Here is a 72089-nt window from a genome sequence, read left to right as displayed (position 1 = left end):
TTAACACTGTGATTGAAATGCACTTCAGGCTGCGGTTTAGCTGCGCTAGCACTCTGTCGCTAGTTTAACTCAGTTCACATAGTATGACCAAGCTGTCCATCAAGCGGATTATGTCCACTAAGCACTTCCACGCAGTTCACATTGTTCCATCAAGTGCTGATATCTATTCCATGAGCACAGAAGAGAAATCTAGACTTTTATGCTTTATGGACGACAGACATTTGTAAATCCTACATGGTGCATTGATTTCAGATCTGATGGCTTTGCCTGTTATTCCGACTGTTAGTTGACCCAAGTTGTGCTGAATCTCTAATCCAATTGAAGCTATTATGCAGTTCAGTTTCAAAAGAGGAAGCACTATTCTGGGAGGTTTGAATTGAACAGTGTTATTATGTTACAAACCCAACAGATAAATTGTACTGTGATCATGAATTCTCTGACATTCTTACCCTGAGACCGCTGTATGTGCTGTAGGTCTCTTTAATGTTTGCATTGGCAGGTGTATATATATATATATATATATATATATGTATATGGTATAGACAATGATTTGTAGACTATTATACTCAGGGGAAATCAGAGCTGTTATTTCAGTATAGCTGATGCTGGAGACATTTCTATTCTAGCTCTACATTTCTCTCACTCTTTCTAAGAGACTGAAAGATGATCTGGGTTTGAGATTCTGAACTTGAGGAATGAGGGACATGTTTTCCTCTATTGTTTTTTTTTTTTTTGCATTTGCAGAACATGACTTTATGTACACTGCCATCCAATTGTTGGGGTCAGTAAGATGCTGTTTGTTTTCTATTCACCATAGAATTCTTTGGTTTCCACAAAAATAAGCAGCACAATTGATAATAATATGAAATATTACTTGAGCATTATATCAGCGTGTTAATGATTTCTAAAGGATCATGTGACAATGAAGACTGCTGAAAATGTTGCTTTATGATCACATGAATAAATTACACAAAAAAATCATTAAAATATTAAACAGTTATTTATTCCTCGGTTAGAATGTAGAGCCCTTTGAAGCTGCACCTAATCTCCAATCTTGACCTTCAGCCTGTTGGCCACCACTGAAGTCCACTATAAGAAGAACAAATCCTGGAATGTTTTCCTCAATAACCTTAATTTTTTTTTCTGAAGAAAAAAACAAAAATAAATCCAGGAACATCATGGATGACATGGAGGTGAGTTAATTATCAGGAAATTTTCATACTGGAAGTCAGCCAGTCAACGTAGTTCTGTAGTAACATAGACAAGTTAAATTGAAATCCAGACAGAAAGTTTATTGATTGATAAAAAAATTTTTTTTTGTGTGTGTATTTTGCCTCCATCACATCCCGGCAGTGTCTATATCTATGCTTGTCTGATAGTGTTTGTGTGCATGTGTTTAAGTGCCTGTGTCTGTGACCTTAAAGGCAATCTTTGGTCCAGTGTGTGTGTTAGCGTTTCACGCGAGGAGGGTAGGGGTGGACGTGCTTGAAGAGAAGGGGACACAGCAGAGAGAAAGATGGGAACCAATGAAGCAAGAAATTGCTGTTTCTCTACATGTCAGTGGCCTATTTGTTTGAGTACCCCCTGCATGCACAGGGACCGAACACTATCTTTTCCAAAATTCCTGAATTCCTTTAACTGCACCAACAACTAAATAATGTGCAAAGACCACTTCATCCCAGCTTTTCTTGTTTTCTCCATTTCTGCAGTATTAATATAAAGCTCTCAGCACTGTAAAATGTGTTTTTGAAACATTTAAAAGTTTTGAACGTAAAAAAAAAAAATGAAGGTGGCAATTTATATGGTGTATAAATTCAATTACTTGAAGTAAATGCTCAGAACTTTAACTGGTGTAGTTGTCATGACAACTAACTGACCATTTTAAGCATAGATATGTATAGGTAGATGCCCTATTAGCAGCTGTTTCTATGGGCTGCTTTATGCAAGCCGTCCGCCATATGGAACAGTTAAAGCAAGTTTCCTGTGTATCTGCAAGCATGGTTATATGCATGTATGAACATCGATAGATTATGCATATACATTATACTACATACGGTAAAATGCATTCTTTTAAAAGGCCATTACTATTACTGTACTGTAAAAACAGCTTTTTCTCTTAAAAGAAGCCATAACCTCCTGAAACCCGAGAGATTGCCTGTTGTGCATTTTATAATTTTTCTTGCTATTTGGGATATGTAGGACCTTATAAGTATAATACCTAAAATTTGTTTTTGTACAGGAAGTATTTTTCCCAGAAAAAAGATGTCCTCATGTGAGGACAGTGGGTCTATCATGATGTGAAATGCTGCAAAGCAGTTTCATTCACTTTGCAAGCACAGATGCACATTGCATGTCATGCATCGCACACAGGATTTCCCAGTGCAGCCTTGTGCTCTGCATTCATGCATTTCATTTATAAAGTTATGTTATGTCCTCGGCAGAGGACATCGGGACTCAATTTCTAAAAAAAAAATGAAAAGACATGAATGAAAATGCATAGGCAAAAACAATAGATTTTTTTAAATCACCAATAAATTTTTAATGTTCAAGATTTTTTTTTTTTTTTTTTACCAAACTTTGTATAAAGATGATTCTCAACTATGGTATAACAGAATAATTCAGTATAACATTTTTCTTTCTGCAAAATGTGTGTAAAATTACCATTAATGGGTTTTCTAATTATATACAATGTGTCTATAAACTAAATCTAATTTGCATATAAATGTGTTTTTGGGGCAACATCTAATGAAAAAAGAAGTGTAATAATGTGAGTAATAATTGTCAAGATTTTCATAATAATATATAATATTTCATAGAATATTGAAATATAATTTCTTTCTCTATTCATTTGTTATGTCTCCAAAAATGCGTAATAAGCATGCGTTTAGTCCCGGTGTCCTCATCTGAGGACATGTATGAAATCAATGTCCTGTTTAGTAACGGAAAGTCATATTTTGATTTGAAACCCCATAACATATTTCTGAGATGTTGATTTATGACACAGAATTTAAAAATTAGACAGATTTAAATGATAACTACAATATATTATAGAAATATTATCATATTTCTATAAGAGTGTCACTAAATTAATTTCAGACATTTTGATGACCAAGGAGAGGGAGTGGTCATGTGAAACATCCAATCATTTGGTATCTCTGAAAAGCCCTGAATGTGCTCTGTACAGGACATCCAGATCTAAAACTGTGGCATGAACAGACTCAGAGAAATTCACAAAAATATAATGTCCTCATATGAGGCCACAGGGTCTCAAGAGGTTAAAGACTTAAGTGGAATTACATTTCCTAACAACTGATTGATATTCTGACACAGTGAGCTTTCACACCCCTGCAATCAAAACCTTTGACGCTGATTGTTCTCAGTCTTTGATTGCAGGAACAGGCTTTTGGAGTGTCGTTATGGTTTATCTGTTCTTCGCATCAACTGTTTTTTTTCTACCCTCTACCTTTTTGCCTTTTTAAGGTCAATAAGGAAAAAGTGGTTGATGGAAGTCACCACATAGGTGGACTCAGGAGACCTGCAGAGAATACCATTACTGCAGGAAGAGAATAATATCACCTTAATGTATTTAATCCACAGGTTTCTGAAATAAAATTGTACAGTATTGTGCAGTGAAACGCTTTTTAACGCACATAAAATATACTATACCCTGGTTGTATATGCGTTTAGATGTAAAGCCACACACATTCATGTCAGATGACATTTACACACACATACACACAAACATCTAAGGTAATGGCATACAATTTCCCTCGAGCTCTTCTAGCTTTTATGAGGGACATGCCTCCCTGAGAGTGGTAATGACAAAATCGTGTGAAGGACAGTTAGCTGTTGCTTGTAACTGCATTACTCCCTCTGGACTTACACTTGCACACACGTGCGCGCACACACACACACACACACACACACACACACTAGTAAATAAATAGTTTCAATGGGGATCTGGCTCTAATTAAGAGCCAATTAACAGCCAGAGCAGCACATAAATGACCTGCTAAATCATGGAGGAGTTAGGGGTTCATGAGCGGCCTCTGAGCTTAGCTAGTTCCATGCCTGCAAGCTTCATCTGGGTTAACTTCCAGCTGGGAGAATTCACTTCTTTTGAGTGAACTGCCCTTGGCCAAAGGGCACTTGTCTTAAGTGCCCTAACAAATACAGCCACTAGCACTCTGGAGCACTTCTGTCCGTGATCAAGGCAAATACGTGTCAGGAGAACATGCACCTTCATGCAGGTCTCAAATTGGTTCTGCACCTACATAACCCACTTATAAATGGTTGTGCTTAGTGTGAATCTGGCACTGTATGCGGCATGATTACCTGATTTTAATATGTTAGATAGATGCAAAAAAGCCATAAAAAGGGAGCGAGGTTCATATATTATTTATTTAGTCAAATATTAGTTTTAGGAAATGGATATCAGTTCACTCTTGTACTAAGATACACAAAAGTTTGATCAAAACAGTATATTATACATAACCTGAACGTAAGAGTGCAGCCAATACAATGAATGATGCTTATGACCCAGCTCTTTTCAGTGAATCTAAAACATATATTATGATCAGTGTAATTTGATGGACAAACAAATGGCTCTTATGAGAGTCAAAAACAAGTCTGGAAAAAGGCACTTCATAAGAGGTAATCTGTAAGTCCAACAACACCAACTGTGTTTTAGATTCACTTTAAAAGAATGGATCATGAGAATCATTCATTCAAGAATCAAACTACAGTACACTAGTTGCACTCTTATGTTTTCTTTTGTGTGCAACCATGATCAGTGTTGTGCATTTCACTAACAAATGACCCTTATAAGACAATACAGGGCGACCTGGTGTGGTCGCATTCCTGAACGAATGGTTCTTACAGCCCAATACTTTTAGGTGATTCTAAAAACGTACAGTGTTATCAGTGTATTTTGATTAATAAACAAATTATTCTTATGAACTTTTTAGTTAATAAAAAACACAGAACAGTATAGTCCAATTCACTAATAAATGCCTCTTTTCGGTCTGTTCTTGTTAGTGATTCCACACCGTACTGGGTGACTTATATAGTCTGATTTAGGAACAAATTCTTATGAGACAAGTTTTGTGTCAATATCATTACTAAATGGTTGACTGGTCTTTCATATATCTAAAGTGTCTGATTTGTGCAGTTGGCTGGATTAGGTTCTGTCCTCACAAATGTGGATTCTTATCATTTATCAAAGATGAACCATGCATTCATGAATCAATGGCCCAATTCCCATTTGAACACAAAGCCATTCAAATATGATGGGTATCAAGCACTGTTTCAAAGAAACAGATACGCATACAACCAACAGGCATTGTGAAAGGTTAGAAGATAAAAAAAATTAAAAAATACATGCAGAGTGATAGATGTTGTTTAATGATGTAAATGAGTGGTGCATGTGTAAATGAAGCTCTAATTCTGTTCTGGGACTGACATCAGAGACCAGTTATTATTATAGTGCTTTGATATTTTGGATTTGGAAGCTCTGACTGATGTTATGGTTTATTTTAAAATGTGACTCAGTGATACTTATGTGAGCCAAACAGATCACATAAAGTGCAAATTAAAAAGATTTGTGCTGGTTTTTCAGTCATTCAGCACTCTCATAAGGAAATGTTAATGTAGTAACTCTCTCCAGCACATTCACAGAACAACACTCTTGTATATTAAACCATTTAAACAGTTTTTAGATGTCACTGTGATGCAATAATCAACTTGTTTTTGATGTCTCTTTCAGCAAATCACTTAAACTTAGCTTCAGTGCAAATGTTGATTTTTTTTGCATATTTACACACACACACACACACACATACACACACTTTTCAACTGTAGTGTATATTGTTAGAAAATATTAATATTTTAAATAAATGCTTTTTTGTTTTTTTTACTTTTTAGTCATCAAAGAATTCTGAAAAAAAATCACATTCCAAAAAAATATATATATATTAAGCAGCACAACCGTTTCCAGCACTGATAATAAATCAGCATATTAGAATGATTTCAGAAGGATTGTGTGACACTGAAGACTCGAGTAATGATGCTGAAAATTCAGCTTTGCATCACAGGATCATAATATTTCACAATAAAATGTTTTTTTACTGTATTTTTGATCAAATAAACACAGCCTTGATGAGCATAAGAAACTCCTGTAAAAACATAAAAAATTGTTCTGATCCCAAACTTTTCACTGGTAATGTATATATAGGCTTATAATACAATTCATTAATTATGAATAACACATTGTTTCATTCTTTCTTTTCCCTGTTCACTCACTGCCACTGCACAATAGATGTGAGACATAAGATTTGAAGCAGACCTTTTCAGTCAGTGACACGAGTGGAAATTTCATCCTATTAATCAATAGATATAAATTAAAGAGCTTTTGACTTTGGCTTTTGACAGACCATTATAACATCCACTTAGACCGAAGAACAATAAATTAATTAGGCTAGTTCAGACTAGAGACGAAAACAGGAATGAGAGGAGGTGAGACTTAATTAAATATGAAAGCAAGACAGTGGCAGAAGATGTGAAGTAAAAGACAAAGAAGAACAAGCAGAGAGACAGAAAGTGAGGGAACAAAAACCAAGAGAAGCTGCACACCAAACCTTTAGCATCAAACTGAGGCCTGAAACGTCAAATTTACAATTCACATGCACCCAGTCATCTCAGACGAGAGGCTTAGCATTTTTAGCATGTCATCACAGTTAAAAAAAAAAAAAAAAAAAAAAAGCAGATGTAAGGGCTTAGGAGATTTTCCTGTGACACAGGGCCAGGCTGGGGCTCTGACAGTACAAAGCTCTCGCTAGTCAAACCCCAGCGAGTCTTTGACTCTGACAAACTAAGGAGGGCTGCTGTATTATTGATGATTCATTCTGCTTAGATCCTTTTTAGCCCTAATACAGTTTCTCATTTTCTGTATTAATATTTCACAGGCTGGCTAATCTTGATGGAAGAGAAGGCTGCTCTTGTCCTGGTGGCTTATATGGTGCACAGCCTCGTGCGGCATGCATAAGAAGGATGCATTCATACATAAACACCCCTTAAAAATACAGGGCAACTCATATACTCAAATACCCTGCCTGATAGAATGCTGAGGCAGGTCTTCCTCTCAGCTCATTTTTATGCATTTTATGAATCATATTCTATTTTAATATCATTATTCAGATAATCCCTCTTTCAATTTCAGGCCGTAGCCTTCTTTCGGTCTCTGTCTGTCTGACATGATGCCCTGAAGGCCATTTTCTCCCTATATTTCTTCCTTTACTATGATAGAATGAATATTGTCCTCGGCCTGCCCAGCGTGCAGCCCCTGATGATGATGAAGGTTAGCTGTCAATGGGGGCTGGACGCTGTCAAACTGAGATCATGGAATATCCTCAAGGCTTCAGAGAGATGCATTTTTTAAATCCATCCACTCTTCTGTCTATCTCTGTCTATCTATCCTTCTTAATAACAAAACAAACTCACATCTGCTATAGTATTATTTGTACAAGCATTAATGAAATGAAAGCTTCCACGGCCTAATCAAAATATTCATTATAATCTTTGTATGACTCTACAGAGACGTGTTTAATTCCTGCCTTTCTTTGTAAAACACCTGCTGATCATCATTCCACCCTTGTAATTAAAGACATGAGAATAGATTAATCTAACCCGCATGCCTCTCTGCATGTTTGTTGTTACATTAAATTGTATTTCCCCCATGGACTCTGTAAAGTTTCAATTAGCTAACCTTCCCATCTGCAGAGGAAAACCTTTGGCTTATGCAAGTGCACTGTCCATAAACTTGTCAAGTTGTTACATTTTTTCACGCCTGGTCTTTTTTTCGAAGACGTTTACATTTGCATTTCTTTCTGACCAAACTGACTTCTTTATAATGCATACAATACGTTAGTTATAAATACCCCAGCAGGACCAAACCCCAAAATGCAGTTCAAATACACAGAGAAAGGCCTCACAGTAAAGATATGTTTCAGAGTGAGGGGAGAGACAATGCACTATGCTCTGAGTATGGATGAACAACATTATGCTGTTCTGTTCGAAACAATGCAACAGTGTGCAGGACAGTAGTGCGTAAAAATGTTATAATTCAGTGCAATAGCACAACGCAAAGACAACACTGAAATGCATTATGCTGTTGGAAAGAAATCATGATGAATAGAGAGTAGATTGTAATTCATCGTAAAACTATTTCAGTCAAATTAAAAGGAGTGTATCATGGTAAAATGAATTTTGCTTTGTCCTTTAAAAAAATAGCTCCTTTGCCAGTCCACCCAAACCAACAGCACGATTTCACAAAAATGCCATTTTGAAATCAAAAGGAAAGACAGCAGAGGAAAGCACCAATGGAAGAAAAGAAGGAGCTGTGTTGAAGCAGGAGTGAACAGAGAGGAAATATGGAACCAAAGGCACAGAAAGGTCTTTTTTCCTCTCCATCTGAGGCTGTAGCACAGCTGGTCTGTGTTCCAAAAGATATCAATTAAAGGTCTTTTCCACTCTAGACACTCCAAAGCACTTTATAATCACAGAAGTCCCCGCTCGGGTCAGTCCTCCTCTCAAAGAGCATTTCTCTTCAGTCCAGTGTATGTGTGTGATATATTGTAGGACCACTAGGTGTTATAAGGTGAAGAGAAGCCTGACAGTTTAAGTGTGTGATTCTCACTAGTGACACAACTAGTGGATTGAAATGCAATTCTGGCACATGCATAACTGGCTCAGTAAATGACATGAATCTGGATAGGCACTATTTATTTGGGTTTTATTTTTTTAAGCAATGGAAGACAAGGTCAGTGTTGGAAACTTTGCTGCTATAAAAAAAGTCATGATGTACATCCTTGATTTTACGTGCCATAGGGAGATCATCAAGAAGTTGAAACTACATGCCTACTTAGATTAAAGGTCAGGTGTTTTAAAGTAAAGGTGTTCTCCACATCCAGAAGCCACAGATCTCTGGTCTGTTGACCACACAGCTTTGCAGGATGTTTCTCAGGATGCCTTTAAAGAAACCTGTCATGCTGACTTTATGAAAAGTGTTTGTGTGCACTTGTGAGTGTGTGTGTTTATCACAGAAGAAGTTGCCGTTTCATCAGTTTCGTTATTCTGCTCATTTTCATCGCACATTTGAATTCAAGCCTCCTTTCGTCTCATTCTTTCTCCCACTGCATTTTCAATCTAATATTATCTCTGAGGTACAGTAGAAATGCTGAGAGTGGCTGTTTGTCTGTTTTTGATTGCCGGCTAGGCACGGGTAGGGAAGCACATGGTTCCCGTCAGGTTTTTGGATCAGGGATTTTAGCATCTTCCTCCTGCATCATCATAACATATGCTCACAAATGAGATCCCTGCTGCCTGCTGCCAGAGCATCAAGACGCCATGTTCTCTTCTTTCGGTCTGTCTTTGATATGTCACCATGTGTCACTGCACACTGTTCCATGCACTAATTATTCTCAGAAAGGTTACTCTGTCTCTCTGACTCCTGCTTCTGCCTCGCTGTGGGCTGATGAATTAAAAGTGGCATAGATATAGACTTGAGTTTTGGTTTAGTTTATACGATCTCTCACTCAAATAATCAAATGGATCTATTTAAACTGATATCACAGCTAGGACGGGGTGACATATCTGCGACCATTACTCCAATATTTAATTTGCGATCCTTAAAAATCACTCTCATATAGAAATGCATCAGTTCTGAATAAAATTGTCAATGATTTTTTTTTTTTTTTTCACCAAGGCTGCATTTATTTAATAAAAAATAAATAAAGGAAAACTGTACTATTATAAAAATTATATATATATTTTTTATATATTTTATTATATTTTAAAACATTCCTATAATGCAAAGCTGAATTTTCTGCCATTACTACAGTCTTCACATGATCATAAATCACTCTAATATGCTGATTTATATAATGCTGCTCCAAATTCTTACTATTATCAGTTGAAAAGGTTGTTTAATTGTATAATGTTTATTACATTTTTCACAGTGTTTCAAATACCAAATCATGGTTCATCGTTCATAGTTGTGAAATAGCTAAAAGTCTATTGTCTATTAAGCCCTTAACTATGGATAAATGTTTTTTTGTTTTTTTTCAGTTAGAAATATCGATGATATATTCTTGATGTAGCTTAATTTTATAAAGTCATTTAAAAATCATTTCAAATTTAATGAAATATTTTGTTTATCACCCAACTTCAATCACAGCTTATTCTCTCATTGACTGTCATTTATTAAATCTGATTTCAAATGCAGACTCATGTATAAAGCATCTCTTCTCTGTCTTTGGGAAAACACTCAATGTAATCAACCTGAGAGGACTGAACTAATCGGAGAACTTGCACTATGAATCAGCGATTGCAAAAATAACAGCTGATGTTTTGTTTGTTTGCTTGTTTGTTTACTCCACAGTGTTGACAACTCAGCACTTTGGAGTTTGCTTTTACGCTGTCAGTGATTGCATCTGAAAATCATACGTAACACTGTGTTGAAATCCCCCCAAAAATTGGATTTGGAGATTTGAATGTCTTCCCAGTAATCCCTACTAGAACGCAGCATTAATCTTTTTTTTCTACAATGTCAGTGATTTGACTTTTTGTATAGTTACTTTAAAAGCTTAAATGCGAAAAGGTTTGACTTACCGTTATCATGCTGCTCAGAATAACACAAAGACCATAGTGAGTCTGCTGATGAAACCAAAAATACAAAAAGGAAGTTTTTGTATTGTTCTTTTGGATCCGAACTCACTTTTCTAGTATGAAAGTTTTTGTCTCAAACTATCAGCTTCAGGATTTATTGGTGGTTCTGCAGCTGGAATTCTATCGATCATGTGCAACAGTACAGAGAAGCAGTGACTGGCATGAAATAACCAGCATTTCTGTAGCCTATAATGGAAGAGACCACAGACCACAGTTTTCCTTGGACGGGTGCTAGAGAGGTTTAGGCCCGGGCTGTGTGCGGTGGTGCACACTGACTGTATTTATTAAAGGTGAAAAGCACAGGACAGCACCAGGCACAGGCGTCTCAAGAATGCTGAATACTGTTTTCCACCCTCCGCATTATTGCACAGAAGAATTGCCTAAATCTGTGCTTGTATGCATCTCTCCAGAGACGCAGCGCCATGCCTCCACAATGGGCGTAATGAGATTTTTCTCAGGCTTGTATTCTCACTTATTCACTTGGGATCATATAGGGCAAATATTACCTGAAAATATGGATGCAGTTATGATTAATATTGCACATGAACGCAAATAGATATAAACGTCTATTTCAATGGGAATTATTGCTTGACTGGATGGTTTTAAGCAAGATTGTGTTCATTCATCAAAGATTGTGTGATGCATTACATTCATATCCCGTGAATTAGTTTTTTCCATGCTTCCGGAATCCTCATCCCAGGAGTCTTGATGCTGTAGTTATTAATTCAAATCTGACCAGAGCTGCTAGACATCAAATAGTTTAATGTGAGCACATTATATATTGTCTGCCAGTTGCTTATCACCTGTCATTTTAAATGGAATTGGTTTGGTTAAGACTTTTATCAAGATGATTCGATTCACATTTCATAGCTTTTTTCTTAATACTTGAAAATGGGTTTGAAATTTTCGATTTTACACCCCAAATAACATCTCTTCTCCCTCTGAGACTTCTGAAGTGCTTCATGCCATCCTAAAGGACATGTTAGTTAACCACTTAAATATCACGGCATGTGTAGAACAGCATTAGGGAGATAAACATATTTGGTTACAAGGCAAACATTTTTTGTTTTAATATTTATCTTTCCTCAGCAGATGTATTTTGTGCTTTGATGTATGGTTTCAATAATATTGAAGAAATCTCAGAAGAGGTTTTGCCTTCACCCAGTGCTCTCTCGCAGGTCAAATTGACTCGTTTTTGTATTTTTATTTTATTTATTTTTTATTTTTTTGCTCATGCTTGATAATTCTCCTGTGCTTTCAACCACATACTCATTACCATGGAGACTAAAGCATCCTGTAAATGCAGATAACATTTTCATAGATTAATGTGATAGATGAGGCAAACACATTGCTATTAATATACATGAAAATCCAAAGTCGCAAACAATCTGCAGCAAAACGTCACTAAGCAACACAAACGTTCGCATTGTGGGCTAATTTTTCACTTCTAACCAAAGTACTTCACAGCTCAGTGCCTAAAGTCATCAATGAATATGAAAGGTCACTGGCTAATAACCTTCATCCTTCATCTCTGTCTTTTCTGGTTCGTGATTGTGTGTGCTAGATCATCTGTGTATCTTTGTGGGTGTTTGTGTGTGCACTGGACCTCACAATATTGTAACTCTCCCAGAAGTCCCGTGGCCTTGAACAGAACCAAGGGCACACAAACAGCTGAGACTGCGGGGGCAGGTGCAATGCCTTTGACTTTAAGAAAATGGTCATTTATCAGTTTTATACCTGTTGGAATGTGGGTAAATGCATCTAAGATGGACGCTAAGAGTCTGATTTACTGATTTACTGATTTACTGACCCATGAAGAGCATGTGAAATTTCTCTGCAGGAGCAGAAAGTCATGGATTTGGTCAAAAGCCTTGAGAATTGAAGCAACCAATCCACATAAACCCCACTATCCCCCCCACCCCCACCCAATGCTGGGCACTATGAATATAGCATCAGGATCTCTACAAACACAGGGCCCTATCATACACCCAGCGCAATGCAACGCACTAGTTTCAGTCCAGCGCCGTTCGAATTTTCCCATCCAGCGCCACGTTGTTTAATTAGCAAATGCATTTGCAACCATATATATATATATATAAATACCTACATGTCATAATGGATAGCCATCGCATGTATCAGAATTAGCCTATCTATTTTCATTTCATCTCGGTTTCGTTTCATCTCGGAGACAAGTCTTTGCAAATCCGTCATGGCACGAGTGCAACTGGCTCTTAAAGGGAATGGAAGATGAGACTCTGATTGGTTTATAACACGTTATGCCCCAAAAAACAAAAACATTACTCATTAAGAGAAAAGGGACAACCTGTTTAGACCATGCACCCGGGCGCACCAACCGTTTTTCCGTCGTTAAAATAGCAAAAGTGGATTTGGACATGCCCTGAGTGCACCTGCGCCGTGCACTTTACATCTTGCATTTAGATCATTAAAATAGGGCCCACAGTGTGTTTACACAAGTAGATGTGAAGTTTCCAGTAAATCTGCTGCCGATCACAGAATGTCAGATTTTATGTTTTGTTTTTTTTTGTTTTTTGACCAGTAAGATTTCACAGTGGACAGGTAAACCAAGAGATGGTTGTGACGAGTGGGGCGGGGCCGAGAGACGTGGGAACAGGAGCGAGGCCGGTGGAGTGTTTGGGAAATGAGCGACACCTGCTCGACCCACCGTTCTCGAGTCCCACGGAGGAGATGGAGGGATATAAAACAGTAGCAACGACAGTGACGGACGAGAGAGGACCAGGCCTGGGCTTTTAGTTGTGAGCTGGGTTTTTATTTCTGTTTTGTGTTTATTTTTAATTATTAAAATGCAATTGATTGTCCGCTGGTTCCCGCCTCCTTCCTGTAGTTATGGGGTTTTTATTGTTACAATGGTCTTAATTACTAATTACTATTTCAGTTTTATTTGTAAAAAATTTCTTAGCTTTTAAAGTCAGTTGCCAAGGCAACATTTTTGATTTTCATTTAAGCTTTTTTTTCAGTTTATATGTATTCAATTTTAGATATTGATTCAATTTGTTATTATGTTTAATTAGCAATTACTTTTTCAATAAACATTAAATGTAGTAGATTTAGACTTGGCTATCATAAATTAAACTTTTTTACAGCATTTATTAATCTAAAACTTTCTTAAAGAACTTAATAAAAACTTTAATTACTTTTTATTATTCATTATTAATTTGTTCATATTATCATTTAATGTATGTAACTTAAGTATATGCAGAAATTAACACTGATGCTTGTCACCATCATTTTAAACATCACTTAACGTTTAATTCTCCAACATGATGTCATTTGTTAGGATTAGATTATGTATAAACAATTATTTATAGAAAGAAATGCATATATCCACCTTTACAGTTTGTCACGTCCAATTAACTTGATTTATTCAAATTGGTCTTTTTTTTCAATTTCAAAGTTATATCAGTTACAAAAAAACAATTAATAATAATAATAAAAAAAAACTTAGTTACCAGCAATGTAATACATAGTATGTCTTTATTGTAATGCTGGAAGCATTACTGCCATGTGGAAAGTTAAAAACATTTTTGAAAACTTCAACAACACTTCTGTAGAAGCTAATGAAGTTTGGAGAGGGTTTCACCAGTAAATATGTAACTGACACTTGAGAGAATGGTAGGCTCATAAAAACAGTAAGTATTTAACAAGTTAGTGAACTTCACTCGACATGACCCTCAAGAGCAACTCATCAGAGATGCATGTGGTGTCTCTTCAAATGCCTGTGCTAGGTTTGTTATGGACTCTTGGGCTTTCATGCTTAATTTCCTTTTATTCAACCTCTTCCTCTAACACTCACAGCTTGGATCTGTAATGGGAGACAGAAGCAGGATGCAAAACACAAAGCGCTATATATATATATATATATATATATATTCTTTTTTTCATTAAAAGACGGCTCTGACTGAGTTATAAATTATAAAATTTGAGAGTTCAAATATCATTGTCATAATTTGCTTATTTGCAAATGCATCATTTGCAGGGAAGTTGTGGCCTAGTGGTTTGAGAGTTTGACTCCGAACCCTAGGGTTGTGGGTTCGAGTTTTGGGCCGGCAATACCAAAACTGAGGTGCCCTTGAGCAAGGCACCTAACCCCCAACTGCTCCTGTGCGCTGCAGCATAAATGGCTGCCCACTGCTCCAGGTGTGTGTGTGTGTTCACTGTGGTGTGTGTGTGTGTGTGCACTTTGGATGGGTTAAATGCAGAGCATAAAATCTGAGTATGGTTCACCATACTTGGCTGAATGTCACGTCACTCACTCATTATGTTGTTTTTAAGTTTATTATAATTTTTTTTTTTCAGTGTAATACAAAAGAAGAAAATATTGAGATTCTGTTGATGTTGATGTTATTCTTTTGTTCATACAATGAAAGTCAGTGGGATTCAGTGTTGTGAACTATGAAAAAAAAAATTCAGAATGGATAAGTAAATTTTGACATAATTATGACTATGATTTTCATTATTTATGCAATTGTCTACTTTAGAATTTAATAAGGGCTTTATTTTAATATAAAAAAAAGATGAATGAAGGAAAAATCTCAATTAGAGAGTCAACATCAAATGTTCACAGATTTATATCATTTAATAAAAAAAAAAAAATCTGGTGGTGGTGGTGGTGGTGGGGGGGGGTTAAAATGAAATATTTTAGAGCAAACTAATTCATGTGAAAACAAAGGTGTATGTGAGAAGGGGTTTTGATTAAGATAACAATTGATGCCTAAACAAGGTGATTGATGAGCCTAAGTCAGGGTCATCTCCTGTTGCTACGGCAGCAAGACACCTTGATTGACAGTTGGGACAGAAACATACCCGAGGGGGTGTGAAGTGTCTTTTGCACATAAATATGGAGAGGAAGAGATGGAGACAGGTAGAGAAAGGGCAGATGAGGGGGCTGATGTTGCTGTGACAGGATAGACCATTTTATAACCCATCAGAGGCACAGAGAGAGAGAGAAAGTGAGAAAAGTGTGAGTGTCTGTAGAAGAGAATATGCAAGATGGGCCATTAATCTTCTATTGAGGGCATGTGATGTCACGGTTGTAATGTTTTTACGTTACCACTGGCTAAAGCTGTAATGATAATATGCCATTTACATGGTTTTATTATAGTAAAAATGTAGTAACCATGGGTTTTGGCATATTGACCACCATGGTTGAACGATGGTTAGTGTGGCAATGGTTAACCTGGTTTAACTATAGTAACCAGGTTTTTTCCTTTTTTCTGTAAAAAACATTTTTTTTTTTTTTGTAAGGGAAGCACTAAATGCACAGCAATTAGTTAATTTGGTAAATTTTTACACTAAACACGGGTACACTAATCTTATCAGTAATTTTCAGTGTTCATGCTCATTTTTATGAGTATTTCTCATTTCATTTTCTATCAACTAACGATTGATGTCATGTTCCTAAGCTAATCACGCAGTACTGCTGTTCTTTTGAAAAGGCATGCATAAAAGTTCTCATAAAAATATGAAGCATGCAGAACAAATGTTTTAAAGATTGATAATACTAAGAAAAGTCTCAGCATCAAATCAGCATATTAGAATGATTTCTGAAGAATCACATGGCAGTGAAGCCTGGAGTAATCATGCTGGAAATTCACAGAAATAAATCACATTCAAGTCAATATATTAAAACACATCTTATTTTTAAATGGTAATAATATTCCACAACAATACTGTTTTCACTGTGCTCAAATAAATCCATGCTTGTTGAGAGACTTCTTTCAAAAACATTAAATAATTCACTCACACTTTAGTTTGGGGTCCAATTCTTAATGTTAAGTATTAACTATGATTTTTGCCTCAATAAACTCCCAGTTTGCTTCTTATTAATAGTTAGTAAGGTAGTAAAGTTAAGGTATTGATTAGGAATAGGGATGCAGAGTAGGGTCATGAAGAATATGTGCTTTATTAGTACTAATAAACAGCCAATATGTTAATAGTAGGCTAATAAGCAACTAGTAGTGAGAATTGGTCTCTAAACTAAAGTGTTACCAATAATTCTTCCAAGCCTACCAACTTTTGAACAGTAGTCACTTTGTCTGTTTTTTTTTTTTCACTCACTCTACATGCTGGGATTGCCTTCTTCGTGAAGGATACATGCAATGCTGACCTAGAATTTGGCAAAAACAAGGTATTTTAGGAGACTGCATAATTATGCTGTCAACCTTTTGAACCAGCCCTCGTGTCTGCAGTATGCTTATTGAGCCTTAAAATACTGCCTTCGAAGGCAGCGCAGAAAATTTTGGAACAGAGCAAAAGTCTCTGACTCATAAGGACTCTACTGAGTGACGTCTCATGCTGCATTTGAGAGCACAGTATTATAACAATTTAATGAACTAATTTCAATTAGGGTGTTTTGAGGTGTCACAGCTGAACATGAGTTATAGTTGAATAGGAGAGATGCTAATTTGAGTTGCTTAAAATAGATAAATAAGCAAATAAATGAAAGAGGACATTGAATGAGTGGCAGAGAGGGTAAGTGAATTATATGAGTCCATGCAGACACTGTATGAAATTACAGTAATACTGAATGCACAGAAATAGACAAGAATAATAGTTGTTAGAAATATTATTTCTCTGCTGATGCATCACTCTCTTTCTTTCTTTTTTCTTTTTTTTTTTTTACTATCTTTGAAGATTTATTGCCTAGAATACTCTGTACATTCCCTCATCAGGTCCTTAATTAGCGCTAGTCAAGCACATATAACTGCTATTACATTTATGACGGGGTAATAAAAGATTACATTTGTGTAATGTTGCATGTCCAGTAATGTTCTTTGTTTAATTGGATGTAAAGATGATGAAGTTTAACTAAACCAGTCTGCATGTGTGTGTGTGTGTGTGTCCACTGTGTACCCATTTTGTCTGTGGTTTGTATTATGAATTATTCACCGACTCACACCCATCACTGTTAATGCTCCATGAAGCAAAGTGCTCACCTTGCAACTCTACAGATTTTTATAAACATAACTGCCATTAAACACCCCGCCCAGACCCTCTCTGCTCCATCCGGTGACAATCCATTGCAGAATGGAAATCGATTTAGGGGAACAACGCAGGACCACATCACAATAAAGGTGGTCAGAAATGCTCTAGTCCACTTTGGCTTTGATAAAAGCGCTTAACTGGTTCTAAACACACCTGATTTAAATTTTTCCATTATTGCTCCATCCTCCGGTGAGCTGTTGTGGCAGAATGGGAATTTGTCTAAGGAGATAAGTGTTGTATCACCTGCTTATGTCATATTAGTGGAAATGCTAGTCCGGCGCAGTTACTGTGGTAATCAGGAAACCGTTTTCCTGCTTAGACTTTTTTTATAGTGGTGGTATTTTGAAATCTTTTTACTCTGTAATTTTCAGTTACGGCTGGAAGTTACGTTCTTCTCACTTATGATTTGAGATATGAAACAGCTGAAAGCTTTAGACACAATGGATTTAGAGGTGTTCTGGCAGCTTTTTAAAGGGATAGTTGATCCACAAAAAAATAAAAATACTCATGTTGCTCAAGATCTGGGACAAAATCTTTCTTCTGTGGAACAGAACAAGATATTTTGAAGATTGTTGGCAACCAAAAAGTTTGACTTCAAATGTATAGACAAAAATGCTTGCATTTTTGGGTTAACTATCTTTTTGAAGGTTTCCATTCCCAAGGTTTAATAGTTATAGTAAGTAACTCAGATTTTGGGGGGTTTAATGGAGGCCTACTTGGAAACTTTGAGTTTCTTGACCATTTTTATCTTCCTGAGTTGAATTTGTGTGTGAACGATGACACAATAAAAATGTCAAGGTGTCATTGATTTTTGTGATGGTGTGAATGACCAGGTGGAATCATAAGACTGAGCAGGTTTGGGTGGCAGACTGTCAAAAATATCCTGGCATTATGCCATTAGCCGCAAGCCATTGGCATTTTCTGTCCAGAGTGAGGATATAATGCGTCTGGACTCACTTCTTCCACTCAAAGGCCAGATCTACTCAACAGCAAGGATTTTTTTCTGCTCTCTTCTTCTCTCTGTAAAAATATACGGTAGAAAAAAATGAAAGCGAAAAAATGAAAATGAAGGGAAAAGTTTGCTTGTCTTAAATTGATTTGCAAAATTAGTAAATGTCTTGACCAAACTTAAAATATCAAGTAACCATGACTTAAAATCTGCCGTCATTATAACATTTACATGTTTTGCGGTCATTGGAGAACAAAATGGATGAGTTATGACTTCACATCACCCACAGTAAGAGATTTTTGGATTACAATGTCATGGTTTTCACAGAAACATGCCTACACAGTGATGCTATTGAGCTAGCCAGACGCTACACGCTTCAGGCAGATAGGACAGCAGATGACTCCAGCAAGACCAAAGACAGTGGATTGTGTATTTATGTTAACAAATCTTGGTGTACGGACACTGTCGTTGTTGGGAGACACTGCTCAGCTAACCTAGAGTTTTTCATGGTTAAGTGTAGACCTTTTTCATCTACCATGGGAGTTCACTTATACCATTATAACTGCAGCCTATATTCCACCGGATGCAAATGCCAAGCTTGCTATGAACGAACTGCATGCGGCCATTAGTAAACAACAGACTGCTCACCCCTGGAGGCTGCTTTTATTGTCGTAGGTGATTTTAATCACTCAAACTTAAAGACAATGCTCCCCAAATTCTATCAACATGTTTCCTTCCACACTAGAGGATCATCATCAACTTTGGATCATGTTTACACATACATTGATGGAGCCTCACACTGTGACCCCCTTCCCCCATCTGGGATAGTCTGATCACCTTTCTTTGTTTCTCACCCCTAAGTATTCAACCCTCATCAACCGTATGAAGCCATCAATAGCCACTTTTCCACTGTCGGGGCAGTGTGAGCCAGTGCTTTAAATGTGCCAGATGGGGCCAATAGCCTCGGACTTGTAGCACTGCGGCCAAAATAGAAAACCCACCCTTTACACACCTCTCAGGAACAACGTCATGCAACCCCATCATTTCACCAACAGAGAGAAGTTAGCAGAAAATTAATAAGGAATAAGTAACTGGAACTAGCGCGATCACAAAACGAACATAAAAAGGGCCAATTGTTTGTATGCTTTGTTAAATATTTAAATCTAAAAGCATTCATGTTTTACTATAATAAGTGATAGTCTACATTGATCATAATGAATTCATTTATCAGGATTGAAAATTAGTCACTGTAACAAAAACGTTCCAGTTGCAGTATATTTATTGGAGAATGGTCAGACAGGCAGTAATCAGATAACAGTGTCGAGAATGTCAAAGGATATCCAGAAACAGAACCAGGCAGAGGTCGGGGAAGGCGGCAGAGAATCACAGGTGGTATAAACAATCCAAGATCAGACATGAATGGAACAAACGCAAGGGAAACGCTCGGAGATATCAGACTGGGCTTAACAAGACTTCGCAATAACTGAGTCCAAAAACGGTATATATAGGGGAGTGGTAATGGGAAACACCTGGTGGTGATTAGCCCTAGGTACGGGATTGTGGGAAATGGAGTTCATACCCCAAATCCAACAGTCCTGAGTGGTGTTCCCTCTACTGAAGTTCATGGGCACTCCAGCTAACGATCATGACAGTCACACAAAAATAAAGTGTTATACACACCCTGCTTATTCAGTTGAGTCTATTTCCGTTATAGTCACAGTAGCCCATATACATTTAGAAACAATGATATTTCTATAAAAGCTCCCGAACAAAAAACATATTTTTATGACATGGCTATGTGGAGCCAAACTCTCGAGATGAGACTTATGACAGATAAAATATGTTACTAAATAAATACACGATTGTGATAGAGAATAAGAAGCTGACATCTGATTTCTTCAAGTCATCGCATTTACCATGTTTACTATGGTAACGTTAATGCCTAGTGTGCATTCTTTTGCATCGGTTATAAATATTTCTACATTGTATGGTGATTATAATCCACATCGGATCAAGTTATTTCAAACACTTGCTGCTGACTGAAAGTTTTTTAGCTCAACTTATTTGTGAACGTTTTTAATGCTTGTGTTATAGCTGTAAGCTTTATGAAATGATCCGCGTGCTGACGCTCTCTAGACGTGGAGAAACTCCGCCTTTGTTCATAACCACTCCTCTAGCCCCAGCTGGCCCGCTTTGGCCCAAGGTTTTCGCCAGGCCAAAAAACCCAGCCGTTGGCTATGGTATAAATGCAACTGACTTACCTCTTTTCTTTGAAGGATTTATCAGCATACCCCTCCACCCCATCTCCTCATTTGGAGTTAATATTACACTTATACAGTGGGGGTACTCTAGGTTCGGATCTCATAGGGGAATCTCATAGCTTGTCCCCGGAAAGCACGTCAAATATGCATTACATACTTCAGCTAATTATATGTAAGTGTGAACTCGTGAACGGCTTATTGCACTTCTGGTTCTTGTTTTGTACCTTACATGTACAGTGACAATAAAGTTGAATCAAATCTAATCTAATCTAATCTACATGTATTCGATAACATATATATATATATATATATATATATATATATATATATATATATATATATATATATATATATATATATATATATATATATATACTGTATATCTGTCTCTCTCTCTCTCTCTCTCTCTCTCTCTCTCTCTGGTTTATTTCAGAGAAAATTTTGATTAACTTTTTAAAGTTTTTTTTTTTTTTTCAACTTTCTCTTGTCCTAGAGTATCCACTGCAATAAATTCATCAAACTGAGATTTCCTTCTAAATATAACAGACACTTCATGGTGCAAAAGCCACTTTAGAGATAAACACACACTGTAGAGAGGAATAAAAGAATGGAGGAGGGCCCGGAGACAGCGAATGAAATGAGAAAAGGATGGCATCCATGTCTGAAGAAGATAATCCATGTGGCAGGCGACATGGGAGAAAAAATCCACCAGGCTGGTGACTGATAAGACTCAGAGACATCATAGAGCACTTCCAGGTCTTTAGATAGGAAATGGCAAAACATTATGCTCCTGGCACACTAGTTGAAACTTCTCCAGTTTTTAGGATGACTTTACTTAGTGCAAACATTTGCAGAAAAGACCACATTTTTCTCTGTGGGTTTAAAACCCTTGGGGTAGTCTTAATTTTCCCAGTTTCATTGATAAATACCCTGTCAGGCAGAGAGCTGATCTACATACCGAATGATCAGTCATTTAATACAAAAATTACGTGTGCGAATACAAGGTGATCATGTTGAGGAGTGTTCATAACATGCTCCGTTAACACAGTAGTTAGCAGTTGTTTCGGACCACTCCAAATAGCATCTAATTCTACACCTCATAAATATTCAGATTAACCTGATTTATTCATACTGTACATCTATATTATTAATCGAAATCTTCAACGTGCCAGAGAGAGCAGCTAAACAACTAGATGTAAATGAGTGCGACCTTTTTTGAACATCAAGTTGTGCTTCATCTCCCACTGCTTTCCCTAAATATGATTATCATAATGTATTCCGTGTCGGCATATTCTTACGGTCAACCCATCGCATATTCACCTGTAAAAAGAGCCCTGCCACAGTCAATCTTCTCTTGCCTACAGCCATATCACACAAGTACCTTTGCTAATAGCGTCTCTGTCGGTGTCATTAAAAGCAATGGGCATCAATCAAACCAGGTCACGACCTTTTTGTTCTAGAACACTCAAACTGCTTCCTTTCTTTGAATGTTTAATGAGAATTTTTGTGTTCGCAGAAGCGCACAAACCAGCTAATGAGCTTGATTTAGCTCACAAAGGCGCTTGCACACCAACATCCACAACGAAAGTTGTGAAGTTGTCACAAATGTGACTTTTATGAGATGCAAGTTAATTGAAAGTGAATTGATGCGTTTCGTAGCATCCTGTGTTCTAACAGTAACCTACTAACTTTGAAGTAACAGAGGTTGTCTTGTCTTGACATAAACGCACCAAACTACAGCACTGATGGAAGAATTCTATTTATTTATTTCCTCTCTGTGAAGAGTACATGTAAAAAAAAAAAAAAAAAAAAAAAAAAAAAAAAAAAGCACTATTTGTGTTTCATTACTTGGCTGAATTAGTTTAATGGATTTAGAGGCTATTAAGAAAGTATTTGGCATGTGTGCTCAAATCAAGCCTTCACAAATGTTTTGCTGTTTGCTGCTAGTTCAGAGAAACATCCTTGGTCAATAACAGCAAATGACTATTGGCATGTTTACAGTGACTCTGAACGTCAACATGCTAGGTACTAAGTAGTAATGACAGTGCACCCACAAGATCTTTATTGCAAACAACAGCAGTCATAATGGCTTATTGACTTTTTTAAAGGGTCATATGTATTTGTGTGCTTTGTCTATCAGTATTCTGTGACAGATTTTTGCAGATGTTTGGTTAACCTCATTTAGTAAGAAAGCGATTGGCAACCACCTTTTAATTGCGCCTTTTATTAAGGTGTTTTGAGTTTTTAGATTAAATTGTTTGACATTTGCTCATTGTCAAAGCTGTCTGGCTTAAATCCTAAAGGAATGGTCTGGTTCTAAAGAGACGTCTTTGGTTTTATGAAGAAAGATGGCTTTAAGTCACTGGTTCCTATTTAATAAGCCGCAAGTTATCTTGAGCGGAAATCCTTGCTTCTGTTTGCCTTGTCAGTTGAAATTAAATTGAATTTGTAGTAGAGAACAAGAACAAGAAGTAAAGCTGTCAGTCACTGCAGAAAATGAGGACTGTATGTTACTCTCTCTCTCTCTCTCTCTCTCTCTCTATCCATTAAGAGTAATCTCTGCTAGCACTTAGCTCAGGCATGAAGGATGAGACTGAATATTCATGTCGATTTTGTGGGCTGTGGTCTGGCAGCTGCAGGCTATGGTAATTTATCTTGAACGTCCATATGTGTGTGTGTGTGTGTGTGTGTGTGTGTGTACACAGACATTCTGTAAGGAGAAACCTTCTCAATCACTCATCCATCCATCAAGCTCCTACACTAGCTAGAAGTAGCTCTTTCAGAGATTTTCCCACACCAATCCTTGGAAAGAAACATTTTTAAAGTGGCTTTCCAAATACAGTTTCATGCTTATCTTCGAGCGAAGACCGAAATCTTTCAACATGTTTGCTGTTCAGTCAGTGGATTGCACCTCTGGTAGAGAAATATAGTTCACCTCTCTATGCTTAAAGGTTAGTTCACCTAAAAAAAAAAAAAAAAAAAAAAAAAAAAATTGATTTCATCATTTACTCACTCTCATGTTGTTTTAAACCTGAATTATCTTATTTTCTTCAGTGGGAGAATTATTCAACTGTTTTTGCTTGTACAATTAAAGTGAATGGGGTACAAAACAACATTAACTGTATTGAACAAAAATAGATAAATATGGTGTTTTAAAGAAGAAAAAAGTCATGTAGGTTTGAAATGATGTGATTCCAATTTTATTTTTTTCTTTAAAGAATCTTGATTCTTAGACACTGAGGGGGTTGAACCATGCATAATCTTAATTATCATCATTATGTACTGTATAACAAGGGATCCAGATTTGTCCATGTATGTCTTTTCTTGTACATTATCATCAAAACAAACTGAGAATTGCTTTATCTCGCTCTCTTAATTGCATATCATCTCACTATCGAATTAATTCCCAAATTAGAGCTGAAAGCAGAACGAAAGGGATAAAGGACTTGGGCTTTGTAAAAGGTGGTGGTCCCTTTCTTCTGCGGAACACAAAAGGATAATCTACTGGCTGCTCTTTTCTGGGCAACTATAATGCATGGGACTAGAGCTTTCAAGCTTCCAAAAGGACTAAAAAGCAGCATTAAAGCAGTATGAAAGTCCACATGACTTGTGCTTTCCCCAGTCTTCTGAAGCCATGTGAATGGTTTGTGTAAGTGATAGACTTCAAATCGATCAATTTAGAATAAAAAAAAAAAATTCACTTCCAACTTCACCCTAGTTCTCCTTTTAAATATTCACGAAAGCAATGAGAGAAGTAATGGTGCCCAATTTGTGAAATTTTCAATTTGAATTTGATCTTTCCAGTAAATCAAAAACAATCTGCATGGTTTGTTATTTGTGGTGACTCAAGAGGGGAAGAAGATCAGTCAATAATGACTTAAATTCCTCCCACAAAACTATCATCACAGAAGAATAGAGTTGCCTGGTCCATTTTTATAATACTTTTATGGTGCTTTTGTATTCTTTTGAAGTGTGACGTCAGCTCTTCAGTCATTTTACTTGCATGAAAAAAAGGCTTTTTTTTTGCCTTTCACAGAGGAAAGAAATACAACATGAGAGCGAGTGCATGGCATATGTGACAGAATTTTCATTTTCTGATAGAAATCCAAAATAATATTTCAAACTAATTTCTGTATACTGTGTATGTAGCGTACAGCCAATTATCACAGTTATTCTGATTTGTGTGTAAAAATTTAAGCAAAACACATTATGCTACAGTACATACAGAAATAATAGCGGCCTATAATGGAAAATTGAAGCCTATAATTTACAGTACTGCAAATAAATGCTTCCATATGCAACTGTCAAACTTTTCAAAAGTAAACACACAGTCTTGGCTACAAAAAACACGTTATAATTACCAACCCTTGTGACAACCGCCTCCAATATATATAGTTATGTATAATATTTCAACTCTTGTTATGACCATTTAGTAAGTAAGGTCACTTGGTTATTTTTACTTTTTTTTATATCGGTGCATTGAAAAACCAGGAAGGCACATGAGGGACAGGACATAAATATTGTAGGTGATATGTAAACCACTGTTTATTTTGAGCCACTTGCGTTCTGTATTCTCCGCTCGCCAGAATTACATCAATATCTTATAACCAGAAGTTCATCGACCTTGAGAGAATTGCCATCTCAGGAGGACGATTCAGGCAACTTTACAGCTTAATAAATATACATATTTTGATACTAAATTATTCACGAAATGTAAAAAAATATACAAGCTTCACATAACTACTTCTAAACAGTTCAGGCCAATTTGCCTGCTGAGCTTTCATTAACAATTTATTTAAATGTAATTCATGGCATTTATACACATGCAGAGTAAGTCAAAATTATTGTTTGTGGGAATCAACAGCATGTTGCGAATAAATGAATAAAAAAAGTCTAATAAACGTTCTCTCTCTCTCTTTCCAGGTGTTTACACGTTATGGGAAGTGTTACATGTTTAACGCTGCCGAAGAGGGGAAAACTTTGAGGACTACGATGAAAGGAGGCACAGGCAACGGCCTGGAGATCATGCTGGACATCCAGCAAGATGAATACCTGCCTGTTTGGGGAGAAACAGGTACACACACACACACACACACACATGCAGTCACCCCTAATCACACTATTGTACACTTGAGCTCTCCCAGAGGTTTTCCTTGTTAAACACCTCTCCTCATTTGCAGGAGAAACTCTGATTGTCTTACAGGTGTCTGATTAGGGCAAGGTTTTGTCAGCGCTTTCATTGTGTCGCCCGTCCCCAGGGACGCAGCGAAATATTTGTGAGAGACACACACCTTGAAGAACAGCTGTGATGCTGTAATGGTGTTGACAAACCCAGTGGGATTCATTATCAAATAGAAGTTCTTGCAAGCTGTTGAACTGATCTGATGCAGCTACACTTCTCTGAACAGTGGTACACAAACACGTCAATTTTTTGATTACCATTGTGACATCCGTGCAAAGCATAGCTTCCCTTGTAGTGTGCACGATATTTCAAAGGAGGATGAAAGCATTTAAGATTAAGAGAGAGGCATCGAGTATTCCCGGCAAAATATTCATTAGCATTTGAAAGGTTACAAGTTTAGCTGAGGCTGAATTCAAATTTATTCCAAGAAACATCTACATACTTTTTCTGACAATGAACTATGAAAAGGAATCAGAGCATGATGACTTTACATTTCATCAGCTGTTTTGAAGAGTGGCCTTTAAAGCAATGGCACGTATTGTACCTCAAGCTTTATTGCTGCTTGCAGGGCTGATGCGTAAATCCTTTAGATGTACTTTTTCCTCACCGTCACATAACTGTGAATGATATGGACAATTCTTCTAAAAATTCCTATGTACCATAGATCCAGTATATGGCCTGTTTTATGGCCCAAAGTCCATCTGTTTTCGGATGAGCCAATAGGGCAGTGCTGTGGGGCAAGTGCCTTTGGGGAGATTTTGTAAAGGTGAATACTGAGGTTTCAATCACTTCTTTGCATTCAAAGTTAATGCTATGATGACACAAGCGATGAAGTTTGTGCACAATTTCTTCTGCTCCTCTTTTCTCTTTCTATGGTGTCCAGCATTCTCGCTGCAATGCTCTTATGTAAACACATTCTCGCGTGTATCATTAAAGCACCAGATTTGAATTATATGAAGATGTTCAGTGAATAATGACTCACACAAAGCTATCGTACGGTTTCAGAGGACTCTGAATATTCCTCATTTGGAATCAAATTTGTATGATTCTTTTATGCAGTTTTTGGAGTTTGAGAGCCACTATCCTCTCATCCCACATCCATCTCCTGTTGTGAAATTAATTTTCATTTTTTGGATGAACTTATCCTTTGATATTGCTCCAGCAAAGATTTTTTCATTTATTATGTATTCATTTATTTGAGGACATTTGGATAAAATGATCAAAATGGTCTTTGCATAGAAAATAATAGAACACTATAGTTCACAAAATAAATGAACTTTTCAATATTCAACAAAATTCAACAGATTTAAAGTTTCATTATTTATTTTTTAAAAACATAATGCTGTGTTATTCCTCAACAGAAAAAGGCACACAATGCTGAAAGACAAAATGTTTTTCACAGCAGTTTTTTAGTGAACGTTCACAACTAATAGCTGCAGAAGATGATGCTATAGTGGTGGGGGAGTTTTTCAAGCTTGAAAGGGAGGTTTTACAATGAAAAATTTAAATAAAAAAATCTAGCACCGGTTGGATAGACGCAAAGTCAGCAGATCACCGGCTGTATTGTTTACTTTCTTTGGAGTCTAAATTATGAAGACCAGAAATTCATCTGTCTGCATCCACCGCTCTACCTCTGACACTCAAACATTTTTGGAGGGCCATGGGGACAGAAATGGAGAAATTGGAAATGGAAGAGGTGAAGAGGAAGTGTGCGCATGCATATGTAATATAATAAATGTGCTACGTCGTGCTGAAAAATCTTGGCATGATGCACAAGGAAGATGACACGTCTGGAGCAGAGGAAGAGCCCATGATAAACTTGCTATCATCTTTTTCAAATTTAAGACATTGAGAGAGATCTCTGAGCCTCACTGAATAAATGTGCAGCCAATCCGTCATTCTGTCTGCTGGTTTCAAACTCTGATGAATGCAGAGTGATGAAGAACTTATTCACTTTGAAAGGAGAAATGGGCAGATAAACCATATATTATGTAGAGCAAGATTCGGTGTGCTTGAATGGGAATATTTATGTGTTTATTGTTTTTTGGATGCGATGGTAAAGCTCAGCAGTACTGTAAATTCAGTTGAAAGATCACTACATTTCTTTCTTGTTTCAATGCATTTTGCATTCCCCTTTCTTGTTTCACTTCTCTTTCCTTTTCCTGTTTTTGTGTTATTCTTCTAAATAAGTTCCTTCATTCTAAATAAACGTACTTTCACTATCTCTGCTTGCAAAAGATAAAAATGTAATTCGATGTAAGTTGGCTAACTTTCATTAGTTATCTTATCTGTGGGTTCTAGATATTTTTAAGTATAATAAAGTATCACTGCAAGATTAAATTTTTCTAAATAAATGTAGAGAAAGAGAGAGAGAGATGCATAAATTAATTACTTGGATCTGTGTTATTTACTATTTAGACTGACCAAGGATTTTTAAATATTTACCAGCACATCGTTGTTGTTTTTTTTTTCTTTTTTGAGGTGATGTTTTTGATTCACTAAGAACAATGCATTAAAGAAATTTCAGCTTTATCAAAATGCCTTTTCACTTTTGTCTCCATGTTGCTTTCTTTCTTTTATGTGAATTCTTATGGGTTTTTTTAGCCATGTGTGCAAGCGAATCTGAATAAGTAAAGTTACAATTAAATGAAATTATATATATAGTCATATAGTCATATATATGCAGGTTTTAAATAAAAATAAAATAATTATTTCTTTATATTTTATACAACTGTATGATTTACCCATAAACAAGCAATACGCAACATATGGGTTTTTCCATGAAATGATGATAATAATCAATACTTATAAGGCAAGATTTACTAAACGGCAAATTAGTATTAGAGCGCAATTTATTGAAAGTGCTGATGGGAGGAGATCATGTGACCCTTCGACAGAAATGAATGCATTTTTTTTTTTTTTTTGAACACAGAACAAATAACTTACATAGTACAGAGCATAGGACGGTCAGTGTAATATAAAATTACATTAATTAGTTACAGGGGATCTAAAGAAAATTTCATAATATTTTAGACATGTTAATGACTTTTTGTTTTTTATCCATTTCAATGAAGATATAAAACAATCAAATTCAATTAAAAATACTTTAAATATAGGGGATGAGTTTAAACATTTTTGTTTATGTATGTAGAATTTCGCCAGCAATATGAATAAATTAACAATGTATTCAAGACCTTTGTTTACAGTAATTTCATAGTACATAATAATATCCTTTAAAGAAAAATAGTATTTATCCTTTACAAGAGAAAAAATGAAATGTATGCATAGTGCTCTGCTCACTTTGTCAGAAACTGCATATATCCTGTTAGTTCATTTTTGAAGCACTCTTTACCTAGCCCTCAATGACTATCCCAGCAGTCAAGGACGTTCAAGAAAAGAGAGAATGAACAATCGCCAAAAAAAGGAAAAAAATTCAAACATTCGGTACACTTGATTCCGTTGTGGCTTCGACTGTAAGAGAAGCAATAGACTCTACTGACCCTAGCACTCAGTGATCTACATTTGGATATACAAACAACCAATAATTCTATGGAATTACATTCAGTTCAATAAAAATTAACATAACTTTATAAAACTCAACGTAACTTTTTCAGAAACTATCAAAAATATGCCATTACAAAAGAAGAAAAACACAATGAAAATGAAAAAAATGAACTCAGTTGCAGAAATTAAACAGGCTCTTCAAATATGCTTCATTCTTTGTTAGTGTTTTTCAAAGATTCATTTTGCTAATCGTGGATTCTGGATGCATTGCCACAGATTTCACTTATGGTTCGCATAGTTTTTCATTTGGTGTTTTGACACAAACCTCTCGTGGGGTCGAGCTTAACATTGATCTACTCTGATTGGATAGTGAGATTTTGATGGACAGGTGCTCTCTGGCTGGGAAGTACAAACGTCACTCAGTGGCGCACATATTGGAAAAGCTCCCATGTTGGAAAGCCCCCATGACTGGGAGAGGATGTGGTCTAATCTAACTTTAACTTCTAAAAACTTGGCTCATTGTCTTGTACATTTCAAAGTCATCAACTGAGTATGCATAACTCCTTACAAGAGGTTTAAAATTAAACTGGTTTTAAAGCTGCGAAGAAGACAAAAAAGTAAAATTGGTTTACTCCACACATGTACAAAAAAAATTCTGGATTCATAGCCTCCTTAAAAGAGTGACTTGTGAATGTACAACAGCACAACTGAATAAGGCTACACCTTGTACCATCAATGCATGGCAATTTTTTCTTCAAAACATTTTAGAATATGGAATGGCCATAACAGTTTTTTTTCATATTGTAAAATTATTGATGTGTCTGTTGCTTCCCCTTACCTGTTTTGTTAACATTGTTTTGTTGAATAAACATACAATTTTTGTTAAAAAGTTGATCACAAAAAAAAAAAAATGGCAATGGGAGGGTAAAATTCTGTGTGATTTACTGACGCAGATCATAAATGCAGCCAGATTTTTTCTATAATGACCAGCGCAATCTACCAAGAGCAGCACAGATGACCTCAAGCTTTAAGACATTATTTTTTGTTGCACGTTTAATGATGCCGCAAATACAAGCATAGATGTTAGTAAATCGCGTTGCATGATTCATTTTAATACTCTCATCCCATTAATTTTTGCACCTGAAAGAGAAACTCCTACAAATGCATATTTAAAAAGTCATGAACAAAAAACCACGCCTTTCCACGTCTTTAGTAATTCCTGACAGTGCTGTTTTAACACCAAAAGACACAAGATGCAAGCTGTTAGTAAATCTGGCCCTTAAAATGCCACCTATAGGGGTGTTTTATTGAATTTATACATTTCATCATATTTAATATGGACAATGGTGGAAAAGCACTTCATGTCCCATGAATGCTGTGTTTACATAATGACAAAATGTTTTACTTATTGTAAATGTAAAATAAAGTCAAATGTGGTAAACAATTTTTGGTGCTGCATAGAAACATTTGTGTGGGGAAAATTGCTTTGATGGCTGTGTTAATTTTACATTATTGGGCTTAGTTCAGAGAAATTTGAGAAAGCATGTTGAGAAAACATATGCATAATTAGTAATTAATGATCCAGCTATGGTTTGATGTAAACTGTGTTGGGGTAGTGAAATTCCTCTGTTGCTGTAACTTTAAATTCAGAACATTCCTCTTCAAACTCCAAATTCAACAGCCTGTGAGGCTCAAATCAATTCAAATTCAAACCCATGAACTGAAAAGGAACCCATTCGAAATTCCAACTTTGCTCAACCCTGATGCATGTGTGTGTGTTTAAAGGTGAATGCCTCTGTGCTACAATATAGGAAGTCTAGTTTAGGGAGGAGACCACTAAACCTCTCTTCACTCTCTTTCTGTCCTTCAGGCCTGCTCTCTTGTTTCTATTTCTGATCAAAGCCAGATATTTGTGCGTTCTGCTCAGCAGTATGTTGCTTTTCCACTTTAGCTGTGGAAATGCCGGCAGGTTTCGGTTGGTGATCATTAAGTCTGGAATCAACAGCCTCAATCTTTAAAGATATAAAATTTCACATGGCAAATATTTGATTGATTTATTTCCATTTCTGAACTTTAATTAAACCAACCAACTTATTGAGGTGAGGACCCCGAATTAGAGTCAAGAGTAATTTTTTACCAACATATGTTTGGTTGTGTGCAAATATGTCAATCACAGCAAAATAGCAGCATGATGATTATCAGCTATTTTTTTTCCTTTGCCTCTTCTAATAAAACACAAAAAGTGTTATTACGTGTCTTGTTAAAACAGGAAAAGGACAAATCAGCAGTCTATACAAATGAAAAATAGAAGCCCGGTGTGTCATAGATTGCTCAAGAGAGGATGAAAAGAGACTTTCCGAATAGGTGTTGTTGACTTTCCTTCACACGCATCACTCTGTACCTCATTTCCCATCATCCCCTCATAATGACCTCTCTTTCATCTGTAATATCTAAAGTGTCAGGTGGAAGAGAAAAGATGCAAAGAGACTGCCTTCAAAAGCACTGGCATGGTTTTGAGTTGAAGAGAGTCCTTCTCATCTGTCTGCTAAGAGCATCAGTCTGAAGACTGATTGAATCTTACCGATTCATCTTAACACGCACAAGTACAAAAATAAATAATTCTTGCAATGTGAATACATCATGCTAGGTTTTTTAATTAAAGGATTATCCCACACTGTAAAAAAAAAAAAAAAAAAAACTGATATTGTACTGGCAGAAAATTACCAGGACATTTTCTGTTAAATTTACAGACATTTCCTTCAACATTGAAATGGAAAAAAAATTCTGTAGATTTACATTTTCTTCTGTACCATAAACAGAAAATCCGTTATGCAGATATTAAAAAAAAATTATAGCATAGGCCTATCTTTTGTAGCAAATAAATCCAGCACAATATATACAAATTGAACATGGTTTATTTTTACGTGATGGAAACATTCTTAAAAGTGCGTTCAGCAGCTTTTATTTGCCTTAAAGTCAAAAACATTATGACATCAATTCATTTAACAATGTGTATAGCATCACTGAAAATGCTTATATTATGGAACACTTTTTAATTTTAAACAACAACATGCAAAAAAAAAAAAAAAAAAAAAAAAAAAAAAAACCTTGAGCAGGTACTTGTACAGTATTGGTGTTGCACTAAATAGTGGTTATGAAGATAAACATTTTCAAATACATGGGGACATATTTTTTATACAAAGACAGGAATGTCATTAATAACAATTGCTACAGACTTATAGTCAATAGTCAAGTGAAATGATTGTTGACTAAACTTCTTGTTCGCACAATGCAAAGTGTAAAAAAAAAATAAAGGTACATTCCTTTAAATTATTACGGTATAGTGTACTATATTTTTACAGTCTTTTTTTTTACAGTGCATTTAGTAGGCTGTTAACTACTGTGACCAAATTATTGAGCCAAGTACGAGAACTTACTTCTCCTTAAATTATATATATTTTTAAGTTGTGTAAACTCCTTAAACTGAAAATTTACCGTTTTTAATAAAATGAAAATAAATGTATTTTATGAGCTGAACTTGAGAACTGGTCAAGAATAATTTATAAATTATTCATGCTGTTTTGTTGAAAAATATCAAAAGATTAATTGAAAAGATTACACTCAAAAGTGGAACGGGGTATGGTTCACATGAAAAAACGCTAGTGTGAACGCTGTCATCAGACCCTGGTGCGCACTGGGGTACCGAACCCGAGACCACATGGAGAAGGTGGTCCCAGTTCGGTTGCTCCCGAGCTGTGGCACGGTTCGCGTGAATGTGCAAGCAACACGGACTCGGGTGCACACTTGTTCAAGAAGTAAAGTATCCTGCGCATGCATAACACTGTCAATATAATTGTTTCCTCAACACACGAGAGAGGCGAGGTTGAGTCCACACACTCCTAAAAGTCAAAATTAAATCAATTAAAATTAAATCATTAAAATAATAAAAATGAATTATTATACTGTGCATAAGAGCACCCAAATAACAAAAAAAAAATTACAACTATGCTCAGTCATGTTGTGTTTTCCATGCGTTTGCGATGACGTAAGGTGACTGCAAACGCACCTGGGTTTGATAAAACTATTGAGTGTGAAAGCAGACCAACATTGTGGGTAGTGCCAGGAACAATCATGCTCAGACCGCAACAAACGAGCCCAGTGTAAAAGCTCTCTTAAATTTTGGTCAGAATACTGTAGGCAGGAGACACACATAGGGACATAATAGGCCAGACGACAAAAAGTGAACTGAACACAACTTATTGTGTTCCTGTAGCTCAGTTGGTAGAGCATTGTGCTATCAAGCGCAAGTTTGGGGTTCGATTCCCCGGGAACACATGATAGGTAAAATTTGATAGCATAAATGCACTGTAAGTTGCTTTGGATAAAAGTGTCTGATAAATTCATTAAAAAAAGTAGTAGGGCTTAAGTAGGAGGGCTGATGAGGGTAATTAATGACACGCACCTGAACCAAATGACAATAATTGGACATGAGGGAAAACGAGGTCACACAGAACACGTGAGTAATGAAAACACAGCAAAAGTCCAATAGGATGTGACAAGGGTATTCATTAATTATAGGGTAGTCTCGAGTAGCCAGATCTTCAGACTGATGGCTATGGCAGCTTTCATTGGCCAAGGCTTGTCCACCCGTCCACAAACATATCAAACAACCAATCACAGTTTGTTTCGTTCAGCGTCACATTTCAGGGCGTGGAAATGTCGCCACAATAACAGACCGGAGTGTAAAACTCACAGAAGCATTTTAAAGATTATATGTCTCGAACTTAAAATTTTTGACATACTTTTGAATATTCTGTGTTTAGTTGATCCTGATAAGCGTTCATCGTCACAGATGTAAACTCAACGGCTTTCTTCTTTTGAGAGGGGGTTTAACACTGCAGAATTTTTGTTTTCAGGCAGAATGTGGGATGTGGGGAATGGAGGGTTGTGAGTGAAATGTTTTTTGACTGCTTTTCCTTTATAGCCATTAGAAAATTTAAGAAATCAGGATATATATTTTGTGATTTGACTGGAACGGAGATTCTGTGACACCTGAGCTATGCTCCAATAACTGGTGACCTCTGACTTACATATCCCAGGACTCTGTACTTCTCTGTCAAGTTATAATAACAAGACTTATATATTTGCCTTTGACATTCTTTACTAAGACAGTGAAAGAGGTTTATTGTAAATCCACACAGATCTAAGCTAAACCACTGTTCAAGAGTTTGTGGTCAGTAAGATATGTATTGGAAAGAAATTAATAAATTAATTCAGCAAGGACAAACTAAATGGGCAAATATAATGTTACAAATATTCTGTTTTGAAATAAATAATAAATATGAATCAGGTATTAAGTGGCTATTGTGAAGAAATGATTGCAAACATTTTTTAGTATGTAGTTAGCAGATTTACATAGGGGTTATGATATTATCCTATTCATTTATTAATATTAACATGACACTTTAAATAATGCAAAGTACACATTTGTGTTTACTGTTTGCATTAAATGCATTTGTATGCTACTGGCTTGTTTTGAATTTACTAGAATTCGACATCTACAACAGCAGCAAGTGTCTGAGCCTCCTGTCTTTATTCCTGTTTGTGTTTCTCTCTTCATTCTGTTTCTTTATTCTCTGAGGTTTAATTTGGAGTGACAGATTTTTATCTGGAGCAAGCAATGAATTAGCATGACAATTCAAATACGAAATTATTCACCAACCCAACAGCAAACATTCACATCTCATCATTAACCTGTAGACACACACAACAACATATTCACACTCACACACACACACACACACACACACACACCATAAATCATGAAGGAAAGACTTAAGCAAATAGACTACATTGCATTAGTCTTGCATTTATTGAGGACAATACAGTAGTGGGGTCTATTTATTAAATTATGTAGTATTTCATAGCACTCTTTCTTTCTGTGCTGGACATGTCTTTTTTATAACATTTAAAGACACAAGAAAACAACTGACCTAAAAATAATTTCTTATGTCATGGCACAGAACATGCACTAGCAGCACCAGAAACCCATCTCAGTATTTTAGTAAAGCCTTTCTTCCACAAATGGAACATTATGATTTATTATTATTATTATTATTATTATTATTATTATTATTATTATTATTATTATTATTATTATTATTATTATTATTTTAGTGAGCTGGTCCACAGTGCTAGTCATTGTTGACTGTATATTTTTATTTGACTTTTTTTCCTGTTGAATAAATACAGTTGTTGGACAGTAAATGATTAGAGTTTTCTTTCTTTCTTTGCAACATAGTTTATATATACTCTGGTCTGAAAACTTGAGTCCACTTGACTCTTTGAAAGCTTTTGAGCTTTAAACTGTCTTTTGGAAAGTAATACCCATCTTATTTGACAAGCTGCACTTTGGTGCATTTGATATGGGACACGTGAACACACACACACTTACAGAACAGAAAGTATTGACTGGTCCCAGTGTGTGTGAGTCGGATTGCAGCTGCTGTCATTGTGTGTCCATCACTGCTTTGGTCTTTGGAGTGTGAGTAGAAGGTGGGGGGTCTTTGTGGCTGTGCTCTCCTGTTATAGAGGGCTGTTAAGATGCCTGCTAGCCTGCGGGGGTCCTGATGACTGAATGAGGCCTCTCTCCTTGCCAGGCCTTTGAGAATGGTTGAGGCGGGAGGGGGGGAAATGAACACATCTCTCGCAACCAATATCACAGGCTAGCGAGGCACGGCTAATCAAACAAAATGACAGATATTAAATGTGTGAGTGAGTCATGGCAATACATTTGAGAGAGAAAAAAAGGTCTCATTTCCTGACCCACTTTGCTTTATGTGATGTGTGTGTGTGTGTGTGTGTGTGTGTGTGTGTGTTTGTAATTGTTAAGATATTGAATTTAGCTTAATGGTACTAAAGCTGTTACTTTTTCACAGATAGTTTGAACCTAATGTGTAAAATTGCTAAATGTATTCTGGTTGTGGTTTGGTAAAATTCACAGGTGAAACATTTTTTGTAACACTTTTCTAAATGTGTGTTTGGACAATGTATAAAAGGTTCCCAAGTAGAAAAGAAGGGTGGGTCACACCGTGTCCCCCCACTCTGACAGATGCAACCAATCACAGTCTGGAAATGGAGAAGCGCCAAATTGCAATCTCCTCCTCATCAGAAAGAGATAAAGGTACCTTCCAAAAGATGCTCCTGACGAATCTGAGTCCAATGAGGGAGGAAGCTATAACAGCTACATTGTTCTAAGTCTGAATCTGCAAGAGGAAGGGTAACTAATGGATCAATTCTGAGTCTCGGTCCTCTAAAGAGACAAACTAAATAGAACAACCCGTTCTGAGTCTCCGGCCTGTTCCAAGAAAGGCAGCAACAGACACAACCGTTCTGAGTCTGAGTCCTGTCCAGGAAAGTACTGCAACAGATCACCAACATTCTGAACCTCTAGCCCGTGAGGAAAGAGGCAATAACAGATATAAAGTCCTGGGTCTCCAGCTTTGAGGCAGTAACAGATACAACCAGGTTCTGAGCCTTCAGCCTGTGAGAAGAGAAATATTACGTTTAGAGTCTTCGTTCAGTGAGACAGCAAAAGATGCACATCCTGAGTCTCCATCCTAGGGAGACAAAGCAAATTTACCAAAGAGAGGCAGAAGACACACAGGCATCTGCATCAAGGTTAAGAACCTTGGCATTGTTGTGTATTATACAGTATATGATTTTCCTAATTTACATTAGATGTTATGTAGCTTATTGCAGTTGATAAAAATAACCTTTCACATATTTGTTTGATGCATAATTCTTCACCTTATTTGTTTCAGAGTAGCAGCAGTTTAGCTTTCCAGATAACTTAGCTCTGACTTAGCAACATCCAACTCACCTTTTTCATTCATGGTATTCATTTAGTAGTTGAGCTTAGATTACACTTGTCTTTTGTTAATAAAATCTTTTTTTTTTTTATGACACTTGTGTCTTCCTTGTGTTGATGATACAGAAAGTATGTACCAATCATTACACTATTTTGCCTCCCTAGGTTGGTGAAAGCTCCCTAAATCTAGAATCAAATTTAGAACCCACTCAAACCATACACACGCACACACAAATGACAGACTCCAAATTATCTTAACAACAATACAGTTTAAACATTTGGGATATATATATATATATATTTTTTTTTGTCTGAAATAAATTAATACTTTTTATTCAGCAAGAACACAAATTGAATTAAAATTGAAAGACAAAACAATAATAATGTTAAAAAAGATTTCTGAATAAATGCTGTTCTTTTGGTCTTTTTTATTAAACAGAGAATGCTGAAAAAACATCAGTTTCCACAAAAATATTAAGCATTACAGGTGTTTTCATCATTAATGATAACAAGAGATGGTTTTTAAGCAGCTAAACGGCATAGAAAGATTTCTGGAGAATTTTGTGACACTGAAGATTAGAGTAATGACTTTTCTAAAAATTCAGCCTTGCCACACAGTAGGAAATTACATTTTATAATATATTCTTTAGTCTTAAAATTATGGTTTATTATTTTTTGTCACATTGTTAAAATAATTAAATATAATTGAGCAATTTAGTGATCTTAAAATGATACTGTATTCCATCAAATTAAGAAAGTTTTTGGAAAAAGTTTTTGGAAAAAAGTGCAAAAAAGATTCTTGAAGTTCTTGAAATTGGTAAAAAAAATTTTTGCGTTCATCAGCATTACAACAAGGTCAAAAACAAATGTTTGTTGTTGTGAATCTGGTGAAAAAAAAAAAAAGCTGGTCAACAGCTGAATCAGCTTTTATTTCTCTTTTCCTCTCTCTCCTTCTCTCCTTTAGAAGAAACAGCATTTGAGGCAGGAGTAAGGGTGCAGATCCACAGTCAGGCGGAGCCTCCCTTTGTACATGAGCTGGGCTTTGGAGTCGCCCCAGGCTTTCAGACCTTCGTGGCTACCCAGGAGCAAAGAGTGAGTGAGCCTTGACTTAAAATATTTGTCCTCAGCCTAAATATTTTGGTCTCTCAAGCCCTATTAACATCTTGTATTAACATACATCTAAGGTGATCCTACCACAATAGTGGTGCTTAAATCACAGGAGTTTAGTAATAGAAGTTGGTAATGTAAACAGTAAGTCATTCTGACTCATCCCACACATCAGCTCCGAACATCCCGCCAAAACCAGATCACGTGGGTTAGTAAATAGGGCCTTTTTAATCCATACCCATGTGATCATGCTCTTCATTGCTCCACACTTCTATTCTGTTTCATGTGTAATGTTTACATTTCGTCAACCTCCTCATGGGTGTTCGATCTTAAAAGACCATCATGTGGTTTGTTTGTCCGTGTGTGTGAGACGGGTGAGATTGTGAGCATACAATTTTTTTCACTAGTTTTTTCATTCACTTAAATATTGACTGCTCTTAATTATACCTATTCCACAAATCTTTATTTTTTCTACTGGTATTTCGTTTTCCACTTTGTTATACTTTGTCTTTGTTGTCCTGATGCTGCAAGGCTTTAATATCTCCAGCTGTGACCTTGCTGGCAATCTGACTGCCATTTGTTTGCAATCAGTCTCACTGAGTCAGAGTCTCGCCAAAGTGAGCAGAAAACAAGCGTAGCATTGTGTTTTTCTGAGAAAAGAGTGATTTCCATGTTAAATCATTTGTTTGGTGCTAATTCAAACAGTGTCACACATGGCATTATGTGTTTTTGTGAAGAATCATCTGAATGGCATACACTTATATGAGACTGTAGACTGTCCTCCATAATAGTTTTCTATAAGCAGTTATTTAATTACATTATGTATGATGTAGGTCCGTAAATCACAGGAGTTTAGTAATAGAAGTGCTCAAATCACATTCAATAGTCAGAAATGGATGCACAGTACTTTATTTTGCCATGTACCATGTAGTTTGGTGATTCAAATCTAGACAATGAACTATATAGACTTTACCAGCCGAGACAACAGAATAAACAGTCCTTATACAGCTGAAGAAGCAGAAAAGGTCTGAAGTCAGAAGACGGAAATACTGACAAAGACAAAACATGAGCTTAACATTGGTATACCTCACACGTTTGATGAAGGAGAAAATCCTGAGTCATGATGCCCAAGTTGTTTCTTTTTTGTTAGACAAGTAAGCGACTACAAGTTTATTTGTCGTTTCCTTGTTAATTGCATTCACGGATGATTACAGGTTTTGTTTGATTATGCTAATTGTCATGTTTAGGTGGCTGTTAAACTGAAATACAGGCTAATGACAGTGTGCTAGTAACCTCAGCCCTCTATAGTTGTGCTGTGTAATTATGATTATGAGCATTAGGACTGTTTGGCAAGCCTTTAGTGGTATGCGTTTTATTCCTTGTCATACCAGCCCAATAATATACTAAAATCACTGGCAAGAATCAGCATTAATAATGGTAATAAAAGTTTGTTTTGTTTTTTGTTTTCTTGTCAAAGGCATCTGTCTGGTCACAGCAACCTTTATAAACTCTTATGGATGATACATATGCAGCGTTGGTGTTTCTGTCAGGGTGCCTGCAGCCTTCGCCCTCCCTGCTGTTATCTGAGAGTGTAAGGCTGGTGTTCACTTATCTGCTGTTGTGTCCAGGTTAGGGAGGGTATCAACATCTCTCCCTGGGCTACTTTTATCTGTCAGGGTCTCCTGCTCTCTTACCTTGTGTTATCTGCTCTTTCTCTCTCTCTCTCTCTCTCTCTCTCTCTTCACTCTCTCATTTTTTAACAATTTCTTTCTACAGCATGTTTTAGATTGCTTTTAATTTAGTAAAATAGTTTAACTGTGCAATACATTTTGTAATAATAGTTTTATATTTTTTTAAGGCAATACACTTTATGGAAAACAATAATTTTTTCTGTGTCTGCAATGGTAGAAAAATTCTGCACAAACCTCCCGTAATATGCGGCTAACCCTAAAGAATTTTTGAACTGAAGCTTGTAGGAGTGGGCCACTCACTCACTGCTTCTTGCTCTGTGCCTGACCCCTGCCTCCTAAGCTTGTGCCCCAAGAATGTCACCTCCCTCCTAAAAAAATGACATTTCTCTGGGTGCAGCTTCAAGCCAGACTCGCTCACGTGACCAAGGACATGCCTGAGAGCCTCTAGAGAGGCCTGAAAAGATCTACCATGGACCAGGATGTCATCCAGGTACACCGGACACTCTGACCGTGGAATACCTGATAACATCCTTTCCATTAACCTAACAAAGGTAGTTGGCACATTGCAGAGGTCGAAGCAGAGCACTCTGAACTTCCATAACCCCCTACTTGAACAAAAAACAGTTTCTGGTCTGGCATTGGGAACAAGTGGCACCTTCTAATAGCCAGTGCACAGGTCCAGGGAAGTGATCCATGATGACCCAGCTACGAGGTCCAGTGACACATCCACCCGAGGGATGGGATATGAGTCCATCCTGGTGACCTCATTAAGGTGCCTATAGTCAACACAAAATCTCCACTGACCCCCCTTTTTAGGTACCATGACCACCAGTGCAGCCCACACACTCTCAGATGGCTCAGTAATAAATGTCCAGCAAGAGCTTATCATCAGCATCCTAGCGGGTAATGGGGAGCCTCCGAGGCTGCAACCTAAAGGGCATGGCATCTCCTATCTCAGTTTCGTGCAGCACCAGATGTGTTTGCCCCACATCAAATGTGAAACAATGTTGGAAATCAACCAACAAATCCCAAAACTCCTCTTGCTGACTCTCATCAAAACCCTCCCAATTCTTCAGACACATCTCCCTCAAAGCAACCAACCCTTCCAAATCTCCAAAAGGTGCAAACAAAGCACCATTCTCCTGTCCATAGTTGAAAATCTATAGTTGGGTTTTCCTTAGTTGTCAGTTATAAACATTAAAATTAAAAGAAATAAACATTTGAAATATATCAGTCTGTGTGTCATGAATAAATATAAAAGTTTCACTTTTTGAATGGAATTAGTGAAATAAATAAACTTTTTGATGATATTATAATTATATGAACAGCACCTGTATGTTAGACCTGTGTTTTTGATCACTCTCTGCTCCTCGTGGTCATTTGCCATTAATCAAAATGGAATTAATGTGCAAAAACCAGAAATAGGATCAACTCATCACCAGCAACTCGCTGTAATAACACTGACTCTGATTAAGTTTTTCAAACATTACATTGATTACATTTATTTATTTATTTATTTTGACAGGAGATGATGATTTTGATCGTTTTATTGATTATCTAAACAGCTTTATTCCAATGATCAAATTTAATATAGAAGCAAGTTTCAAAAACATATTTTTTTCCCCATGCAAAAAGCTTCCATTACATTCCTCTGAAGAAAGTTGTCCCTTACAGATAATTTCTCAGAATCAAGAGGTTTCTTTTTAGAGGATATCCTGATAAATTGCTTAAGCAAGCAATTGAAATGGTAAATTCTACACCAGTTAATTTACAATCCAAGACATCTTAAAGACCTCCTTATACTGTATGTGTTGTACCACATTAACTGTTCATAGTCAGGCAAGCAATTCTATCATCAATAAACATTGGCATGTTCAGAGAGCCGATGACAAGGAGCCGTCCCTTTTCTCATATTATAGAGGATGTAACCAGAGACAGTTTATAAGAAACATGCCACTTCCTCAATCCTCAATACAACTATATTAGGAAAACCCATAATGGCAAAGATGGCGGTTGTGTGCACATGTCCCGCTCATTTCACTGGTTTCTTTCCATGTAAGATTTGTTTAGCTTGTGAAAATGCAATTAAAATGGACTCTCTCACTAGCACCACCAGTCAGAAAACATTCAAAATCAGAGAAACCATCACTTGTCTGTCATCTTTTGTCTGGATTTACAGTGTCAAATTTTAGCCCTAGTCCAGATCTGCATTTAAAGGCACAAATTTGTAATTTTTGCCGCTGGAGGGCACATATTCAAAATGGGAGTTGTCATCTTCATCCAAATAGCCAATGTAATCCGACGGGACTTGGGCAGAAATCATGTTCATGGATGAGCAAATGATTTATTAACGTAGTAGAATGAAGCAGGGTGAGGCTGAAACCCATCGAAGCGAAACTAGAGCGCTGAAAGAGTGTGACACGCAGCTCAAAAGCAGTGGAGCTTTTATTATGCCACAGTCGACCACTTCCACTCCTTCCAGTCATGCATATATGAGGGGCAGTGCTCTTTTCTCATACTAGATACATTTGAAAGTTATAATGCTACTCTGTTTGGTCGTCACTGGTCTTTTAAAACGCACAACATATTAAAGTGTCTTTGGTGTTTCCACGTTTTCTACAAAACAGAACTGTAAATCGAGGGGTTAAAATGTCATTGGCAGGTGACACAATGACACTATGGAGACAGTCCATGTCACTAGTTAAAATTGCTTATGTCTCTGGATTTAAACATTCCAATATCTATCTATCTATCTATCTATCTATCTATCTATCTATCTATCTATCTATCTATCTATCTATCTATCTATCTATCTATCTATCTATCTATCTATCTATCTATCTATCTATCTATCTATCTACAATAGATATCTATAGAAAACTCAAAATGATTTTTTTTTCTTCATGCAGAAATCACCTCTTCATTAGCACATATACTAAACTTTAAAGTTTTATACCTATCCTACTTTTGAGTAGTTCGTTCATATATCATTCAGCTGATTTATATGACATTTTATTCTTAAAAAACATGGTTTCTTATTTTCTGGCTGTTGACAGTATTTTTGATTTATGGAGTGATAAAAGAGATATCCAAAGTCCCCAATGTAAACAACTTCAACTCTAATTCGTCAACAAAACGAAAGAAGAATTTTGAACCTGACTTTATCCAGTGTTCAGATTTTTCTTCTAGAAATGTAGGCAAATTAGTACATATTTAATTAGACAATGCATCATTTATACATAACATTTCAGAAAATTGTAAAACAAAACAATTGCCCTACTGTATGTACTGTGATTAATGTATTTATTTATTTATTTTTTATAAAACTGTGGTACCTTGCCTACTCTTTGCAGTTAGCAAGTCTGTCTTCTGCACACTATTATGGTTGACATCTTTGCATAGGAAAATATAATTGGCCCTGTCATGTGTAGAAGAGTTTTGAACAATCCAGGTGATGAATAATGGTCATATACAGTACAGTATTGGTGCTTTTCCACTGCGTGGTATGACTCGGCTCAGTACGGTACGGCACCACTCGACTCAGCACTATTTGCATTTCCACTGCAGTTTAGTATTGCTTTAGAGTGGGCAGCATTATTCACGGTTCACTTGGAACCTCAACCGTGGTGGTACTAAAAAAAGTACCAGGTACTGTACCCAGGTAAGTGGTTGTAATCAATTTATTTTATCTACATTTAAACAAATTTAGTTGACTAATATCCAACAAAATGAGTTTATTTAAATGTAGCTAAAATAAATTGATTGCAGCCACTTACCTTAAAAAATTAATGAATACTTTACTTTTAGACATGTTACTGTTTTGATTAGTAATTAATTGGTTATTCTTTATTCATTGTTCATAGTTAGCAAATAGTTCTCAATACAGATATTTTTATTTAGCATTACTGAATACCTTATGAGGACCTACTTTTGTCCTTAATTTTCTATTATTTACTGCTTAGTTAATATTGCTTCCATATTAGTTAATAGTATTAAGTTCAGTAGTACTTACTTTTTGCATAGTTTTTGGGTCTGTTTTTGGGTCAATATTATTATTATTTTTATTATTATTATTATTATTATTAAAGCAACTTTAATTCTTGTTCAAATGTAGAGTTGAGCCAGAGTAACCATTGCTACTAGCTTTGTGTCTCATAATTAATATTTATTAATAATCATTTAAATTCAAATACATTTTTCATGATCATGTAGAACAGACATTATTACACATACATTTAATGGATTACAAACAATTCATGCTGACATTCATTGAACCAAACATATAATCCTGTAACTGACACAATCAGGCACTTCAATAGGAAAATGCATTGGGTGTCAGTGGGCCGGCAAGGGAGGCAATGATGTGAAAGTAGGCATTGACTTATTACTGTGGAGGCGTTAGTGTGTTGATGCGTTCATCCATGTTAAGTCACAGTCAGAACAAGTCCTTTTTGCAGTTTGTTTTTAATAATATTTTTCCCAGCATGTTTTTAAACATTAGCCATTAAATATATCAATGTGCTATCATAATTATCTCAACTTATTGCTTGTGAGAGGCACTATAGGGCTAATGCAGTAGACTCACTTTTCAGTGTCTTTAGAGCTGCCTCCAATTTTATGTTCAATATCGTTTTTTTACAGTAAAACGTTAATATTGTAAATGTAAAATGTATTTATTTTTTATACATTTAAGTCTGTAAAGTATAATTATAAATTGAAAATGTAAAGAAAAGTTATTTGATAGATCAATTTAATGCACCCTTGCATAATAAAACATTATTATACTATACTATATTCATTATATTGTATCATTATTATAAAAAATAAAAATAAAAAATAATAAAAAAGGAAGAAAAATAAAAAGTTTACATTAATAGAAAAAAAGCTGTGAAATTAGTATAAATCAAAATAAATAGAAGAACAGAACATTCCTTTAGATTTTGAGATAATTATTTGGTTTTAAAAACCTCTGAAAAACGAATTATCATTAACCCTGATGTCCGAGCCAGGGGCTGTAATGTCTCGCTGATGTAATTTAGCAAGAAACCCATTACAAACGAGACCCAAAGAGAAGGAGAAAAGAGCAAACAAGGTGAATGTGGCCAATTTCTAAAGCCATGTAATATGAATGCAGCTAGTAGGGTGAGCTGCAATGGCTTTTCATTTGATTGAAGAGTCTTGAGTTCACAGATTGAGTCTGATTTTATTCTCAGAAATGCCTTTTCATTCCTCTGTTGTGCTTTAGCTCAGCTGGGGGCTCTGTAATCTTAGCACTGGTTAATTAACTTTATTTAATACAACTTTATTAATTTAACTTTACTTTAGGCTTATAGGACCCTAGCCCCAAAAGTTTAGCCTGTTGCAATGAACTGCTACTTTAACATGGTAAATAGAATATATCATGATTTTCACTGTACATTGTTTCTGTAAATAGCATCTAGAGCTGCTTGCACTTAGCCTATTGTAAATAAGTTATTTCGCTAAAAAAAAGTGTGTTAATTCCACTTAGTGTAAATAGCCACTGCCGTATTTTTCGTTGCCATGGTGAATCATAATATCGGCGCTCCATTGATAATGGCTTTTTGGTCACACTTTATTTTAGGGTCCAATTCACACTATTAACTAACCATTAACTATAACTTTTGCCTCAATTAACTCCTTATTTGATGCTTACTTATAGTTTATAAGGTAGTTGTTAAATTTAGGGAATTGGGTAGGATTATGGATGTCATGCATTATATGCATGCATTATATATCCTTCATATTCATGTTCATCTTCACAAAATCGATAACCGTTTTTGTTTTTGTTATTAAGATAAAAACAGAGAAAGTAGAAGCTTTAGTTGCTCCTAAAAATATTATGGTTGGAACTGCTGTTCTTAGAGAACAAATAAATTATTTTTTTCTTTTTCTTTTTATTTTTTCACAAAATATTAAATAAAATAAATAATAATAATAATAATTCATGTAGTGAACGTACATGTAGCAGAAACAAGATATTACCACCTGCAAAGCTCTTTGAGATATAAATTCAAACTTGAGTGCTTAACTCCCTGTCCCTGAAGGTGCGATTTCTATATATATATATATATATATATATATATATATATATATATATATATATATATATATATATATATATATATATATATATATATATTGAATGTTCACCTGCATTCATGTGATCACAAAATACAGTAAAAACTTTAATAATGTGAAAGATTTTTACAATTTAAAAATTTCAGGCTTTAGTGTCACATGATCTTTCAGAAATTACAAAATATTATAAATATTAAATGTGGAGATTGTGATACTTTTCTTTAAGTGGCAAAGTAAAAGTGTTTACTTTTTCTTTTGAAAAATGCAATGCATTTTGCAAAGTTTATTTGAAATGAACAGTGATCAGAAAGCTTGTGTGTGCATAGGAGCTGTGTAATGACAGAAGGTGGTATATAAAGTATCTACCCTCAGAGTTAGTTGAGTTTGATCACAGAGCAGAGCAATTATAAGCTTCAAACACACTGATGCTGGAAGGGAAGGTCATTATGAAGGGCAGAACCCTGATTTACACTCTCACTGTCTTAATCATTAATTAATAATTAATGTAAATGGAACATCAGCATTTTCTACAACTCAGCTGAATTAAAAATTAAAGCTCACACAAACCTGTACTGATTTGTAATGTTAATAGTAGAACTGATTGTTAAGTCCGATGTGTAATAATTAGAGCTATCAATTTAACATATAACAGCTAGTGTGGTTAGTTTAAAAAATCAATAAAAGTAATTCAATAAAAAAGTAAAGTTATTAGTTATATTCATATTTAAATTTTAATCACAATAGAGGGGCTTGATATGTTTCTGACATCTTTAAATTGATATATATATATATATATATATATATATATATATATATATATATATATATATATATATATATATATATATATATATACATATATATATATATACATATATATACATATATATATATATATATATATATATATATATATATATATATATATATATATAGTGCACGCCTGCTCTATTGGTAGTAGTTCGGCGGAGTTGATGATATTACCGCGACACAGCTACGCTACAGCGAATGTGTGTACACACTGAGACGGGAGAGGTATGTATCAACTCGTCTAAGTTGAAGGAAGAACATAGTGAATATGGAAAAACTGTGGCGTTTTCCTCTAAGGGAGATTTTGGTGCTTCTGGATCATGTTTAGATATGGCTTCTTTTTTGACCTATAGAGATTTAGCCAGCAACTGCGAATGGCATGGTGAATTGTGTTCTCCGACAATGTCAACGACAAAGTATTTCTGAGCCCATGTTGTGATTTCCATTACAGTAGCATTCCTGTATGTGATGCAGTGCTGTCTAAGGGCCCGAAGATCACGGGCATCCAGTATGGTTTTCTGTACATTATGTACCTTTAACTTTTCCGGCCTCTTATTGCTACCTGTCCCAAATTCTTTGGAAAAATTTGGCATGACATTTCAAAATATCTCACTTTTAACATTTGATATGTTATCTATATTCTATTTTATATAAAATATAAGTTTATGAGATTTGTAAATTATTCTGTTCCTTTTTTAATCACAATTTGTATTGTATCCCAACTTTTTGGGTTTTTATTTATATTTTTGTATTCTTTGATGTTGGAAATTACTGATGCATTCACACCTACTTGTAATACACAGATAAAGCATGATTTCAAACATTTTGAATAATACTTCATTAAGTTTGTTTTTCATATAGTTCAAAGGCAGTGTATAGGCTGCACTACCTCTGAAGGAACACTGCAGAAATGCAAATGAAGTTATTATAAGGCTGTTTACCAGAGAATCTGTAATTGATTTTGTTTAAAAGATATTGTTTGTTGCGGCAGGCTTTTGTCAGCATTTCAGATCTGGAAGCTGGGCTTATTTTTGATTCCCAGAGCAGAGGGTCTTTTAAAGTCTTCACATGCCAAAATAGCTTTGATTTTATCTCCACTGACAAATTTCATTTGTCTGTCAGATATCTTTTTTTCCCATCAGCAGCCGCGTGAAATCGGTTCCTCAATCTGTGCCTGATGCTCAGTGGTTTCCAGACGCAGTTGGAAAGAGATTATGTCCCTTCTTATCCCCTCCAAGTCAGCTCATTATTCACATTTGGCTCTTTTGGTCTTAAAACCGCATTACCCATGATGTCCCCCGTTGAGACTAAAAACTAAGACTTAGCTGACCTGCGTGAAAGCATGGGTAATGTGTGCTCGATGAAGTGTGGATGTGGGCAACCGATTGTTTTGGGGCATATGGACTCCTCCTCCTCTCCACCTGCCATTTCCTGTCTCATGTCTCTTCCTCTTGTTGTTTACGATCTCTTTTGTCATTCCCTCTTAAATCTTTAATCCTGCTCCATATTTCTCTCTCCCTTGACATTCACGCCCTTCCCTCCTGCTTCGTTCCCCATCCATCTGCTGCCAGGTTCACTGATACGAGAACCAGTTCAGGGTGTCTGCTCATGGAGAACTGTGGAGTGTGATTGTGCTAGAAGTTGTCTATAAACAATCCTTCCAGCCAATGGACACATGCCAGCAGGATGCCTCTTGCTGCATCTGACAAAATGTGCTTCTTGTGTCTAAGGAAAGTTCTAAGACAAAGACCTCTGTAAAGCATCCTTTTAATTATCATTTTATGATAAATTCATGCAATTGTTTTTCACTCTTGTGCAGAACAGAACAGAGGGACTCTGTGTGCTTTGTGTGCCAAATTGGAATTAATTCACTTTTCTTTTTTTTCTCGATGATTGTGATGTGGTATGCATTTTTTATGGGGTTTTTTTATTTTTTATTTTTTATGTTTTTTTATTTATTTATTATTTTTTACGTTTTCCTGGCTGATATAAAGGTGGTCTTGGACATTATTCTGACATCTATGGATTAAGCTTTGCACCAATTTTGGTTACAAATGCCATTGCAGAAATATCCAGGTGATACAATATTATTTATGTATTCAGCAAGCAAACATGCCCCATAATAGTGGGTTAGTCTTGCTAAGAATCTCCCACTCAGATAGGAAGAGACTGTCTGATTGATCTGATGTCAAATGAAAAGCAACCAACCACAGATTACATTTTTGAGTCACCCATTCTATCTTTACTTTTTAGCTGTGTATGTAGTTTTAAGTGAAAGCTTTTTTATATACTATTAGTTAACATTAGTTAATGCATTAACTAACAATGAGCTATATATTTGATGCATTATTTATTAATCATTGTTAATTTTAGTTAATTAAAAATATAATTGTTTTATGTTAGCTCAGGCCCATTAGCTAATATTAACAAATACAACTTTTAATAAGTTTTAGGTAACACTTTAGCATAGGGTCCAATTCACACTGAAAACTATAGTTGCTTATTAGCATGTCTATTATTAACATATTGGCTTTTTATTAGTGCTTAGTAAGTACATATAATGCATGACATCCATAATCCCTTAATTTAACAACTACCTTATAAACTATAAGTAAACATCAAATAAGGAGTTAATTGAGGCAAAAGTTATAGTTAATGGTTAGTTAATAGTGTGAATTGGACCCTAAAATAAAGTGTGACCAAGTTTGAATAAGTAATATTATTAAATGTTGAAACCAATTTAAATAAATACATGCATGCAAAATATTTTTTGTCAATTTATGATAACATAATATAAACTATAAACTAAAATTATCAAATAGAACTTTATTGCAAAGTGTTACTATTTTTTATACTGATTTATTTTTTAACTTTGGTCATTGCTTTTTAGGTAAAATTTGACTAGACAATTTATTTTGTTTTTGCTTGCAATGTTGAGATATACATCCATAATTGTGCAAATACATGAAAGTTAATTATATAGCAATCTCTGCGAACTATGTTACAGAAAGCAGAAAAGGTCAAAATAGGCATAATACAGTTCTGCTTGTGAATATCTAATTTATTCACTCAAACTAAACTCGAATGCCAATCCAATTAATTCAAAACAATAGTAACTGAAATAACGAATTAGTTCTGGCTCAAAAACATTCATTGTATCAGCCCACTTCTATTATCATCCAGGGTTTTGTGTGTGTGTCTGTGTGTGTATTTGTTTGTGTGTGTGATATGACATTAGATGGTTAGGAAATGGACTGTGAATGCTCTGTGGATATGCTGCCAGAGTATGAAACGAATTGGTGTTTATTGAGATAAAATAAAATAGATTTGCATTGACCACTGGTGTTGTCAAAAGTAGTATACTTCCCACCAACCTCCAAAATTAAATAAAATAAAAAAGTTTGTAAAAAAATACCTATATTGCCAATGTTGCTGCATGAAAATGTTAATCACACGCTAATCAGACTGTCTAATGCATTATAATGTTTTCTTCTCCTTCAGCTGACTTACCTTCCTCCTCCGTGGGGTGAGTGTGTGACCAGAGCCCTGGATTCAGGCCTCTTTCAGGTGTACAGTGTGTCTGCCTGCCGTATTGAGTGTGAGACGCGCTACATCGTGGAAAACTGCAACTGCAGGATGGTCTACATGCCTGGTAGGTCCCAAAATAACACTGCTTGAAACTTATCTTTTTTCTTCATACTCACCCTCTCACTTCTATAATACATTTCTTTCCACTGTTCAGTTTCAGAAATTATCGTGATTTTATAAACCCCTGTTTATATTAAGTGGCCATAACCACGATGTACTTACATTTAAATTTATCATGTGATACAATGCACTTATTGTGTACATATGTATGTACGTATTTCCACATTGTTCTTTTAACTGCAAGTTATACATTGTTGTATTTATGTTATAGATTTCTGCAATTACATTTATAATTACACTGTTAACCCCTTCCTTTACACCTTAAACCACTATTAAAACTACACAACCAAACCTGTCTCTTAACTTATCCGTATCCCAGCTCAATAGCAGCAAAAGTGTTTTGTAATACAATATGTACACATTAAGTACATTCCACTTATTTTCTGATGTAAATGCATAAAGCCACCTAATATATAGTTATACAAAAAAACATGTAAAAAAAAGTGCCTGTGATGGTATTATTATTATTAAAACATCAATCTACATTATATATATATATAAAATACTTAATTTGCATACACATCAGAACAGATTTCCAAAATTAGACATCACTAATAATGTCTGTGACTATCACGAAGCCAGCAAGGACCAATGTTCCCATCTTCTTTGTGTAAACCCATCTCAGTTCTTTAATTCTTGATGAACAGTCATTCAATGAGGTCACATCTCATATTCTGGCAGAAAGCAAGTCAGTATGAGGTTGTGTGTAGTGATAACTTAATGGCTTGTGGCCTTTGTGGTTTGCATTTGGCAGCCAAGGTAAACCTGACTGAACTTGTCTAGATGAGGTCAGAATATAGAATATAGTTTTCTGTGGGTCAAAGGTGGTTTGGAACAAGCCCACGAACAGACAGCAAGGGCCTGTAAGCATAAACCATGAGTGAACTTGACATATTGTATAATTTGAGAAGTGTGGAAGATCTCTCCGCAAAATGGTCTTCAAAAGCATTCCCTTTTAATTTCATTTCACTGATAAAATAGTCATTTTGGTCCATTCATAAATACTCATCTTTAGCTGTTGCTAAATGGTCTTTTTAAAGATGCAGTATATTTCCATGATTTCACAATGTGATTTTCATTGTGACTTAGTGCCCTTTATGTCCCATTCTTAATGACAATTTATGCTCTTCCCTAATAGCTGATCTTTAAAGTTATTGCTGCAGTCGTTTTTATTTTCAACCAATCTCCTTTAATGACACTATATGGTTTCCATTTTCACCTATCTGATAAAACTCAACTTTTTTTCACAAAGGTCCCTATTAATTCTAACCCATAGGTGCCAACCTCAACCTCTTGCTACTTCAGTTGATGCTGACGACAGGACAATTATCTCATGCTCTAATACTGCAATTATAGATTCATTAACTGATTGTGACTGCTCTGTGATGTACATTCAGGATATGTCTTTGGCCAAGATCAAGTGCAGACATGCACAAAACTCTCTTCCATAAGCACACACACACACACACACACACACACACACACACCCTTTCCCAGTTGTTTATTTCCTTGTCGTGCTGCTGAGTTTGGCTGGGTGAAGGTTGGGTCTGTTTTTCTCCTACTCAGAACACAATTTCAGTGTCTCATTATTAATTTAAGAAGGCTGAATAAAGAAGAAATTTTCTTTGGCACTTACCTTTTTTCTGTTTCTGTTTTTCTCTCATTTCTAGGTGATTCTCCATACTGCACTCCTGAACAGTACAAGGACTGTGCTGAACCTGCTCTGGGTGAGTGTGCTTTTCATGCGCACGTACACACACACACACACACACACACACACACACTGTTTCCATGTTTTACGGGAATATTCCATAGACGTAATGGTTTTGTAGTGTGTATACTGTATTTTTATCCGCTTACCCTACACCTACCTGTAAACCTCACAGAAAATAACTTTAATTCTGTATCATTTATAAGCTGTTTTCCTCATGAGGACCAAAAAAAATCTCCACAAGATCAAAAATGACTAGTATTACTATGCTTGTTTGGTACATTTGGTCTCTATAATAATAATAATAATAATAATAATAATAATAATAATAATAATAATAATAATAATAATAATAATAATAATATAGTAATAATATAATAATAATAAAAATATAATCATATAATAAATACCCAGTACACACACTAATCTCTATACCCATTTATTATTTATGCATATTGTATACAAGTATTGGCTCAGAACAATTCAGAATAGCATTTCCCACATTTAATTTAAGACACATTGAGAGTTTGTATTCCATTTTGTTTGTAAATGCTCCAGTCAAGGTTTTGTTTGGAACAGCATACATATTTCTGCCTCCATTAAGCATACTTTCTCAAAAAAAAAGTTGTAAAGTTTGATATGATCTATCTCTATAAGTCCAGTGGATCTCGGTCCTGGAGAAATCCAGCACTGCATATTTTTTATGTCTCCCTGTTGATTTAAAAGACAGTTTATATTTAGTAATATTCTAAAATTGGACTGCATTGACACTATCAAATGCAAGCAAAGCTTAAACTCTCTTGAGCTGGATGATTACACTGTTGGCTTCTGTACACCCTTAAAAATTCTGGGTTAAATACAACCCAGTGCTGGGTGAAATATGGACAAACCCAGCAGTTGGGTTAAAATGTTTAACCCAACCTTCTGGGTAGTAACCCAACCGCTGGGTCAAAACCAGTACTGGGTTGTATTTAACCCAGCATTTTTAGAGTATAGAGCTGCTTTTTAACTTTTAAGTCAGTTATTAAGTCAAACTTGAACTGTTTTGTGCACCATCCCTACCAGCAGAATGCAGTCTGGCCCTCATTAACTCCCTCTCTACGTACCATCTGACAGTATATACCAGCAGTCTATCCCACACATAATAACCGAGTTGGCTCCATGTTCACTAATTATCTTCCACTAATGAGGAAATTCAAATTAAAGCACAGCTCGGAATATATATTTTCAAACGGCTCAGGTATTCAGCACACAAGCCATTTCCAAAGAAATCCTGTTTTGACCCAGCAGTTGGGTTTAATGTTTAACCCAATCTTCTGGGTATAACCCAAGTGCTGGGTCAAAACCAGTAGCGGGTTATATCTAACCCAGCAATATAATGTAGATCTGCTTTCTAGAGCTGCTGAATCAGATTTATTTCATCATTTATGAATTGTGCAACATTAACACAGTAATTTTCTGGTTTATTACTATGAAGATTTAGCACTATCTGTATTGGTAACATTTTAGGATGAGCAATTGTCACTATTAAGTATTAGCATGCCTATTATTAATATATTGGATGTATTAGTACTTATAAAGCACATATATTCTGCATGAATATATTCTACATCTCTGATCCTACCCAATACTTAAACGTAACAATTACCTTGCTTACTATTAATAATCAGCAAAATAGAAGTTTATTGAGATAAATGTTGTAATTGTTTGTTAATAGCAAGAATTGGACCTTAATATGAAGTGCGACTGAAAACATCCAAAATGACCAGTGCTTGTGTACTTCAGTGCCAGGATTGAAAACCACTGTAATTTTCTGCAATATAAATAGGCTGTTTTGAAAAAGCATAGTCTCTCTCTTTTTTTTTTTTTTTAAAGTGAACTCCATATTTGACCTGCATGACATAACAAAAGAAGAACGATCCTGCTGTAATCAAGAAAAAATTCTACACAGGCAGGTTTTTGTTGTGGTACTCACTTTCATGGTTTGAGTCCGGATGTTTTTGACTTTTTCTCATCAGTGAGACGAGCTGGTCGGATAAAGTGTGTTTTGAATCCTGATGTATTACTGGGCTCATTTTCATTCATCCAGCAAACTCCCGTGGCACAAAATACATATGCACAAGTTTCTGTTCAGCAGACCCTCATGACTATTACTGGACTGACCCTTCATAAATCCAATTACATGGGCAAAACTCATGAAAACAGTCACCACCGTCCTTCTTCATTCTCTGCTCCACATCTTCCTCCTCTGTAGCTGTATTTTGTTTTTAAGTCACATACTTTGAAAAGGGGAAAAGGACAAATGGAAGAACAAAAAGTAAAATAAATATAAAAGAACAAATGAGTTTGTTTGTATGTGTGCTTGTGTCTCTCTTGTACAGCAGTTGAAAGCATTAGACATCAGCACATGTCATATATAATCTTCCCAAGCTTCACCAAATTAGACTTTATTACCTCTGCATGGAGAAACTTTGAAAGTATGCTTTGGTTCTCTTACAAAATAATTGTATTTTTCTTTGCAGATCTTTATTCCTCTTGACACTGAGACTCTTTTATTGAACTTCAAATCCCCTCGTGAACTCACACAAATTAAGTCATTATTTTTTAGTCAGTTATTAAGTCAAACTTGAACTGTTTTGTGCACCATCCCTACCAGCAGAATGCAGTCTGGCCCTCATTAACTCCCTCTCTACGTACCATCTGACAGTATATACCAGCAGTCTATCCCACACATAATAACCGAGTTGGCTCCATGTTCACTAATTATCTTCCACTAATGAGGAAATTCAAATTAGAGCACAGCTAGGAATATACATTTTCAAACGGTTCAGGTATTCAGCACACAAGCTTTTTCCAAAGACATCCTTAGGTTATTAATATATCCAATTTCACACATTTTTACCTTTCTATTAGAATTCTCTGTGCACAATTATGCAAGATAAAGCCAACAGAGTATGAAGAGGGACAGACTTGTAAACCACTGGAAAAGTTGCAGTGGGAAGTCTCTGACCTCAGCTGACAAGTAAAGGCACTACGACACAGCACAAGAGGCTGAACAGCTTGTCCGAAACTTTCGCTGCTGGCTTCAAAATGCTTGACAGCTGGTTCTTATCTTTGGCAAAGTGGATAGGAAATAATCACCAACTCCAACTTTCTGTTCACAGCACACTGAGGATAGAAGGAATATGTATTTTCGGTTTCAACAGAACAATATGCAGATGAACACTTTGAAAAATGAATGGGAGGCTATTAGAGGTATGAAAGGGAAATTGCTGGAATAAAAAGAAAGAAAGAAAGAAAGAAAAGAAAGCTAAAGGAAAACAGAACGAGTGCGATTGACAATGATAGAACACACTCAGAGACAGAAGAAGGACTATTACACACAGAATGTTAATCAAGAGATGTTCAGAACAGAATAACAATCCACTGCTTACAGCACACTGTTCACTATACATGTATACCACCTACTACAAACAGTATTCAGTGAGGAAATAGTATGCTACATAAAAAAAAAAAAATTGTACTCCTAAGAACTAAGCATTGCTGTTTTGTTTTGTTAATTCAGTTATTTTAATCCAAATAACTTTTTTTTCTCTTTCTCTTTTGGTAGTCTGATCAAATACTGCAAGAAGGAAATATTACAAGTCATGATCCAAGCCAGGGTCAAAACCTGGTAGTTAGAACAAATAACAAATACTTTATAGAAATGACATGATGACATAATGATTTAGTACTTATGTAAAATACTAAATCTATTCTGTTAGAATAGTAGTTAGTTGAATAAATGAATAACTGAAGATGGTACAATAAGATCAAATCCTTAACATGAACTAAGAATGAACAATACTTCTATTTGGTAATCTCAGTTAATATTAATTTAAGCATTTACTAATACATTATTAAAATCACAAGTTTTGTTTGTTAACATTAGTTAATGTCAACTAATATTAACAAAGATTAACAAATAGTGCAATAGATGTATTTTGTTCATGTTAGTACATTAACTACTGTTAACAAATGACACCTTATTGCAAAGTATTACCCAGGGTTACTTACCCTGATGACAATAAAAGCAGAATCCCAGTAAAAAAGATTAATCTGGTATTTATTCTATATACACAATACATTTTTACATAGACAGGTAAAGCATATTTTAATTGAAGATATGTGATAAAAGCAACACTATGAAAGAAAATTGAATGATTTCACTCAGTCTATACATTTTAATAAAAAGCAAAGATGTCTAGAATGTACATTTAATTAATGGAAATACTGAATAACAACCCCCTTACAATAACTATTACATTTTAAAATAATAACCCTATTAACAACATGCCACTCCGGGTCTAATTTTATTTTTGCTTTTAAAATATGAAAACTATGTCAGCATCGAAAGCCTTGTTGGTAGTAACTGTACTCACGCAACCTGAGGTCCGATTCGCTTTCCTGTCTAATCCCCACTGTCCCGTCTCTAATAATAAAATGGCCATAAATAGCTTTTTAAGTAGCTTTTTTTTTTTATATAAATAAAACTATAATTTTCCTCCACAAATCTATATTCATTTGTACCCACAAATAACTCATTAACAGATTGACCCTTTTTTATTAACATAATGCAATGCAAACAATTGAATCAGTCAACCTTAAAATTGTTTCAACTAACTAAACCTCACAAATGTTGATGTTTAGATGATGAAACAAAAAATAGCATAGCCATTCAAAAGAGCATAGAAAATATTAAGATGGCGGAGTCAACTTGCTCTGAGGTGCATCTTACCCTGTATAATACTATACTATGCTATAAATAAAAAGGCCAAATATGATCAAATTTATGGTTGAAATTGCTAGCCACATCGGAAATTGAAGTAGAGTGCACCATGCATCGAGAGCATCTTTGATGCAGAATGCTTTGGTTATATGCTGTACCTTTTTGACAAGTCAATTGACCGTTCACAAAGAGCTTGATTGACAAGCAATCTAACCAATCAGAACGTGGATATTATGTGCCGCCGCTGCAATCATCATCTTGCCTGACAGCTAAAAACATTTACAACATAACTAAAAATAAAAATGTGTGGAGAAACTGTGGTGCCATATGCCTTTTTAAAACCGTTTTCATATACTGTAAAATCCAATAGTTTACCTTACTTAGATTTAATTAGTAATCTTTACTTATTTGTTATCCTTACTAGGTTTTAGTTACAGCTACTTTCAAGGAAAATTAAACTATTTACTTACTGTTTTGAGTGACACTTACTTAAAATATTCAAGTTGTCACAAAGGAACCAATGACATTAATAAACCAGTGAGAGGCAGCAGTGAACTAATATGTTGTAATGTGCAACAACAACAGAAGACGAAGAAAAGAAATAAGACTTTTTACTCCTTTTCTCCATGTCTGCAGTTATCGTTCAATAGTTGTGCATGCACTAGTTTCCCAAAGTCATCTTTAACATTGAATTTTCAATACAACTGAAATATTTGAGAGATTACCACATAAGCTGACTTCATAAATTGATGTTGATTTTCCAATTATTATTTTTTTTTTCACCATTAAAGTGATTAGCATTCCCTTTGGTTGGGCATTTGGAACTTCTTTAAAATTATTATAATTTTCTTCCTAGTAAAGTGGCAATGCAATATGAAATCAGGGTAATTTGGTAGGGAAGAAAAGTAATAAATAGTTGCTTATAGAAGATGACCTATCTTTTAATTAAAGCAATTTTTTGTGCTTGTGTTCATCAATGAGCTTTTGCAAAATGTATTTTTCATAAATATCTTGACAGGTTCATAATTTGGTTAATATAATCCTTAAATAACACACAGACTTAAACATTCAGCACGGGAATCACAACAACGGTAACAAATTACATTTCATTTATTTGTATTAATTGTAACAATAACCATTTTATTAAGAAGGGTCTGACTGCAGACTTGCACTCTCAGACACTTGCACTTCCACTAGTGACATCACTTGCAGTCTTTATTTTTTATTTTGTTGAATTTTTTATTACTATCTGTTTGAATTTCCCAACATTTTATAACAGTAGCCAGGTGGCGAAGACAAGAAAAAAGAAACTAAATTACAATGTCACTTGCAATCGCTACTTGCACACTCCGCTACCTGTGACATTTGACACTTACTCTACTAAGTATATAGTAAACTATACTAACTAAGCATTTTTCAGTACAACATGCTATTCCTATTTATCTTTACTTAGTTTTTTCAAGGCAATTGGTTTGCATGCTTTTTTTAATTAGGCCCAATGAATTCGATTTTACAGTTATGTTGTTGGCATGCCCAGTAGCTGTATCCCTTCTAGCCTTAACCACAAGTCTACTCTGACACTACTCCGTCTTCTCTGTCGGTGTGTTGTCAGCAGCATTTGTCGGGCATAGCAACAGTGACTAAGGAGGGTGGGTTTTTGTGAACGGTCAATTGACCATTGAAACAAGGTAGAAAACAAGGTCTCAAGACTCGAATTGTGTCATTTTTGAAGAAATTCAAACAATAGTTGGAATAGTTATCGGTAATAGCTTCTCCGATCAAAAGTCTGTTGTTTTTGGAGCTTCCTTTCCAACACCTGCTGTCAAACCATGTGCACCTGCACGACGGCTCCGTGCAGTGAATTCTGTGACTGTTTGATTTTTCATAATGGTTCTTTTTTAATGTGAATCATGAATGCTCACCTTAAATTATTCTACTCGTGCACTCCGACAGATCTGTAGGCGCACGGAGCTCAAATGGAAGAAAGACAAGCTTCAAGTTTCCTGTGATATTTTTAGGGGTTTGCTGTCAAAATATCAGATAGCAGTCAAAAGAGCAAGGGCCAATTATTTTTCTGATATTATATAAAAATGTTTTAAAAAAACTCTTTGCAACCCCTGAGTTCTATTTAGTACTTTGAAACCTGCCATTAATCCTCCTGTATCTGACTGTCTTGATGCCTCTCTGCTTACATGTGATAACTTTCATAATCACTTTATTGAGAAGATTGCTAATACTAGATCTTCTATTCAGTTACCTGATTATAATCCATTGGTCTCAACTGTTTCATGCTCTGCTATTTTTTTATCAGTTTGAGCCTGTTTCTCTCACGTTGGTAAATAAAGAATCACTTGCAAGTGAGTGTGGTTTTATGCCTCTTTATGCTACATTGGTGTCTTCTGACTGGCACTTCGGATGGTGTGCATAAGCATGCTCATTTTATTAAGAGCACACATTTTAACATATTATTCAACACTCCGTATTTAACTTAAGCTCAGCAAGCCATGCATACAGTACATGACAGATTTTCTAGATTTTCAACCTGATGATATTGCAGGTGGGCTGCCAATTACTATAAAAGAAATAATAATATTGTTAATATACTGTATGTAAAAATGTCAATGTCAAAAAAAGTCATAACATAATAACATAATTTCATATATATAATTAAATAACAAAACATAAATATTAAACTGTAACTACGCTTCCACTCTCGAGCTTGCAGATTGGTTTAAGAATAAACCGCCGATTTATCTTAGATATTTTTGCTGCATATGCTACAGAACAACAAATTCAAACATAAATGCATAAATGGTTGTCAACAAGGTCAACATAAATGGCTGTAAATGTGTTTCCTCCTGACTGCTTTCTCCGCTGACTGTCTACCCGCTGATCTGGTTTTCACTATTTGTTGAGCAGTGCCAGCCCGAGTTATTTTCTGTTCATTACCAGTTCTTTCAATAAAGACAGTTAACTCTCTCAGGCTCAAATTAAGTTTAAGTAACAAGTTTTTAGTAAGGTAGTTAGGTTTTAACTGTTGCAAATCAGCAATGCCTGCCTTGAGAGGGTTTTAACAATCTAGCTTCTGAGTACTTAAGTTATTAACCCAACAATAATGGGGTCACCGGGTCAGTTAATTTTTTTTTGCAGTGAGCCGCGCAAACATATGTGTTTGATTGTGTGGGCCGCGAGTTGAAAAAGTTTGGGAACCTCTGTTCTAGTACCAAAACAAGTACTTTAAAGGAATTCCTTAGCTTTTCGTGTTATTATGGCAGCCTACAACAGCACAGCTTAACCGTTCGCACATTTTTATATGTAGTTACATTGAAAAAATTTCAGTTTAGTCAAGTTTTTACCCCGTTTTAGCATGGATTTCTATGGAGACCAGCCGCGGCACATAATATCCACATTCTGATTGGTCAAATCACCTACCATTCAATCTTTTTTGTGAACAGTCAATTGACTTTTCCATGCATGGAGAAAATGTCCACACTGTGCACTGTTTACTGTTAAAGTAGTACAAGTAGTGTGGTAGTATGAATCTCCCAACTGTTCTATAACACAACCCTTCTGGTTTGGAGCACAGGATCTGCCATTGGCAATGCTTGGAGAAGATTTTGTGAAAGTTATGGGATGTGAATAGTGCTGTGAAGTTCATACAGAACGATGGATTTAGCACAAGATTTTAGCAGATTTAATAACCCTGTATTTGTGTGTGTGTTTTCTCTTCAAATGTATGTGAGAGAGTGTGAATGTGTATAGAGGACATTAAATCTGACTTAATTCTCCAATTAAATGATGTGATTTTAGCTTAATCTCCAACAGCAGGGGTGAGAGAGGGGATGGATGTGAGGAGAAGAAACAGAGGTGGAGATAGAAAAGGTCAGGGAAGGAGAAATTTAAAAATGTTTCTTTGAAAGGTCAGATCCCATCTCCAGGTCATGCAAGTTATGAGCTGATTAGAAATCTGAGGAAGGCACAGCCAAGAGCAAAAGATTCCAGCCCTTGGCAACAGTCAAGAGATTGGCAAAAATTATCTTTTGTTATTTTACACATACAAAAATTGGAAATAAGAAACAGTAAGGAGTTGGTTATAAAACAAATGTTATTCTAGCAAAAAAAAAAAAGTTTTTAGAATAAATAAGGCTATTGTAATTAACAATAGCATGAAATGTCCCTCTAGGGTATTAAAAGGAATTCAAAATGAATTGTTAAGGGTTTTTAATCTCCTGTAGCTCTCCTGTGATTTTCTTGAACTGTCCAGCAGCAAGACACTTGATGGAAATCACAGTTCCAATGCAATAAGTGGGAGTGGAATAAAGACACAGTTGGATTCTAGGAATCAGATATGAATCGAAAAGTCCTGTAGCAATTTCTTTATATCGAGTAGGGGCTTTGAGAATTCTTATTTGATCCTATTAGGATGCTTTAGGTTTGGTTCCAAACTGTGATTGGCATTCCAATTGAAATTCTGCACACATTGCTTATGCTTTGACTAGCGGGGCACAGACCCTGCACTGAAGCAATAAGTCTCTTTATCATTCACCGAAAGCTAAATGTCAGCAAGTTTATTCAAGATAAATACTTTTTACATTAAATACGTTTCACCTGTCAATCAGTCAGTCTTTTGTTTTTCTCTCGAATGTTAGAAAGCACTTTGAGAATATGATCCTTGTGGTTTATCAGATTCATAGTGGTGGTTTTCATTGTGCTTGCAGTATCTCTCTAAAGGTAATCAAAAGTGCAACACATAATATTTTTCCAAGCCGTCAAGAGTTGACAGCAATGATTTGAAAGTCTTCTGATAAGGCCAAAAGTTTAATTATACTCCAGTCATTGTGTGTGTGTGTGTGTGTGTGTGGGCATGTTTTTGTGACATATCAGGACACAAGTCTGTATAATGACATGGGTATGACACAGGTATTACAAGGAGAGGGTGACTTATGAGGGCATAACCCATGTCCCCATTTTTCAAAACGTGTATAAATCATACAGAATGAGGTTTTTTTTGAGAAAGTAAAAATGCACAAAGTTTCCTGAGAGGGTTAGGGTTAGGGGTAGGGTTGGTATAAAACCATTACGCCTATGGGATGTCCCCACTTTTCACAAAAACAAACGTGTGTGTGTGTGTGTGTGTGTGTGCGCGTGCATGCGTGTGTGTGTGTGTGAAGACACAGAAAAGACTCTCTATGTGCAGAGAAGGATAAGACGACCTCATGTCCTGTACGTTGTCAGTTGAGGAATGTCATACATAGAACCCAGGAATGCTGCCCTGCAGAAAGAACTGACATGTATTCTCCCTTTCTTCCTGGTACCCTGTCCTGTCTCTCCTCTTTTTCTTTTTCCTCTCCTCTATACCCTTTCATGCTGTCCATAGCTGCTCTGTCAGCTGTTGAAGGCACAAACTGCATCTGCAGGAGCCCCTGTAACATGACTCGATACAACAAAGAGCTTTCCATGGTCAAGATCCCCAGTAAAACCTCTGCACGCTACCTGGAGAAGAAGTTCAACCGCTCGGAGAAGTACATAACGTGAGTACACACCTCACATCTTTCCCCTCAAATACATCACACCGTCTTTGAATTCAGCATACAAAAAGGTTTCTGAAGTGTATTATTTAACTTTTTCACCACTTACCAAACTTTTTAATTGTTGTCCTTGTACGAATTTTAACTTTTACCTCATTACTGCCACCAATTTGCAAAATTACCAGTTAATGTTCCACCTCATATTAAGATCACAGAGATGGCGCTTGTTAATTATCACAAGCTTGCACTTTTCTAGCAGGGATGAGCTCTGCTGTTATTAAGCTTGGGTAAAATTCTGAATTTACTTCAATTTATTCACAAGCGTGAATGAAACTGGACATGAATCACAGGATGTTACAGTGAAATTAAGTCTCTAAATACAATCAGCAATATTTTTTACAATTTAAAATATTTATATATATACTGTATATATATATATATATATATATACTGTATATATATATATATATATATATATATATATATATATATATATACAAAAGCCTTGTTATGAATGGTTCAATATGAATATGTGTATCGTTACACCCCCTAATATATATATAAGCACAATTTTTTGTTTGGTAATGTTTTTTTATAACTCATAATGAAAATACAAACAATTGGGTTATTTTAAATTGTATTCTATCTTAATTTGAATACTAAATTCACTTTTAAAATTATTATATTTTTCAAATACAAATTGAGTAAATAAAGTATAATTTAATTGATTTTGCTGTTTTACTACAAATGATGCGCAACCCTGGTTGTGACGCGAGGAAATGGACGCTGTATTTTGAGAGATAGCTTTACTTGTGTCAAAGAAACTCCCCCTGTGTGTTGTTGTCCTACTTAATGTGTGTTTGAAATGTGGCCTCAGTTTATAGATGTGCTTCTCCACAATAAAAACAACATTAGGACGCCAGGACATTTGATGTGGCTCTCAGACATATTTATTTCTCCTCTAGACATTTAGCTGACAAGTTGGGAAAGCTTTTGCTTTGTGTCAGGAAGATTCAGGGAGTTGTTCTTCAATATAGTGACAGATATCACATCCTCTCCATTCATTTGTTCACCGTCATAGCGATAAGCTTGTGATTGATGTGTCTGAGACGTGGAGCTTTTGGGAATACTGACTCTCTCTCTCTCTCTCTCTCTCTCTCTCTCTCTCTCTCACACACACACACACACACACACACACACGCGCGCACACACACACACACACAAACTGTTGAGTCAATTAAATCAGCATAAAGCAGACAGCATATCATCACTCTGGTGTCCCACTAGAGAGATAAGCTTTTCTAGACTGCTTCGTTTTATGATGATAGGAAAAATAAAAACTTGTTTACTTGGACTCTTCTACACATGCACGCAAATTATCAGTCATGCCAAGATCATTCATCTCTGCAGCATAATAGAGGGGTAATGAAGGGTTGAGATAATGCTAGTGTAATTGTTCTCAGGGTTTGGAGGTTAGCCCTCTTGCAGTTTACCAACTAGCATCCAATAATTGCCAATTTGCCTTTGGCCTGTTCTTGAGACTGCTGTGAGAAAGGTGTGTGTGCATGTGCATTAAACTGTATTCTAATCAGGTGACACACGGGATGAAATGTTAAGGTACATGTCCACTAGTGCAGATGTAATCACTATAATAATAGAGCTAACAGATATATAGTTGGGAACCATTTTTATTGACTGCACTTCCTAAGCAGCCATGATATTTTATTGGTCATCATGTGGTTTTATTTCTGTTGCATCACGCCTGCTAGCTCTGCCTACAGTAAAATATCATTGGTTTAAAGCTCTGCTTCAATCAGCTTATTATTTAACATCCAAAATCTCCTGCTTGGCGTTGCTTGTGTCAGGTTGCACAACTTGCTTCTGGTGTGAACAAACGAATCACTTTTTTTGCAGGAAGCTTGTTTTCTGGTTATGAATTTGAATATAACTTAGAAACATCACTGTTTGTGTTCTGTTGATGCAGGGACAATATCCTTGTCCTGGACGTGTTCTTTGAGGCTCTGAATTATGAGACCATAGAGCAGAAGAAAGCGTACGAGGTGGCAGGTCTGCTAGGTAAAAGCACACTGCAGCATGAATATGTGTCTTTCATCTTTTCTCTTTGTCTGTTCCTCTAAATCATAAATTTATTTATGTTGCAGGTGATATTGGTGGTCAGATGGGCTTGTTTATCGGTGCAAGTATCCTGACCATACTGGAGCTGTTTGATTATGCATATGAGGTATGTTAACAACTAACCACAGGGTTCAAAAGGAACTGCGAAGTAAATTGAGAAAGTATACAAAAAATAAATAAATTATACAATTATTTTCACAGTTATGTATCATTTTCTATTAAATGATAAAATAATATTTTATTATGATATAAAAATATATTTATACATATTTATTTAATAAATTGCAGCACCTACCATTCAAAAGTTTGGCATCAATGAGATTTTATGTTGTTCTTATTTATAATTTTATTAAATGAATCTAAAGTGAGAGTAAAGGCAGTTACAATATTACAAAAGTTAGCATGATTGTTTTCAACATTGATAATGTAACAACATTGAGTTTTACATAGTAATTAACTCAAATGATATATAGGGAATTTGAATAATTAATCAAGAATTTGATTAATATATATCTCAGATGACAGTTACATTTAATTTTATTGATTATGAAAAATAGCTCAATTGCCAATACCAATACTAATCACAGGGCACTGTAATTTACTCATTAATATGTCAATATTACATTCTTCATATCAATTATTGTGATATCTCTTACTATAAATTACTGCAGATCAAACCGTGGTATGTCCTGCACACCACTGTAGACTTATCAATTTTCAATAAAGTTATCACGCCTTATAATTCAAGGAAAAGTATTCTCTGGCCATGAAAATATTATCCTATCCTTATGATAAATTTAGTTTCTAAATTTAGAGCTTGTAGCTAAAGACCAAAACATTTCAGTGACTCGTAATGTGAGTGGGGTGGAGTCCAAAGCCAATCATTTTATATATGAGTTTTTAATAATTCAACTAGTAATACATCAAACTACAAATCACACAGAGTAAATATGCGTACGAAAATACAGACAATAAACATTTAAGAGACATAACGGAATCCAAATAAAAGAGAGAGAGAGAGAGAGAGAGAGAGAGAGAGAGAGAGCGAGAGAGAGAGAAGTGTAGAAAGCGAGAGAGATCACAGAATGAGCTCAGGTATGAAAATCAGTCAGTAAACCTTAGTGGAACCAACAACGAATCAAATAATAGCAACACTTTAAAGCAGCATTTAAATCTCCATAGAAAACGATACTTGCATGGCCCAGTGGGTGAGCGTGGTACCCGGCGACGCACGTGTGATGTCACGTGGTCCTTTGAAAACTGCGCGCGTGGGCCGGAGGCCGTGTGACGCGCGCGCAAGCTGCGCTGGATCTTGGCGTGAGCGTGGAGTCACGTGTTCCTTTGTTGCAAAGAGGTGTTCGTTCATCTTCGCGCGGTATTTGAAAGGTTCAACAAACAATGTTCCAGAATTCGTCTTCATTGTGTGGAGAGGCGAATAGTTTAATAAACTTAGTAAAGAAAAGAAAAGAAAACGAACGAAACGAAAGCTTCCAAAGGAGCCATTAAAATGGCTTTTTCTCTCAGCCCCTGTGCTGAGGGGGTTCGCGCTGTGAGCGCGGCCTATGGCCGCGCGGAAACAACGTTGGAGAGCAGCGTATCCGAGAACGGGGAAGAGGAAGAAGCAAAAAGAGAGGGTGGACCTTGTTTGGTCAATTCTTATAGCTTGAAATAGTTCACGCCCATTTTCGAGGGAGCATCCAATGAATGTCCGCGATCTGAAGCGGAGGGAAAGTTCCTTTGTCTCGGTTGAGACAAACCCCTGATGATTTAGGGCCTGTCCGATTTCATCAGGAATATTAAAGCAAGTTCATTATTCCAGATTAAATACATTTTTCATTACTTTGCTCTAGATAAATGGGTCTGTCAAAGCATGACGATTAGAACAAGACTAGACATAATATATATATGACCAAAGATCTAATTTTTAGATCGAATTACACATTTAAAGATTTGTTTAACACATGATAACACTGCAGATGTTGGGAAACATCTAAATGTACTAAAAGGGAATACGTAATACATTTATAAAACATGAAAACAGAAAGTTAATGAATACATTCCATAGAATGCATTGTTCAAAAGAAGCCAGTGACTTGGCTTCTCTCCTGTCCTGTGTGGTCGTAAACTTTACGACCTGCAAAAGTGGGGGTTGCAGAAGCATGGCTCTCTTTGAGGAAGTTAAAGTGAGGAAAGACATTTCCTAAAGTATAAGCTTGCAACTTATACTCTTCACATAACAAGGATTAACCATTTTATGCAATCCATAAACATAATTAAAATGCATATTAATAATAAAATGAAAGTAAGGAACTTATACGAAAAGTTCCTTTGTCTCCAGTGTTGGAAGAATTTGGGTTGGGGGTTTTCGTTTCTTCTTTGAAGCTCGCATGGGCATCGTAAATAGTTTAAGTCCAGCCAGGCTGGCATTTAGTACCAACAGTCTGAATTTATAAAACAGAATTTAACCCATGAATCGCTGACCTGCATATCTGTTACATCTCCCCCTTTCGTCAGATGAAGTCCCTGTGTGGACATCATCGGACGGCAATCATCCCGGATGGGCAGATGACAGGTGAATCGTGATGGTCATGCAGCAGGTGGGTCATGATGACAGGTGGTTCCTGAAGCTGAGGATTCAGCTTGGTGAGGTTCGGTATTGTCTTTGACTTTGCGTCCCTTTTCCGGGGATTCCATCGGAGACCTCCAGCCACAGTTGTCGTGAGTTTGGCTGTAGAGGTTTGCATCTCGTTGAGTATCCTGTATAGGATGAAGGTCACGCCAAGAGTCAGGGCGGGACCAATGACAGTGGAGATGCCCCGTGCAGTGTCGGCAGCAGTCCAGGCTAGGACCGCAGATGACTGGTTCAGAACGGGCTGTCGAGGCTGTGCTTGGAGGGCTGTGTCGACAGGAGTAATGTCAATGTGTTGGGTGGTATCTTTCAGTACTTGGTCCAGCAGGTTGGCACGGGTGGCGGTGTCATGCTGGTCGTAGGTCAGCATAGCTGAGCGCACAGGAGTGTTGACGAGCCATCTGTTACCCACAATCTCTGCTTGCGTTTCTGTGACTTGTGTACGAGGCTTGGCTTCAGCAGGGCAGCGCGTATCGCTGACCCAGGGTTGCAGCTCGCAGATTCCTTCAGAGTTGTGTCTGAGGAAGGGTTTGCTAAGGCAGAGATAATGAATGTTTTTGGTTAAAGTACACATGTGCATGTTTGGGGCCAGGTACAGCTGTGTGTCGCTTTCGTGGTAGGCCACCACATTTGGAATGTGTGTTTTGGTGTGGGTGTTGCTCTTCACATCCTGACACTGACAATGTCTTTAGGTCTGTAGACTTGGTTTGACTCGCTGATGAGTTGGTTCAGGAGCACGTTCACTTCTCTCTGTTTGGGGTTTACGTGCCGTAGGAAGGCGCTATCCAGAAAGTTGGCCAGGTGCATTCGTAGCAGGTCAGCTGGCATGGTGATGGTGTAAGACAGCACAGTTAACACAAGGCTTAAGGGTATCATGTATGGTGGGGTTTTACTCGTGGTTAGGCTGTCTTTGGAGGAGCTAACCTCCCACAGCATGTCTGTTGTTAACGCTGTAAACAGCTGAGTCTGGGTAAAGTCCTTCTGGAAGACAGTAAACAGTGGTTTCGAGGAGTTTACAGTCTGGTTCGCTGCATTGACACTGGACATAACAATGTTAAACATTCTGGTGGCAGCAGCGGCTCTAAGCCAAAGCTCCCGGGAACTGTTTGGAGCGGTGGTGGTGTCCACCTAACTCCATTTGTGTAACCGTCACTTTCTCATATTGGCTGAACAGGTGTTTGACATCGGCCTCAGTGTGAGTGAGGGAGTCCTCTCTCCATCGGAACCTTGTACAGCTGTATTCGGTTACAGTGCTGGGGTAGTGTGCCCTGTCATCGGTAGTCAGGAGTCTCAGCGGTTTTCTCGGTGGCAGCTGTCCTCTCTTTGGCTGACAGCACGGCACGGCAAACCACAGCAGCATCCTGGTACAGATAATAGGGAGAGAGAGAGAGAAAGGGGAGAAAGAAACAAACAAGGCCTGTCTTTGGTTGGACAGGACAGTCTCTTTGCTTCGTGGGCGGCGACTGGGTTTAGCTCGCCCTCGCCCATGTTTTGCCACATCTTGCTGCTGGCATGACGCTTGCCTCAGTGTTGTGTCAGTGGCTCTGGTGCTGCGTGGTGCAGCACATGCTGCGTCATGGAAATATATTGGCAGTATCCCCCTTTTGCTCCGTGGCATTACACGCCCTGGCATTGTGATGTCAGACGGTGCACAACCCCACAATATTGTTCTGTGCACGCAGCATGGTTTGTGTATCATGCAGTGGTCTGGGGCTTTGGTTGTCAGTGACTGTAGACTGGTTGCCAGGGTGGATGGAGGGGTCTGAGAGGTGGTAAAACAAAGTCATTATCAAGGTTTCAGAAGCCCGCATGTCCGCTATGTTGGTCTGTGTAGACAACGGAGCCTGCGTAAGCGATTCTGAGGTAGGCAGTTTAGCTAGTAAAGTTCTTGTGCTGTGTGTAATCACTTCAACCTTGAATGTGGGTGGGTGGTTGGGAGTGACCACAGAATGTTGTTTAGTGTGCCAGTTTTGGCAAGGGTGTCAGTGTGATCTTTAAAGTCCTCGTCTAGACTTGGTAGCTTTGAGTGTCCTTTTTTCCTTCTTCCAGTACACGATCACATTGTGTGTTTTTTGTGATGTTATCACATTGCTGGAATAGGTGTTGGTGTTTGACATGCTTGTTTGCAAGTGTGAGTCCGAGTTCCACACATTCAGGTGAGGATTGAAGAAACCCAGCGTGTGGTGTAAGGTTTGACCACCTTGCAGGTTGAGCCGAACAGCGACCCCTTTGGTGTAAGCTGGTACCACCGTACCCTGTTTGTTGACTAAGGTACAGAGGCTTGAACTTGGGCCTGTTGTTAGGGCGTTGTACTCATGGCTGGCTGCTGGGGTTCCCGTGACCTCTGTGACCTGACAGTCTGGCTCTAGCAACCTGTGTGGCTGGAGAGAAAAAGGTTCTCGCACTTGAGCAAAGTCTTTTAGCTGTTTGAAGTTCAGAAAAGGGTCAAAGTGTTCTAGCAGGTCTATGTCGATGAGCAATGTATGAGTGTTCATTGGTGGGACATACATGGGATGTATTAGACTCATCGGAACGAATGTCAGGTGAATGGAAACACCTGTTCAAACTGGATGTCATCCTGTCTGTACACCTGTACATTCAGTTCATAAGTTTGAGGTGTAAGAGTTCGATCTTGTCTCTTAGCTTCAAATTGGAGTCTTTTGAAAGGTAGGATGAGATCACCGTCAGGTTTAATCCTGTGTCGATCAGGTCTTCCCTGTTGACTCCTTTTTGACCCACCCCCTTTTTGACAGGGCTGCCCAGGATGTTGGCATCAGGGCAGGTGGGACGATCGGTGGTTGATGAGGACCGGTCTTGTTGTAGCTCGCTGCGAAGGCAGGTAGTCAAAACAGCATTTTCTGGTACCTTGTGTTTGTGGTACCTGATGTGAGGACCTGTGCTGTCTCGTTCAGGGTGTGCAGCTGTTGACTGTGGAGCTTGGGTGTTGCTGTCACCTTGTGCTGTGACAGTTAGCTCTGTGATCTGTAGATGACGGGCAGTGTTCTGGGTGCTTGGCTCATCTTCCTTGTGAGTTTTCATGTGAAGAAGCACTTTCAGCACCCTCAGGATCTCTGCTGTCTCAGACGTGGCTGCACTGTGTTGCCCTCTGCTGGCTTGGAATGGTATTGACTCTCTGTAAAGATGTCTGTGACTGTGGTGTTGTAGAGCGCCATCTAGGGTTAACTCCAAGCAGTGCTCAGAGACAGAGACGTTGGGGTTTTTTCACAGTCTTTTCACAAATAGTCTTTTGCTTGGTGCAAGCTTTGTGGGCTAAGTTCCGTAACTCTTGTGTAGTTCTGTTACGGGGACACGCTGGGACTCTGAGATGAAAACTCCAACTGGCATGTAGGTTTGGGGAGGAACAGAGTTTTTAAGTTGAAATCCTGTTCCATACCTGGTTCGTTGCATGCTCCGAAGTAGGTGTTTCGTAGCTGACTACAGAAAGTCTGTGGGTTTTCAAATCGGGCCCTGTTTGAGGTCCCTAGCAATAAGGAGCCCATGGGTCTGAGTTTGGATCAGAGAATTCAAGAATCAAAGTCTGTAGCAGTTGCTGGTAGTACGCTTTGACAGTCTCTGGTTGACGATCCAGAAAGCAATGCACATCACGGCTGGCCGTGATTTTTAACAGGTACAATGTGTTCACATCTGTCACGTTAGCGACAGTTTGCAAATGAAAGTCAATGGCTTGTAAAGAAGCATGAACGTCATGTCCTCCTGCAGGATCTGGATTGAATGTAGAAGATGCTTCTGGCTAGCTTGTTGAAGTTCTCTGTGAGCAGTGCAGGGTTTAGTGACATGCGTTCTCTGGAAGGGTTCTCTTCCCTCCGTTGTTGACAGATGTTCTTTGTAAGCTGGTTCTTGTTACACCCCCTTTTCCAGCTCTGGGTTCTTGGCTGAAAGGGTTGGAGTGGCGGCCCGGGAGAAATTTTGTGGTGTGCGTTTCTCCGATCCAGCCACTCTGTAATCTGTGAGATTGTCTCAGTTCTGTGTGAACAGTGTCAAGTTCATAGCTCTCTGGAGCTTGTTGAATTTAGCTTGGGCCGCTTGCAAGTGTGTTTTGCAGGCCCAGGTTTATAGTCTTTTTTTTCAGTTCAGTCTCTGCTCTTTTTAGGAGAGCGTCGCCTTGCTGGAGTTTTGAGTTCTTTTCTGGCTTCTCTCTCCAGCTGTTCTCTTTGATCTGTGTCGAGGCGAAGATCTTGCAGGGCATTGTGAAGTCTTTCAACTCCTTTCTGTAGCTCTGGATCTGTGTCGTCCTCTTCTCGCGCTGGTTCTGGGTCTCGAGGAGAAGCTGATCAAGATGACTCTGGGTGGGGCCTGGTCCTTCCAGGCCTCCTCCGCGATGTTGCTCCGTTCACTGAGCCGTGCCTGGGCGACGAGAATGTGAACTAGCT

General features: G+C 36.6%; 1 protein-coding gene and 1 long non-coding RNA gene across 2 annotated transcripts; one reads left to right on the top strand and one right to left on the bottom strand.

Annotated features, from left to right (window-relative positions):
* Positions 1-3133: 3133 nt before the first annotated feature.
* On the bottom strand, positions 3134-8429 carry LOC113097156 (uncharacterized). Its single transcript, XR_003288788.1, has 3 exons — positions 8416-8429; positions 5841-5845; positions 3134-3282 (listed from the first exon to the last, which is right to left on the bottom strand). It is a non-coding gene; the product is annotated as an uncharacterized LOC113097156 (long non-coding RNA).
* Positions 8430-20020: 11591 nt separating this feature from the next.
* LOC113097157 (acid-sensing ion channel 2-like) lies at positions 20021-65199 on the top strand. The gene is made up of 8 exons (XM_026262362.1): positions 20021-20086; positions 25879-26029; positions 38476-38603; positions 50720-50870; positions 52597-52653; positions 62783-62936; positions 64918-65009; positions 65096-65199. The coding sequence occupies exons 1-8, from the start codon at positions 20021-20023 to the stop codon at positions 65182-65184; spliced, it is 888 nt and encodes a 295-aa protein (XP_026118147.1). The 3' UTR covers positions 65185-65199.
* The last annotated feature ends 6890 nt before the right edge of the window (positions 65200-72089 follow it).

The sequence above is a fragment of the Carassius auratus genome, unplaced genomic scaffold (genome assembly GCF_003368295.1).
Source record: "Carassius auratus strain Wakin unplaced genomic scaffold, ASM336829v1 scaf_tig00216124, whole genome shotgun sequence".
Taxonomy (NCBI): Eukaryota; Metazoa; Chordata; class Actinopteri; order Cypriniformes; family Cyprinidae; genus Carassius; species Carassius auratus.
The sequence above is the reverse complement of the archived record's forward strand: the minus strand, read 5'-3'. Positions and strand labels throughout refer to the sequence as shown.

Coding starts and splice junctions, on each gene's coding strand:
- LOC113097157 (XM_026262362.1), top strand. CDS start 20,021: ATGTCAAAGGATATCCAGAAACAGAACCAGGCAGAGGTCGGGGAAGGC. Junction 26,030..38,475: donor GCCTGTTTGGGGAGAAACAG/GTACACACACAC, acceptor TCTCTCCTTTAG/AAGAAACAGCATTTGAGGCA. Junction 62,937..64,917: donor CGCTCGGAGAAGTACATAAC/GTGAGTACACAC, acceptor CTGTTGATGCAG/GGACAATATCCTTGTCCTGG.